Source organism: Balaenoptera acutorostrata, chromosome 6 (assembly GCF_949987535.1).
Source record: "Balaenoptera acutorostrata chromosome 6, mBalAcu1.1, whole genome shotgun sequence".
Taxonomy (NCBI): Eukaryota; Metazoa; Chordata; class Mammalia; order Artiodactyla; family Balaenopteridae; genus Balaenoptera; species Balaenoptera acutorostrata.
The window spans coordinates 75,363,764-75,433,706 of record NC_080069.1 but is presented as its reverse complement, the minus strand read 5'-3'; the positions used below and the strand labels follow the sequence as shown (position 1 = coordinate 75,433,706).

The following is a 69,943-nucleotide window of genomic DNA, read 5'->3' as shown; positions in this document are numbered from 1 at the left end:
TAAGCTGATTTTCTAAGCCCTATTTTCCTCATCTAGACAGTGGAGAAAAATAAAGCAGCTACCTTATAGGGCTGTTGAGGATTAAATGCAATATATGTAAAGCATTTAACACAGTGCCAGGCACAAGGTAAACACAGTGATGATCCCTTGTTTTGGTTTAGTCACACTAAAGAGTACAGATAGTTCCATGAGGCTGCTTCATGAAGGCAGGGGAAAGGCTCAGCTCAAGAACCTGGAATCCCATTCCTTTCTACTTCCTTGATCTTGCATCAGAGAGTGAACCCAGAAGTTTTATCCATGGTGATCATAGAATTTGGTGACAGAGGGAAGTCTGACTTAATTTGCTGTTTAATCTTGAATACAGTAATTTCATCTCATTCCTTACCTGTAATTTCATCTCATTCCTTACTTGTGAATTGAGGATACTGATAAGATCTCAACAAGTTGTTTGAGGGCTACATAAAATAGAGGGAAAAGAGATGGTATTTTTGCATAAAACATGGGTTATAATTATTTACCTGCAGACATATGAGTGGTATTACTATCAGCAGAGCCTCCTTCTCCTACTATTACTACAATTTTTCAAGGCTCATTTACCTGACAGCCATCTCCTCTTCCCAGGGCAGTTCTAGGCTTCTTTATTATGACCAAAACAGACTTGTTCATTGGATATAATCACCCGGGATTCTGAAATGCCATGGTGACTCCTGCTTTATGCATTAACCAGACCACTACAGTTACTGAGTAGCAGCACCAGTTCACAATCTGTGAACTCTTAAAGGTTATACATAAGATCCACTTCTCATCTCTCTCTTCAATCCAAGCACAGAGTCTAACACTGAGAATTAAGTCCAGAAACAGTAGGTTGGGTCAGATTATGGAAGTCTTTTGTATCATAAACAAAAATCTGGATTTTTCTTTGGTGATTGGTAAAGAGTAGCTGAAAGCTGTTAAGCACAGAAATGACATGGTCATTTTTCTGTATTAGAAAAATCACTTTGGAAGTTGTGTGGAGGATAGCAGGAGGCTTGGTCTGGAAGTATGACCTGCATAATCAATACCATCAAGAGAAGAGGACATATGCTAAGAATTCTGCCTAATAAGGAAGGCAAGTATTGAAAAGAATCTTTAAAATATTTCTATCAATATCCTTAACATTTCAATTTAATTATGTTCAAGTACATAGAGTGGAGGCCAGTGTCATGAAAGACTTTTCTCCGACATGAGTGATCTTAAAATACACACACGCACGCATGCACACACACACACACAACAATGATGCCTCAAAATACAACATGGAGCTTTTTAGTTCCAGTCTTTTTCTTGCAGCAGAGTCAATCTAAGTGTTGGTTGAAATGGGGAAAAATCTAGGAATTAAAGAAAACCAGTTTTCCCCATCCAGATAATTCATGGGTTTCCAATATCGTATCTACTAGCAAATAGCTATCTAAAATAATGTAAATTTTTTTTGAAACTTTCTCCTCTATGAGTTCTCGAAAGCTTAAAAATATACCAGGCTAGAAAATTACTTATCCTAGTGACGTAAGTTCTTGTTTTAAAGTCAAAATATATATAGGAATGAACTGACAGCTTGCTTGTATAACCCCGCGCTAGAATTTAAAAGGACAAATCTGATTTTTAAAAAACCATCTTAATTTTAAAATCTACACTTGGCTGCTAATAATATACAATTAACTCCCTCTTAAAAACAAGGGAATTAAATTGTATGACATTGAGTTTCAATTCTGGTTTATAATTTAAAATGAAAAAGTCTTATTTACATAGTCAAAAAAGTATCAGGGAGCAGTTTAGATTTTTCCAAATATAATTTCTGAAATAAAAGCCTGAATATATTTTGTTTAAACAAGTTACATCTCCTTTATTAGGACCATATACTGATTGAGAGTTTCTGATCTTCCAATCAGTGGATACTCAAAAGTTTTCATTTGCACTATTCCAAAAGAAAGTCTTGGTATGCAAAGTAGATTTGCAACTAAACAAGACTATAGGTGAATAGGATAATCTGCTTTAGAAAAGACGTTTCTTGGGAGCAGGGTCTAGTTTTGGTCATCTTTGTCACCTCTATGGACATGCCATGCATATAGCAGATACCCAGCAAATGTTTGCTCAATTGAAATACTTCATTAAATAGAATGTTTTGTGTGAAGATGGATGCTGCTAACTATAAATGAACCTCCTCTTTTTTTTTTTCTTTGAAAACATCTTTATTGGAGTATAATTGCTTTACAATGGTGTGTTAGTTTCTGCTTTATAACAAAGTGAATCAGCTATACATCTACATACATCCCCATATCTCCTCCCTCTTGTGTCTCCCTCCCACCGTCCCTATCCCACCCCTCTAGGTGGTCACAAAGCACCAAGCTGATCTCCCTGTGATATGCGGCTGCTTCCCACTAGCTATTTTACACTTGGTAGTGTATATATGTCCATGCCACTCTCTCACTTCGTCCCAGCTTACCCTTCCCCCTCCCCATGTCCTCAAGTCCATTCTCTACGTCTGCGTCTTTATTCCTGCCCTGCCCCTAGGTTCTTCAGAACCATTGTTTTTTTTTTTTTTTAGATTCCATATATATGTGTTAGCATACAGTATTTGTTTTTCTCTTTCTGACTTACTTCACTCTGTATGACAGTCTCTAGGTCCATCCACCTCACAGCAAATAACTCAACTTCAATTTTTTTTATGGCTGAGTAATATTCCATTGTATGTATGTGCCACATCTTCTTTATCCATTCATCTGTCGATGGACACAAGTTGCTTCCATGTCCTGGCTATTGTAAATAGAGCTACAATGAACATTGTGACTCTTTTTGAATTATGGTTTTCTCAGGGGGAACCTCTTTTTATTGCATCAAGTTAAAAGTATTTACTTAATAGTTCTAGCTATTAAAAAAATCACATTAAAATTCCACAATTTAGGTTTATCACTAGTCAGACTGACTCTCCTTAGATAATTATTTCTTTAAGTTTTAAAGAAGAGTATAAAATAAATTTCTAAAATGGCTTCACTCATTTATCTTGAAAGGAAAAAACATATTTATGAAAAAACACTTTTTTCAAATAAAAAGAAATAAAAGAGAATTGTCAGCTCTGTTAGAGCCAGTAATAAACAGCCAATCCTTTCTTGATGTTGGTATTGAGTTGGCACTGTATCATGGACTTACCTAAGGATTTTAACAATGAAAAAAGTGATTAAAAGATAGCTTATATTAGTTGGTTCTATTATTGGAGTATGGTCTGTTGGCTCAAATGTATGTCATCAATGGCAATGAAAAACCTAATTCACTCTGACACAGTTACAAATGGATGTGGACTTTTGGGGGCCCTGAAGTACAATATGATTAGAACTGCTCTTGGTCAAAATTAATTCTTATCAGAAAGTTGGGGGGAAAATATAAAATCATTTTAACTGAAATACATTTTTTATATTTTATTTGAAATTTTGTATAAAGAAAATATTCATCAGCACAGGATTAGATTTGCTCAAGTAACACATAAAGTCATTTTAGCTAGAGTTTATGAAATACAGGAAGGTTTTCAAGCAAATAATATTCATAAGACTGTACGACTTTGTTAGCATTCATTAAAACTGTTTTTATGCATTAAAAAGTGGCTGTAAGCCAGCTTTCCATCTTACATTAAAAATATAAGATACACATGAGTACAACAGCTTATGTATTTAATTCAAAATTCATTTCCTTGCTGTCAAGTGGCAAAAGAAATGGAAGGAAAATTTTTGAAAAGTTATACTATGTTCAATATTTGTAATTCCTGTTCATTATGACTAAACTACAGAAACTATAAATTTTTTCCAGTAAACTGTTATCCAGTTTTAACTGTTATTAGTTTCTGTCTGTTCCTTTTATCTTTCATTCTTTTGAGAACCATGTTAACACCATTTCCATGATGCCATTTTTACCAGTTCACGATGTGACACCTAAGCCTCACTACATTCTTCATAACACTAAGAAATCACAATTGCATAATGCAATTTAACATGGTGAAAATATAGGCTTTTCTAAAAGAGAAAATAGAAAGGTAAGAATGTCCTTGTAAGTCTATCTTATAATAAATTTCATGTAAATTAGCTTCTTATAAAATAAACAAATTTAAGTGAATAACGAAACAAAATGTAATTTAAAATATCTGACAATACTGCATGTATTGATGGTAATTTTTGCCACTCAGTCTAAAATGAAATAACGGAATAAGAACCTCAGAATTCTACATTACAATTTTCCTTACAATGAGGCATTATACCTTTAATAAAATATTTCAATACATGTTAAGAATATAAGTCAACTAACATTCCTTCTTATAATACCTCATTAATAGCTAATAAATGGTTAGTTCAGTTAAAAACTCTACAGTTGCTAAATCATTGCTTTTATTTATTAAATTATACACCAAAGAAACATTATCTCTATTAATTTATTGCCCAAGATTTTTGCATGATCCCATGTTAAGAATGAAACATCTTGGGGGAGTGACCAAGATGGTGGAGTAGGAAGACCCTGAGCTCATCTCCTCTCACAGGCACACCAAAATTGCAACTATTTACTGAGCAATTATCCATGAGAGGGACCTGAAAACCATCAGAAAAGATCTTCTCAAGAATATAAAGAAGATCTCTCTAAGAATATAAAGAAGGAACCACAATGAAATGGGTAGGAGGGGCAAAGACATGGTATAATCAAGACCAAGACCCCCAGGTGAGCAACCCACAAATGTGAGAATAATTACAATTGCAGAGGTTCTCCCCAAGGAGTGAGGGGTCTGAGCCCTACATCAGGAGCTCCCCAGACCCAAGGTCCTACATAGCAAGATGAGCCCCAGAACGTTTGGCTTTGAAGACCGGTGAGGCTTGATTTTGGGAGAGCCAGAAGACTATGAGAAATAGACTCCACTCTTAAAGGGCACACACAAATCTCACATGCTTCAAGACCAAGGGCATAAGCGGTAATTTGAAGGCAGCCTGGGTCAGACCCACTTCCTGATCTTGGAGAGCCTCTGGGAGAGGAAGAAGGCAGCTGAAACTCACTCTGGGGACATAGATGCTGGCAGCAGCCATTTTTAGGGAGCTCATCCCATCAAAAGTACACTCGTGCTGGTAAGTGCCATTTTGGAACCCTCCCTCTAGCTTATTAGTGCTGGGACCTAGTCCTGCCCACTAGCTGGTGGGCACCAGTCCTGGGACACCCCAGGCCAGGAAGCTAGCTGGGTGGGAACACAACCCCACCAACGAGCAGGCTGGCTGCTATAGGACCCCCCAAGGTTCCAGCCACCCTGGGACCTGGCACCATCCACCAGAGGACCTAGGACCCAGCCCCACCCCCAAGTGCAAATCAAAACAACAGCGAGATACTACCTCACACCTGTCAGAATGGCTATTATCGAAAAGACAACAAATAAGTGCTGGTGAGGATGTGGAGAACAGGGAACCCTTATGCACTGTTGGTGGGAATGTAAACTGGTGGAGAACAGTATGGAGATTCCTCAAAAAACTATAAATAGAACTACCATATGATCCAGCAATTCTACTCTTGGATATTTATCCAAAGAAAACAAAAACACTGATTAGAAAGGATGCATGTACTTCTATGTTCATTGCAGCCTTATTTACAATAGCCAAGATATGGAAGCAACCCAAGTGCCCAACAATAGATGAATGGATAAAGAAGATGTGGTATATATTCACAATGCAATATTACTCAGCCATAAGAAAGAATGAAATCTTGCCACTTGTGACAACATGGATAGACCTAGAGGTATTGTGCTAAGTGAAATAAGTCAGAGAAAGACAAATACCATATGATTTCACTTACATGTGGAATCTGAAAAACAAAACAAATGAACAAACATAACCAAACAGAATCAATGAAATAGATACAGAGAACAAACAGGTGCTTACCAGAGGGGAGAAGGGTGGAGGGAGGAGGGAAATAAGTGAGGGACATTAAGAAGTACAAACTTGCAGTTATAAAATAAATGAAGAAAAAAAAAGAAACTTGACTGCACATTTTTTTTTTTAATCTGTGTTGTGACTTTTTTTTTTTTTTTGGTAATAAAAAGTTGACTTTTTAATTTGAATTTGTCTTTTTTAATTTATTAGTCTGAAAGGCATTTCAAACATATTATAATAATATATTGATGTGATTTAATTGGTGCAACATGCTTTATGGCTCCAATCAAAACTGGTTTTCATTCATTTGATTGGTTTGAGCCCAGGATAGCCTACAGGGAAAAAAAAAGCTGGATAACCACCCAAAGTGTTTGTATTTTCATTGGAAACTGATTTTTGTTTTGTTTTATTGTTTGTTTTTATTTTTAAATTAAATAAATTGCCATGAACTGAAAAAAAAAAAAGAGTCACGAGTATGAAATGTACAATGTGGGGAGTATAGTCAATAGTTATATAATATCTTTGTACGGTGACAGATGACAACTAGTGGTGATCATTTTGAAATGTAGAGAAATATCGAATCACTATGTTGTGTACCAGGAATTAACATAGTGTTACAGGTCAATTATACTTCAAACACAAACAAACAAGCTCATTAAAAAAGAGATCAGGGCTTCCCTAGTGGCGCAGTGGTTGAGAATCTGCCTGCCAATGCAGGGGACATGGGTTCGAGCCCTGGTCTGGGAGGATCCCACATGCCGCAGAGCAACTGGGCCCGTGAGCCACAACTACTGAGCCTGCGCATCTGGAGCCTGTGCTCCGCAAAAAGAGAGGCTGCGATAGTGAGGGGCCCGCGCACCATGATGAAGAGTGGCCCCGGCTTGCCGCAACTGGGGAAAGCCCTCGCACAAAAACGAAGACCCAACACAGCCAAAAATAAAAATTAATTAAAAAAAAAAAAAGAGATCATATTTGCAGCCAACAGAGGCGAGGGGTGGGAGGGAGGGAGGGTTAGATGAAGGCAGTCAAAAGTACAAACTTCCAGTTATAAAATAAATAAATACTAGGGATGTAATGTACAATGTGATAAAGATAATAACACTGCTGTATGTTATAAATGAAAGTTGTTAAAAGAGTAAATCCTAAGTGTTCTCATCAAAAGGAAAAAGATTTTTTTTTCTATTTCTTTAATTTTGTGTCTATCTGAGATGATGGATGTTCACTAAACCTACTGTAGTAATCATTTCATGATGTATGTAAGTCAAATCATTATGTTGTACACCTTAAACTTATACAGTACTATGTCAATTATATCTCAATAAAAAAATGAAAAAATATTTTAAAAAATCTTACCTGCAAATAAAATATGCTGTCATAATACACACACAAAAATCAACTTTTGCTTTATTTGTGATTAGTGAATTACATGTAACAAATCCAAAAACATCTCAGTAAGACTGTTGTATGAATCTAAATAGAAATCTCTGCTGTCAATGTGGTTGTATGTTGAAGTTTCTTAGAGTTAAACACCTTACTTTCTTTTTTAGTTAAAAATCCATCAACTAATGATTTGTGGCTTTATGCCAAATTTCTTTTTTATGTACACTTCAAATGAATGATTGTGCCGAATGACAACAGACTTCATAAACTTGGCAAATCTACAAGTAAAGGCCAGAAACAAAAAAACCTACATTAATCCTATCTATAAAATATATGGTCCCTTAAAAACAAGTAAAAAGTTAATAGTTCCTTTGTATATAATGCAAAAGTAAAATCTGAAAGAAACTTGTTTTGTCACCACTTTAAAGTAACAAGACATAAATGTATTGTTTAAATAAAATACTGGTAAATAATTAATACTGTTTAATAACTTACTGTGTAAATAAAATAAACTCTTTAATAAAATAACCTGTTTAAATAAGAGTAATTATGCAAAACTATGCCATAGACCTCTTTACCCTAAGAGCAGGTTCACAGCACACTGAGATTTTAAGGGGGTCAGATAGCATAACTGTTCCTGTAAATGAGTTAATTCTAAGAGGTAATTTAATTAAAGGTGTCACTATAATTTCAGAATTACTAGAATGAAAAGCTGCCTAATGAAAATATTTACGCTGTTTAAAACTTTGTATCCTTCCAGCACCCAGTCTTCTACAAAACAGTGAGTGATTCAATAAATATTTGTAAATAAACTCTTTCTGTGATTAATTCAAAAATCTAAAAAATGCCTTTCTAACTTCCCATTCCAATCTTTGTCTCTTATGATATGTAATAAGAGAAGATTTCAGACAGTATTGTTAAAGATTTATCCTTAAAAAACTTTGCAGACTTCTATTTCTGCTAATGGGGGGCTAGATTGTTCAATCTAATCTTTCAGTTGAACAGAACTAAAATGCTAGTTAAAGTTTTTAAAAAGCTCCTCAAAGCAATGAAGAGCTGTCAAGAGACTGGAAACCAACAGGTCAAAAATCTAAGGGAAAGTGGAATCCAGATAGCTAAGTGGAACACCTGAATTCTTAGCCATGTTTGTCCTGAGACAGCTACTAATCCAGGTAACTGTTGTTCGGTTTTGGCCTCATCTGCCATGGGAACAGATGTCAAGGTCAAGGGTCAACCCCAAATGAGGAATCAAAAAGGATCTCAAAGGGACACACTGATTAAAATATGGATGAACCAGGTTTAAACACACCCCTGCCTCTCTCACCTCCACTCATAGCATACTGTGGAACATGGGAGGCTGAGAGAGTAAAGAAAACATACCCTGAGAACTTGAGGCCATGGGATAGCCCTAAGACAGATTTTTAAAAGGTTCATATTCAGGGAACCTAAACTGTGAATTGGTTTAAGGTGGTGACAGACTGATGGTTTTCCAGGCACCTGGCAGAAGCAAAAGTAAGTTCTTCTATGAGGAAGGCATCATCATCTTAAGCTTTAAAGAACCCCCCCAAAATACTTTTTCAGGGATAATAAGCACACACACACACACACACACACACACACACACACACACACACACACACACAAAAACAGTATCTTGAGCAAAATAACCAAAACAATAATTTCAAGAAACAGATATGCAAAGACTTCAGATACTGGAAATATTATATACAGGTTATAAAATAACTATGGTTATTCTATTTAAACAAATAAAAACATAACCCTAAAAGCATCTGAGAGGAATAGGTAACTCTAGAAAGAAGCTAGCATATTTGTAAAAGAACTTCTAGAAATAAAATATTTAATACTAAAATTTTAAATTCTAAGCTTATTAAACATTGTTAAAGAGTGATTTAAAATGAAAAGAAAAAGAGGCAGACAGAATATTTAAAGAAATATTGACTTAAAAACTTCTTATTTGATGCAAATTATTAACACATGCAAGAAGCTCAATAAAACTCCAAGTAGAATAAATTTAAAGAAAGTCATAACACATCATAATCAAACTGTTAAAAGACAAAGATAAAAACTTGAGCACAGCAAAAGAGAAGCATTTAGTTATATACAAGGAACCCTCAATAAAATTAACAGTTGATGTCTCATCAAAAAACATAGAGATCAGAAGGTAGGAGGATGACACATCCAAAGCACTGAAAGAGAAAGGCTATCAACCCAAGATTCCTACACCCAGCAAAACTATCCTGCAAAAATCAGGGAAAAAAGACATTCCCAGATTAAAAAAAAGCAGAGAAAAATTTTCATAAGCAGACCTGCCATACAAGAAATATTAAAGGGAGTTCTCTAGGTTGAAATGAAAAGACACTAGACAGTAAGTCACATCCATATGAAGAAACAAAGAGCACTAATAGAGGTAACTAAACAGGTAAATCTAAAAAGCAGTATAAATATATTGTTTAGTGTGGAACTCTTTTTTATCTCCTATTTGATTTTAAACACAATTGCATAAAGGAATGATTATAATCAATGTTGATTGATTGTATATAATTGCATACAATATATAAAGATGTAATATGTATGACAGTAATAGCACAAATGAGGAAGGAGAGAATGGAGGTACACAGCAGCAAAGTTTTATAAACTATTGTTATTAAGTTGTTTTTATTTTGAACTAGATTGTTAAAGATAAGATTGTAATTGTAATCCCTAGGAAACCCATCTCTAGGAAGCCCAACAAAAATAAAACTCAAAAAACAAATGCAGGGCTTCCCTGGTGGCACAGTGGTTGAGAATCTGCCTGCCTATGAAGGGGACACGGGTTCAAGCCCTGGTCTGGGAAGATCCCACATGCCGCGGAGCAACTAGGCCTGTGAGCCACAGTTACTGAGCCTGCGTGTCTGGAGCCTGTGCTCCACAACAAGAGAGGCCGTGACAGTGAGAGACCCGTGCACCGTGATGAGGAGTGGCCCCCGCTCGCCACAACTAGAGAAAGCCCTTGCACAGAAACGAAGACCCAACAGAGCCATAAATAAATAAATAAAAAACAAAACAAAACAAAAAAACAAATGCAATAAAAGAAATGACAAGGCAATTAAAATGGTAAAGTATATTTATTTAATATGAAAAATAAAACAGTAATAGAGGAACAAAAAGACATAAGACATATAGAAAAAAATACAAAATGCAGATATATATTATTCCTTATCAGTAATTACATTAAATGTAAATATATTAATATCTCAAAGTAAAAGGCAGAGATTAGAAGAATGGATTTTTTTTTTTTTAATTTTATTTATTTATTTATTTATTTATGGCTGTGTTGGGTCTTTGTTTCTGTGCGAGGGCTTTCTCCAGTTGGGGCAAGTGGGGGCCACTCTTCATCGCGGTGCGCGGGCCTCTCACTGTCGCGGCCTCTCTTGTTGCGGAGCACAGGCTCCAGACGCACAGGCTCAGCAACTGTGGCTCACGGGCCTAGTTTGCTCCATGGCATGTGGGATCTTCCCGGACCAGGGCTCGAACCCGTGTCCCCTGCATTGGCAGGCAGATTCTCAACCACTGCGCCACCAGGGAAGCCCTGGATTTTTTTTTTTTAAAAAGATATAATCCAACTATATACTGTCTACAAGACAGATACTTTAGATCAGGGGTCCCCAGCCCCTGGGTCATGGACCGGTACCAGTCGGTAGCCTGTTAGGAACCAGGCCGCACAGCAGGAGGTGAGCAGCAGGCAAGCAAGCAAAGCTTTATCTGCCGCTCCCCATCAGTTCCCATAGCTTGTATTACAGCCTGAACTATCACTTGCGTTACCGCTTGAACCATCGCTTGCATTACCTCCTGAACCATCTCTGGCCCCCCACCCCCTGGTCTGTGGAAAAACTGTCTTCCACGAAACCAGTCCCTGGTGCCAAAAAGGTTAGGGACCACTACTTTAGATCCAAAGGTATAAATAGCTTGAAAGGAAAAGGATGGAAAAAGATATACCACATAAACAGTATCCAAAAAAAGAACTGGCTATACTAATATCAGAAAAAAATAGACTTTAAGACAAAATTTTTTACTAGAGACAAAGAAGGATATTTCATAATGATTAAAGGATTGATCCATCAAGAACATATAACAATTATAAACATATATTCACCTATCAACAAAACCCCAAAATACATGAGGGGAAAAACTGACAGAATCAAAAGAGAAATTGACTATAATAATTGAGGAATTCAATATCCCAGCTTCAATAATGAAAAAAAACAACTAAAAATAAGATTAAGGAAATAGAAGACTTGCACAGCACTATAAATCAACAGAACCTAATAGACATCTACAGAACACCCTACCTAACAACAGCAAAATACGTATGCTTCTCAAGAGTACAGGGAACATTTTCCAGAATACACCATTATATTAAATTATAAAAGAAGCCTCAATAAGTTTAACTATTGAAATCATACAAAGTATGGTCTCTGACCAAAATGGAATGAAATAAGACATAAGTAACAGACAGAAGTTAGGGAAGTTCACAAACATGTGGAAATTGAACAACACACTCTGAGATAATCAAGGTCAAAGAAAATATCACAATGGAAATTAGAAAATACCTTGAGACAAATGAAAATGAAAACACAACATATAAAAATTTATTGGATTTAGCTAAAACAGTGCTTAGAGGGAAATGTATAGCTGTAAATACCTATATAAAAAAGAAGAAAGATCTCAAATCAATAACCTAACCTTCCATCTTAAGAAACTAAAACAAGTAGAGAAGTGGCATTTGAACTGGGCCTTTATTTGTTCATTTGACAAATGCTGAAGTGCTTACTATGTTCAGGTAATATGCCAGGTACTAGGAAAACAAATATGAAATGGATTCCCTCATTTTATTATGTGATGAAACTCAAAACTGTGTATGTATAGATACATGTGTGTGCTCAAGTTACGTATGTATGTATAACTAAACATAGTATAAAGTAAGGAGAGCACCCTGAAAAATGGGTGGATTTCAACAGAGAAGCATAAACCCCTTCAATGGCTCCCTGCAACCCTTTCAGAAAAATTTCAACTGCCAAAATATGGTCTTAAGTTTCCTCACAATTCAGCCTCTAACTAAATTCCTAGGTGAGTTCCTCTACAGCTTCTTTATCTATGCTACATGTTGGCTATTCTATCCTTTCTTATTTTTTTCCATTTCTTTTCTTTCATTCATCTATCCATGCATTTACATATTAATTGAGAGCCCATTATATGCAAGGCAAGGTACAGATACACAGCACTGAACAGGAAAAATAGGGTTCTAGCCCTTGTGGAGTTACATTCTACAGAATGATAAAGATATTGAACTAATTAGGCAACTGTTAATTGCATTTAATATATGCTACAAGGAAAAAATACAAGAGTCTTGAGTATATAACGAGAGCTTTAGTCCTTTTTTCCTTTCAGGTATTTGATTTCATGTGTAGTAAGTAAAAATACGCTACATGCCTTGGCAAAACACATACATGACAGAGGATGCTAGATAAGCCCTTAAAACATTCAGGGGCCTGTCATGGTAGTGAAGCTTCTAAGAGTCCAGTAGTCCGGGGCATGTCACAATATTTCTATCAACGTGAAGGACAAGCTGCTTCATCCTGTACACTCTACCACTGAGAGATGCGTGGGCCACTTTAGATTCAGGAGGCAATATGTACTCTATTCAAATGTTCTAGTTGGAATAATTGACTGAGTAACTCATAGTTTTGAATGGATCCCAGAGCTTCCATGCAAGCTGATCTTGGGCCATATGACCCAGAAGATCCAGTGGTAGCAAAAAAATTTTTTTAAATGTCATGGAAACACTCTTAGGGTTTTGGAAAAAAACCTATCCTCTTCTATTGATAAATATTAGCCTTTTGAGAAACAGTTCTGGGTTTGCTACTGGGCTTCATGACTAAATACCTGACCATGTGACACCATGTAACCATGTGACATGAGCTGTCCTTGGTGAGCTGTTCAGTGTGGTATAAAAAAGAAAAAAGAGGATACAGAAAGTAAGAAAAGTGGAATTAAGCAATCATGCTCATAGCTGACATCCAGGTGAAAGCAATACTAAATCTGAAATCACTTTACAAACACTTTCAGGTCAGTAAAAGTTATTAGCTTGGCCTTCTTTCAATTTCTGAGACATGCTATGTAAACTCTCTTCTTCTTAAGGACTTCACACATACTGTTTCCATTATTTTTTTTTTGTTATTTTTATTTTTATTTTTTAATCAGTCATCAATTTTATACACATCAGTGTATACATGTCAATCCCAATTACCCAATTCAGCACACCACCACCCCCAGCCCACCGCGGTTTCCCCCCCTTGGTGTCCATACGTTTGTTCTCTACATCTGTGTCTCAACTTCTGCCCTGCAAACCGGTTCATCTGTACCATTTCTCCAGGTTCCACATACATGCGTTAATATACGATATTTGTTTTTCTCTTTCTGACTTACTTCACTCTGTATGACAGTCTCTAGATCCATCCACTTCTCAACAAATGACTCAATTTCGTTCCTTTTTATGGCTGAGTAATATTCCATTGTATATATGTACCACTTCTTTATCCATTCGTCTGTCGATGGGCATTTAGGTTGCTTCCATGACCTGGCTATTGTAAATAGTGCTGCAATGAACATTGGGGTGCATGTGTCTTTTTGAATTACGGTTTTCTCTGGGTATATGCCCAGTAGTGGGATTGCTGGATCATATGGTAATTCTATTTTTAGTTTTTTAAGGAACCTCCATATTGTTCTCCATAGTGGCTGTATCAATTTACGTTCCCACCAACAGTGCAAGAGGGTTCCCTTTTCTCCACACCCTCTCCAGCATTTGTTGTTTGTAGATTTTCTGATGATGCCCATTCTAACTGGTGTGAGGTGATACCTCATTGTAGTTTTTTTTTTTTTTTAGAAAGGTAATTTTTAAAAATTTAATTAATTAATTAATTTATTTATTTTTGGCTGTGTTGGATCTTCATTTCTGTGCGAGGGCTTTCTCTAGTTGTGGCGAGCGGGGGCCACTCTTCATCGCGGTGCGCGGGCCTCTCTTGTTGCGGAGCACAGGCTCCAGACGTGCAGGCTCAGTAGTTGTGGCTCACGGGCCCAGTTGCTCCGCGGCATGTGGGATCTTCCCAGACCAGGGCTCGAACCCATGTCCCCTGCATTGGCAGGCGGACTCTCAACCACTGCGCCACCAGGGAAGCCCCTCATTGTAGTTTTGATTTGCATTTCTCTAATAATTAGTGATGTTGAGCATCTTTTCATGTGCTTCTTGGCCATCTGTATGTCTTCTTTGGAGAAACGTCTATTTAGGTCTTCTGCCAATTTTTGGATTGGGGTGTTTGTTTCTTTAATATTGAGCTGAATGAGCTGTTTATATATTTTGGAGATTAATCCTTTGTCCGTTGATTCGTTTGCAAATACTTTCTCCCATTCTGAGGGTTGCCTTTTTGTCTTGTTTATGGTTTCCTTTGCTGTGCAAAAGCTTTGAAGTTTCATTAGGTTCCATTTGTTTATTTTTGTTTTTATTTCCATTACTCTAGGAGGTGGATCAAAAAAGATCTTGCTGTGATTTATGTCAAACAGTGTTCTTCCTATGTTTTCCTCTAAGAGTTTTATAGTGTCTGGTCTTACATTTAGGTCTCGAATCCATTTTGAGTTTATTTTTGTGTATGGTGTTAGGGAGTATTCTAATTTCATTCTTTTACATGTAGCTGTCCAGTTTTCCCAGCACCACTTATTGAAGAGACTGTCTTTTCTCCATTGTATATCCTTGCCTCCTTTGTCATAGATTAGTTGACCATAGGTGTTTCCACTATTGATGAGGCTCTTCCCCTGCTTTTCACAGGGCTGGTTCCTTCTTTTTTTTTTTTTTTTTTTTTTTTTTTTAAGGATTTTCTTATTTATTTATTTATTTATTTATTTTTGGCTGTGTTGGGTCTTCGGTTCGTGCGAGGGCTTTCTCCAGTTGCGGCAAGCGGGGGCCACTCTTCATCGCGGTGCGGGGACCGCTCTTCATCGCGGTGCGCGTGCCTTTCTCTATCGCGGCCCCTCCCGTCGCGGGGCACAGGCTCCAGACGCGCAGGCTCAGCAATTGTGGCTCACGGGCCCAGCTGCTCCGTGGCATGTGGGATCTTCCCAGACCAGGGCTCGAACCCGTGTCCCCTGCATTAGCAGGCAGATTCTCAACCACTGCGCCACCAGGGAAGCCCCAGGGCTGGTTCCTTCTTATCTTTCAGGTCTCAGCTTAAATATCACCACCTGGAACAGGTTTCCCTGACCACACTGTCTAAAGCCCTGCTCTTACTCCACACTGTTATCATCTAGCATGGTGCCTTGCTTTTACCTTTTGTGTCATGTATTACAATTTTTCATTATACATTTTTCTGTTTATTTGAATATTGTGTATCTCTTCCATTAGATGGTAAGTCCTACAAGAAGGCAAGAATAATGTCTGTTTTTCTCACCACTGTATACCTAGCAGCAAGCACAATGTCTTATACACAGTAACATTCATTAAAATTTGTGGAATAAATAAGTACAATTACTTGGAGTCTCATCCCTCAGAGGTGGTATTTAACCTTCTCCTCCTATGAACCCAATACACAACATTTTGCTTTGTTCTTTTTTGCACACTGATGGTGATTTTGCAGACTTATCATAGAAATTCAAGTCAGAAGATGTTAACTGGGGAGTCACTCTTTGGCATTCCTTCCTAAAACTCAGACTGTCAGTCTCTATAAATACTATACTACAAGTTAGGGCATCATTCAACATTTAACAAAGAAAGTTCATCATTTCCTATGGGTGATTTTGGCCTGTTTTTAATTTTGATAAGTGTCAGAGGTGGCTTAAAACATGGAAATAGGAAGAAACTGAGAAATATGGTATATTTTTATTATAAAATTTCTGAGTTGAAAAATTAGCTTAAGAAGTGAGATGAAAGAAGAGGAGATATAGCTCTGTGTTACTTTTAGGCAGTTACCGAAGAAGTCTCAACTAAACTTCTTTGGTAGTAAACATGAAGCTTTTACTACTTTCCTAAATTTTCAGTTATGATTTTTTAACCTAAGTCTATTACATGATTGTCATATTTACACTGAAGAATAAGAAAAACACAAAGCAAAAAAATAACTCCTTAAGAATGTACTCATATTTGGATACTTCTTTCCCTTAGTCATCCACTAAATGGCATATTACTAAAAAATTCCTAGAAAAATTTGACATCTTCAGTACATGAGAAACATTGAATCCATCATAGAGACATACCCATCTCCCTAGCTGTTTCCATATGCAAGGCCTGGATTGGCTCTTCTTCTCTCCAGACATTTTCTCCTGTTCTTTTCTGAAGATTACATCATGGGTTTCCTGGGCCTCTGTGGTAGGGAGAAGAGGATAAAGGAAAAGGATGACATTTTGGAACTATCAAATGTCAAGAAAAATAAAACACCAGTTACTCAGCAACAAAAACCATATTATGCAATTAGTATCTTCATTCCTCTATCATCATGGATTCCAACATCAGTACTAACTGATCATTTAAAGTCATTGTCATGATAAACATCTTTATAACATTTACCTACTTTGTCTGGTTAAAAAAAGTTCATGTTTTGATTAGGAAATTAATTATAATAGCAGTATAATTCTCTTTAGAATATTAAACAATAGAGTTTCATTTTGAAAGTTAGTATTAAGCTTCATCTTAGTTTACTATTGTGTTTTAATACTGATTTACCTGTAATGATGTTGTGTCAACTCATAGAAATAAGTAATAATTTGTATAGTGCTTCCCAGTTTAAAGGTGCTATCACATGCATTTTCTTATCTTTATCTCAACAATTGTAATAGTGAAGTGTTACAAGGAACAATATTCAGTATCTTATAATAACCTATAATGGAAAATAATCTGAAAAATATATATATATGTGTGTGTGTATATATATATATAACTGAATCACTTTGTTGTACACCCAAAACTAACACAATATTGTAAATCAATGATACTTTAATTATAAATAAATAGTAACAATAAAAAAGAATAATGAAGTACTAGATATATCAACTAAGTACAAGAATAGATGGCATTTGCAATTCATGATTTTGTGACTTTAAAAAAAATAGTTCTTGATCATACGTGAAGTTTTGTATTTGGGAAAATAAACCTACACACTGAGGCAGAATGTATACCAAAACTCCCCTAAGTTTTATGTACATGTCTTTTTAAATTCATTTATTAATTTCTATTCCTTTTCTTGAAATGGTTTTTAATAAAAACTTTACAGATGACATTACTCCTATTGATTTTTCTTAAGAATTCATAAAAAGACATTGATATTGTAACTTCTTGACTAGTATTATATTTCCCTTCTCCTATTTCTTTGTAAGTTCTTGGATTTTAAATATTAGGACAGTGATTAAGGTTGAGGTTGGGTATACTATAAGTATATATTTAGTCACAATGGTAATATTATAATAAAGCACTTAAAATTGAGCACTTAATTATTTTAATGGAGGAAATAAACTTGTTTTTGTAATAATAGCACACGGTAAAAACATGTTTAGTACTATTTACACTCTATCTTGCATAATGTTACCATAGTAAAATGGACTTCAATCCAAATAATGGTGTAAATAAACAACACATCATAGTGATAAAAGTGGAATAATACAGAGCAAAGATGAAAACAGATTATAAGGTCATTCACAACTCTGCACAAAGATAATTACAGTTGACCCTTGAACAACAAGAGTTATTTTTTTTGCAGTTTATTCTTTTATTTGAATTTTATTTTATTTTTTATACAGCAGGTTCTTATTAGTTATCTATTTTATACATATTAGTGTATACATGTCAATCCCAACCTCCCAATTCATCCCCCACCCCCACTCCGCTTTCCCCCCTTGGTGTCCATACGTTTGTTCTCTACATCTGTGTCTCTATGTCTGCCTGCAAACAGGTTCATCTGTACCATTTTACAAGAGTTTAAACTGTACAGGTCCACTTATACACACATTTTTTTTTCAATAGTAAATACTACAGTACTGTGATCCAGGTTTGGCTGAATCCCCAGATACTGAACCACAGAAAAGGAGGAACTGGAACCAGGGATATGGAGGGCTGACTGTAAATTATACACAGATTTTTGAGTGTGTGGAGGGTCAGCTCCCCAAACTCTCACGTTGTTCAAAAGTCAACTGTACTAGGTCTGTCATTAAAACCACCTTGGTGTCTTTCTTCCCACCAGCGCCCTCAACACATACATTAGGTTTTTCATTGTAGAAAGTTTGGAACAACCAGAGTAATATAAAGAATGTATATTTATAGGTCTTAATTATCTCTAGTAGTTCTATCATATGGAGATAACCATTGTTAACATTTTACTTTATATCATCCCAGCCTAATACTTACATTATATTTATATTATGTACAATTTGTTTTGTATATGATGAAATAAAATTCATTTTTTATGGCAAGATGAGAAAAATTTATACATAAAATTTTTCTTTGCCTGGTTGGGCTTCCTCCCTCCCCTTTAGCATGTGTTGTGAATTTGTGTTAGCCAGACCTCCTTAGGAGATAATGTTGCTTCTTAATCTCACAAAGAGCCACAACTCCTTAAGAAAATAACCTTCCTTCTTAATCTTGTAAGGGGCCATGATAACCCATGACCCACTACTTTGTATGTGTAGATCTGGATTGTGTAAACTGTCAATGATACATTATTTGACGTATCACAACTTGTCTCAAAAACTTATATAACTATGCATTGAACTCTAATAAGTGGAACGGTTCTCAGAGCTTTCTGAAAGACTATCTCCTGGGTTATAATCCTCAGGTTGGCTTGAATAAAATTTTCCATTTCTTCCTTAGATCAACTATTGAATAATTTTTTGTCAACATATATATATGTTAATGCAAGTTCATGTGCCTGACGGACGCACAGTGAGGCCAAACAAACTGAAACGTCGGAGTGTGGAGCAGAGAAAGGTTTACTGCAAGGCCATGCAAGGAGATGAGGTGGCTCAGGCCCTAAAAAGGCCCTGAGCTCCCCAAAAGGTTTCTGCAAAGCACTTTTAAAAGCCAAGTGAGGGAGGAGGGTTGCAGGGTATGTGATCAGCTTATGCATAGTTCTCTGATTGGCTGATGGTGAGGTAGCAGGGTGGTGTCACAAGGGTTAACGTTATCAGTCCTTAAGCTCCAGGAGGCCTGGGGCTATGTGCTCAAGGTCATCAAGTAGTTCTTCCATTTGGTGAGGGGGGGTGGGGGATGTTCACATCTGCAAAACAACTCAGGAAATTTGCATCAAATACTATTATCTAGGTACTTCATAGAGGAGCTAAAGCAGAGGATATGGGGGAAGGCCTGTCCTGGGAAGGCCCCATGGGGTCCTTCTCGGTTACATATATAATTGTCTTATATGCTGTTTTGGTACTTGTTTTTGTCATTATATATCTACATTTTCCCCCATCATCAAATAGTCTTCTAAAATATGAAAGGAATGATTTGGGGGAGGGTATGGGAGGACTGTCAAATACATTCACAGGACTGTCAAATAGTCTTCTAAAATATGAAAGGCATGATTTTGGGGAGATTAATTTTTAAGCGAGTCATGGTTGCTTAAAATCAATCTCTAAGAAAATTATTATGCATAAGAGATAGTTGGCTAATTAACAAACAAATATATCCATGTTTTTATTAACATATACTTTTAAAAACTTCTTATATTACAAAAATTATATTTTGTTCTTCGTGTTACTTAGAAAATTCTCCTATAAATATACTTCCTCCTAAGAGTTTGCTACATATTCTCCTAGTTACAATGAACTTTTAAATGACTAAACAGTATTTCATCATATAGATTTACTGTAATTTAATCAATCCCCAAAGTTGGGCATTTAAGCTATTTAAAATATTTCATTATTAGTAAGTGTATTTTGTAGATCCCTGAACATAAATCTTTGAATCCTTCAACAAAATCATGCTAAATTCATCATATCCTATTCTTATAAACATATCATTATTAAAGTCACATGAATTTCAATTCTCCTTTGAACCTCAGCTTCCTTATTGGCAAAATAAGGGAACTGGGTCAGAGTCCTAGTATGCTCTAACTATAAAAAATTCAAGTTCTAAACATAGCAGATCTTTAATAATTGGGTGAAACAATTCGTGAACTCTTAGAAGAAGTATGACACATACAATTCACACCTTTCAAGGTAGTGTGTGTGTGTGTGTGTGTGTGTGTGTGTGTGTGCTGGAAGGAGACACACCTAATCATATAGGATGTTATCTTCCTGGAATACCAATTTCACTTCAAGATTTGGGAATAAAGTTTGCTGTTGCTGTTGTTTTTCCTGTTAAATATATTAGAGTGAAATACAAAAATCACACTAATTTTTAAGATAAAAATAAATTCTTTGAAAAAAATGTCATATTTCTGAGTGTGTCCTTTAAGCTCTGCCCCAGAAGTCAGGATTTATTTCCCACTTTTACCAGGAAAGGATGCAAGGCTCTGATTAATTGAATAGGAAGAAGACTTATCAGTGAACCCAAACCATTTCAGAATTGGTACTACATTTTAAGAGTAATTAGGACATTTGAAGTTGTCTTTGGCCCTGGAATCTAAATACAAATTCACTCCACTGCCTCATTTGAGAACTTGTCAATATGTTAAGGTTTGTTTGACTTTACTAAATCAAACCTGTCCATCTTGCTTTTCTGTAATTTTATGAAACTTCTAGCTCATTTCTTTTAAAACCAGAAGGCCAAAGTCCATACAGCAGGTGTGTAGCCTTTCTAAACGTACCCATAGGGAGTATTGACCACTGAATATAATTTATATTTCTCATTCACTGCTTTATAATTTTGCATCCAGTGGATGGTTTTTACTTTCACAATCATCAACCCTACTTCAAATGCTCTACGTATGTTTACATTAAACAGTGAGTTTGCTTTAAAAAAAAAAAAAGTTTCTAAAAGATAAGACTTCAAGGGTTAAGTAAAAAGAACCAAAAGCAGCCGGATTTTTTCTAACACAGAGGTTGAAAGAAAATCTGATACGTGAAAATTTGAATTACAGCATTTCAAAATCCAAATGGACTAGAAAGCCAGTTTTTCTTATAAAAATTATTTATAGCAAGGCAAATAGCTATTAAGGGCAAACCTTGCCAGGGACTTGGTTTTTTAACTCCAAAACTAACACGCAACGTTCATAGGACACCAAATGACGTGCAAAGCAAAGTACACTCAATGTAGAAAATCTAAAAAATACCTCTGTACTTTTACTCCCTATACGGAGAGAGCAAATAACTTTTCCTTTCCTTTCCTTTTTCCTCCTTTAATCCATTTATTAAACTTTTTAAATTAACTTTTTGAAAGCGTCTGCTTAGTGGCCGAAATTGGCACGCAGGTACAGAAGGAGGTCACCAATACGGTCCGGCTGGGCCTCATTCAGCCAAGAGCATCTCTGGACGGCCTCATCCCTCCAACTAAGAAAACACAGGGAACAAGCTCTCAGAACGCCAAGGGACTAACTGCTTAAGAGGATCTTCACTCTCGGTTAAACTTTCCTCCAGGAGCATTCTGGGACTGGCTCCTTTCCTGAACAGCTGAGGACGGGTGGTCTGGGCGGGGTATTCAGGCCAGACCCTGGCTCTGGGAGTGACCTTAGGACCCCTCCCTCCTCGGCCCCCAGTGGACTAGAAATTAAAATAAAATGTGTAATACAGCGACCTGAGGTAACTTTGCAAATGAGTCTGCAGCATCTTCTCGGGCGCTTAGAAACTCGCTTACGAGAGGAAGTCAGGGACCAAGCTGCCAGCCTCAGCCTCGTCAGGGACCACACACCGGCCGACCGCGAGCTGACCCGGAAGTGCTCGGCGGCGGCCTCCACGGCGGGGGCAGGGGCGCGGCCAAGCCGGCGCACACGCGCGCGCTCCCCGGGAACTCCCGCGGGTGGCTCGGCGCTCTCCCGGAGGCGCTCCCGAGCCCCCGCGGACGCCGCCAACATGGCCGAGACGAGCGAGGAGGTGGCGGTGCTGGTGCAGCGGGTGGTGAAGGACATCACCAACGCCTTCAGGAGGAACCCGCACATGTGAGTCGCGCGCCGGCGGTGCCCCCGCCTCCGCCGCCTCCGGGGGTCGTCGGGGGCGGGAGGGGGCGGGGCCAAGCCTCGAGCCGACCTCGGACTGCAGGTCTTGACCCGCGCGCTGCTCACAAGAGCCGACGGAGCCGGGTCGGGGCCCGACAGTTGTCGGCCGCCGCGGGGCCAGCATTCCGCTACCGGAAGAAGCTCTCGGGCGAGTCCTTAGAAGTGACCTCGGAAAATCAAAACGTTGCGACTTTGTTTGGTTCACCTCCCTCCCACCCCTTTCCCAGGAGTTCACGAAACTCGAAAGACTTCACCCGTGTGTCCACGTCCCACATCCGTTTAAGGTACACGGTGTGGGTCTGTATGTGCTTTGTTAACACAACTCTTTTGAGGTTCATCCCGGACCTTGGTAAGAAGGGGTTACTGGTCATCTTATTCTCCATGGGCCAAAACCCCCTCAGTTTACTAGCCGAAGGTAGCTTGAGGCTGCTTTTGACTTTCGCCTCACCTGTCCCAAAATTATAGAGGAACTTCGATGAAACATTTTGTTTCGAAGGTGAACAGGGCATTCTCAAGAGAGTAGCTTCTGTAGGCACAGGTTGGGTCTGGTGGGAAGCAGATGAAACCTCGACACTTTTTAGATTAGCTGATTCATAGTTACAGGGAGCATATTAACTCTTTTTTTTTATTCAAACGCTGCTGCCCTCTTTAAGTAGGACACCACAGAACTGACACATGTATCTTTTCCTCCTTCCTTTCCATTTTACTTGGAGTACTCCGGGAAGATCCCGTAAGAGACTGTATTCTCTCTGATACTTCTGCTTTTATGTAACAAAAAAGAAGCTATTAAAGGAGAGATATATCTACACATTGTACAAAAGAGTAAGGAAGAAGCAAGAGAGTAGCTATTTTCCTATCCTTCCTCCCTTCCTCCCTCCTCCCCTCAAGAGAAAGAAACATGGAATCCAGTTTTACATTGTTTTCACTTTATCTAATTGCTTATGGAGTTTTTTTTTTAATATTTTATTCTTTAAACTGGAACGCATGAATTATTCTTTTTAAGCAGTCTAACTCCTTAAGCTTTTCCGCTGAAAAGAGGTGCCAAACCTTCATCTAAATGAAGTGTTCTTTTCCTTCAAGGTGATGCCCTCAGATGTCTTGCTCCCTCGTGGCACACAGTTGGAGACCTGCAACTGTGCCTCATTAAAAACAAGACACTGCTGGCCTCAAAACACACCTGCCACCTCTGACAGCGTACACTTCCTTTCCCCTTGTGACTGCTGCCTTTTTCAGAATGAGAGTGTTTGGAATGATTTCCTGGCAGTAACCATAGTGGGTACTGGGCCTTCTAAAGAATGCTTTGATGCCTTGTTGTATATCAGTCTTTCAGTCCCCTTCTGAGAATGAGAGCTTTAGTGCAAATAAGAGACATTCTCAAAAAAAAAAAAAAAAAGTTGGACAAATGAAATGACTATTTTCTCATCATTTGGGGTTATTTTTCTTAAAGAAATTGAGGAGGTTAGAAAGAAGCCTAATAAGTAAAGTAATCATCTTACTTTGTCTTCTTCGAAGTAGACTAGAAAAGCATCAGTATTTCATATTTGAAAAAACTTGAGTTTGAGTGTTCATTGACCTGGCAGGTTGACACAGTGCAGTTTGGAACACATCCCAATTCTTCTGGATCATATTTATTGAAACTCATAAAGGACTTTAATGCCCCTCCAGTCGCATTTTTTATGATGAGATATCATCAGTGTGCTCTCTGCCAGTGCATAACTTATAATTATTAATAAACATTTGGGTCATTCAGTATTTTTTAAAGTTTGAAATAATTTGGGCATTTGAAATAATATGAAATAATGATATAGATCTGAAATTTTTAAATAGCTTAACTCATTGTTTAATATTAATCTTCAGCTATATTTTAGTACATATTCCCTACAGTAGCAATATCTCCAGTAATATTACAATGCGTCTTTAAAAATGTCTTATAATTTGGACTTTTCAAAATTGCTCATACTTCCTCCCCTCATCTAACCCTTTTACTTCCAAAATGTATACACTCTATTTCTAGTTAAAAGAAAAAGGCATCATTTACCTTAAAAGTTAGTACCTAGCTACACTTTTCAGTATTATAAAAGAAAGTTTTTCATTCTTTACTTTTTGTTTTCCTCTTTTCTACAAATACAAGATAGATCATAATTTTATTAGCCAACATCTACTACAGTAAATATATTGACTTTGTCTCTGGAAATTTCTAGCCAGTAGGAGTTGAAGATATAATGGGTGAAATGTGGATTTTGTTACTGGTGGGTATGGATAGGTTACCCTTTCTCAGCCTGTTTCTTCTTTCTTTTTTTTTAAATTTTATTTATTTTATTTATTTATTTTTGACTGCGTTGGGTCTTCATTGCTGCGCGCGGGCTTTCTCTAGTTCTGGTGAGCGGGGGCTATTCTTCGTTGCAGTGCGCGGGCTTCTCATTGCAGTGGCTTCTCTTGTTGCGGAGCATGGGCTCTAGAGGCTGATGAAAACATAGGAAAATCACCTCACACAGTGTCTTGCACTTAGATGCCACTAGGTAAATAGACTTAACCTGAATCCCTGTGTTCCTTAGGAAATATATTGGCCAACTGAATGATGAGTGTGAAGCACTTTATAAACTGAAAAATACCATGAAAATGTTGTTTGTGTGGTTGACTCCTAGAGAATACTTTGGAAAAATAACTGAAGGCTTGACCCAGCGACAGGTATTAGCTTAATGTACAGACCCTGTGCTAGTGTGGAGGACAGCTGTTTACAGTGTAATTAGGGTCATGTCAAAGTTCTCTTATCCAGAAAGTTATTATTTTTTATTACTCTGTAATATTTATTGAACTCTCACTGTTTATATAGCTACCATCTTCACAGTATGGAATAGGAAGAAGTATAAAATACAGTTCTTGTATTCAAGGCCCTCAGAAATATCTGTGATGTTGGAAATGTTCTTTATCTGTACTGTCCAAATGGTAACCACTAGCCATATATAGCTATTGAGTGCTTGAAATGTGGCTAGTGCGAAAGAAGAACTAAATTTGAAGTTTTATTTAATTTTAATTGATTTATACATAATGGACACATATGCCTGGTGACCACTGTATTGCACAGTGCAGGTCTAGATGGAGACCTAAGACTTGTATGTGTGAACAGTGCATTTACCCTGCAAAGCAGTGTATAATAAGGGCTGGACTAGCAGTATGGTAAGCAAGTCATACGTGAGTCTATTAGAAGTTAAAAGGGAAGCTGGGTATGTCTGGGCTAGTGCTCTTAGGGGAGGCGGGTTTTTGAGTGGCACTTGGAAGACAAGGTAGGATTTACAGTCTTGGAGACCTCTACAAGAAGCAGTGAATGGACTAAAAGTAACAAAATGTGATTGAAAAGATAAGTAGGGACAGATTATGGAAGTCCTTGACTATCTGACTTAATTTCATTCATTCCATCGGTGCATTCAGCAAAAGAATGTTTCTATTTGATAGATACAATGCTGGTCTCTAGGTATATGGGGCTAGGATTGGGGTATACATTGATGAACAAACCGCACTTGGTCCCTGCCCAGTGGAACTTTAAACAAATCAACACACAAATTATGAAAAGAGCCCCAAAGGATAAGAAGGATAGTTTGAAAGAATAATAACAGAGAGGACTAATTTAGGATGGAAGGTCAAGATAGTTTTCCTGAGGAAACAGCAATTTGAGACATGAGGCTTGGATAAGAGTTGGCTCAGGGAAAATATACTTCCTAGGCAGTGGGTAGGCCCCAGTGAGAATTTTTGAGTAAGGCAGTAGTAATGAAAGGCAGTTTCAGATCGTCTGCAAGTTGAACTGAAGAATAGGAAAGCGTAGAATCTTAATTGACTTCTTACACTTGATTTTTATCTATTTATTTGAACAATAGTATAGTTGTAAAAGTTTGGGTTTGCGATCTCACAGTCCTGGATTTGAACCTTGGCTTGTTATTTACTAGCTGAGTAGTCTCAGATGAGACTCTTTCCTCATCTATAAAATGGAATTAAAATTCCTACTTTATAAGATTAATGTGTGGAATAAATGAAATAGTGTATGTAAAACCTAAAACAGAGCATTGCATATAATAAACACTCAGTAAACAATAGTAATTTGTGTATCTGTTTTCTAAATAGGGTCAGTAATATAATTTCAGTGATAGTAATCTTTAGAATTGAGAAAGCTTATGAGGTCTCTGAAATATCTTAATCACCAGTAAAGTTTTAGTTAACAATATGCAAGGGTCAGTTCTTTTAGATACTTTTCTAACTTTTTGGTCATTCTGGAAAGAATTCCAGTTTGAAGGAAAAAAAAATAACTATTAGATTAAAAAGGTTTGTACCATTTGCTGAATCTTGGGCTGTTTTCTCTTCGGTCACTCCACATTACAGGGTTCAGTTTTAATATTTGGGGACCATCCTTACCTCCCCGACAGGAAGCTGGTCAATATTACTTTTGTAAATAAGTGGACCTACTCCAGTTAGACTGATGTTTCTGAAAAGTACAGACAAGAGAAGCTGTCTAAACATGGGGAACAAGGTCAGTATCAGTGCTGTATGAACCTTGAACTTCATCTGGAAGTTAGTGGATCCCCATTGTGAAGTGAAGCGCTAAGGGAGATATACCATGCTGTGGATGATCTTTTTAAGTAAATATGTAGGTTCATTCCATGTTGCTATTCCTTTGGAGCAGCCTTCGAAGGTAACCTAAAAAGTGAGCACTGTGGTTTCTCGTTGAGAAGACTGGAACTTGATCGCTGTCCCAAATTTTCATGTTTGTAAAAATCCCATGACCTTGTTAATGCAGATATTTACTTGAGTATCCTGGTTAAGCACCAGGAATCTAAATTGCCAGAAACCTAAAAAGAAAAAAGAATGGAATGTGGTGGTAGTGAAAGAGTCAGAAATTTCTCTTATGAGACTATTTCATAAGGAAATAACTGGAGATGTATTTGATGTTTACAGCACATTCATTGCAACCATGAACGATACAAAAATTATATAAGAAAATGTTTAATGTGAATTGTTAAATTAAAAAAAAAAAAAGAATTATAGGGGCTTCCGTGGCAGTCCAGTGATTAAGATTCCGTGCTTCTACCACAGGGGAAACGGGTTCCATCCCTGGTCGGGAAACTAAGATCCCGCGTGCCATGGGGCACGGCCAAATAAATAAATAAATAAAATTTAAAAAAGAATTATAGAAGAGTATGTCCAATATAATCCCACTTTTGTAAACTACTTAGAAAAAAAGGATGCATACCCAACATTAGTGGTGGTAGAGGGATGACAAATGACTTTTAGGTTTTTTTCCCTGAATTTTCCAACTTTGAGTATGAAATTAGAATTTAAATAGCCAGAAATCTTGCTAGAACTCTAAAAGGAGTTAATCTAAAGCCTGCTTGCTTTCACTGATGTCTTTATTTTCACTGTAGTGTCAAAGGTTTGGGGCTAAATAGTAGGAGATCCAGATTTTGAATTAAGCCACTAGCACTATGACCTTGAGTAATCACCTTAACCTCAGTGGATCTCAGTTCCCTCATCTGACAAAATGAGAGACTGGAGGAATGAAATCCCTTCCAATTTCAAAATGATTCTGGAATTCTGTTCTAAATTGTCTGAAAAAAAGTGGGCTATGACCTAAGGGACTAGGCATAGGAGAAATCTGAAGTCAAACACACTGTTATTTGGAATCTTACTGACCTACCTTTATGAAGTACATGTTATATTTTTAGGAAGCAGCAAAGCACTGTATCTTAGGGTCAAATAACTTGACAAAGGCTTAACTTTCTTTGCTTTAGCTTCCCATTATCTGTTAACCAAGGAATTTTTCTGGTTGACCTCAGGCTCTTAACTGAATTAATGGTAATATACTTCATCTCTGCCTGGTACTTTGTAGCTTACCACAGTCTTTACATTGTATTATTTGCTTTTCATAACTGGCAGAGAAGGCATTGTTATTCCTGTATTTCAGATGAGGATACTGATGGCAAGTGCCTAGTCAAATTCACATTGATCAGTGGTAGAATGGAGACTAACTAGAACACTGGACCTTAGAAGATTGAGTGCTTTTGTCTCTACATCCTCCTACCTCTCTTTTAATGTTTCTTTTTTTTCATAGTGCTTTATATTCCCTGATACGACCATTTTCATACTCTTTACATGAGAATAGCTTTTGGGTTTCTCAGTCATAAAATTTGAAAGCTGGATGAGACCTAGCAGCCCATTTCCCTTATTTAGAAATGTAATGCAATTCCTCTATTTTACAAATGAAGAAATTGAGGTCTACAGAGGCCAAGTGGCAGGAGATAGAGAGATCCATACGTATATATAGAGAGATATCTATATCATATTGACAAAGCTAGGATTTGGACCCACTGCATTAGAAGGAAATCAGAGGTAATGTTCTTCTGGAGAGTCAAGAAGTGATATTCTTTGAAAACTATTTGAATATTATCACTGAAGTGCACTGATAATCAGCGTAGCAGTAGCAGTTATTGAGCACCTGCTATATCCAAGGCATTCTTGTTTTTTAAAATTATTTCTTGGAAGGATAATAGCCAACTAAAGCAATGTGTTTTTATTTGTGCAGATGGTTCTGTACTTTCATTTAGGTACCAGATTATTAGTTGGGCATTTTATGTGTGGTGTAAATAGTGAGCAAGGCAGGTTTTTACATTGTGAATTTAAGTAAAAAGTCCTCCCCCCAAAATGGACTATACTCAGAAGCTAGGATTCTTTTATTCTTGTTACTCTAACATTCATATTGTTGACTTTTGCAGTTCTTTGTAGTGTTGTAGGTGGTTGTTAGATCTCAGAAAACAGACTTTCTTGAAATAATTACACTGAGTTTATTATTTTTTAACTATAATTCTAGTTTTCTTAAAATATTCTGTTTTACATAGTAATACCTGAACACCAGAAAATAACCAGCAATTCAGACATGTATTTAGTCAGTTATAGATCTAGATGTGGCTAGTTGTCCTAATAGTGTGTTAGATTAGATTAGATTTCATATCACCAAATACAAAAATATATTTTGAAATACTGGACATTGGCCTCAGATGCTCTCTCAGCATTGCCCCATTCTTCCTAAGAACTTCATTTATATTACTAGAGTGGCAAAGTGTTAACATTTTATTATAGATATTGACACAACTCCCCAGCAAAACCATCAGCTTTGTGTAGGCTGGGACCACCTTGTTTTATTCATTTTTGCATTTTCAGAACCTAACACAGTATCCCATTCATTGTAGTACTCAGGAAATGTTTAGATAGTACTGGCATGGTGTATCAAAACACCCCTGAGTCAACTGAGTCAGTTGTCGGGATAAAAAGCCTTAGGTCCCAAAGTCTACTTGGGAGTTAAATCAGCTCAAAAGAATGGTTAGTGACTTGCAACCCCTAGAATACCCTCTTGTATTGATATATCCCTGTGTCACTAATAAAGTGATCAGTAGCAAGTAGGTTACTTCTGAGCTATCCAGTTTAGAGTTTCCAGGATGGACTTTTAGTTCCACAGCCTCCCACCAGTTTGTGATGGTGGCCTAACAGATAAAGAGTGCTTTTCTTATAACCTGTAATTGAACAGTTTTCCTCTTTGCATTTGTCAGTCAACGTACTGTCTTGGCAGGGGAATCCAAGGGCATAATAGATGCTGTCACACACAAGCTCTGAAAACCAGTTCTTTATTCTGTTTTTTAAAAACACATTTAAAAAAAATCTGCTTAGACGCTCTAAAAATATTTATGTCAACTGCTCTTGTTAAAAGGTTTCTTGTAAGTTATTCATTAATTAATGGAAGAACATACTATTTGAGAAAGGATGTTTCACATAGACAAGAACTGTAAGTTCTTTATAGTTGAAAGGAATGAGTGCAGGTTTTACAAAAATATTTTTGTGTTTGCTGGTTCATTTACTGTGTAAGTCAACTGCCCTATATTGTTTATTAAATCTCTGCCTGTAATGTAAATTTTCTTTTTTTTTTTATTGGAGTATAGTTGCTTTACAATGTTGTGTTAGTTTCTGCTGTACAACAAAGTGAATCAGCTATATGTATACGTATATCCCCATATCTCCTCCCTCTTGGACCTCCCTCCCACCCCACCCCCAATCCCACCCATCTAGGTCATCAGAGAGCACCGAGCTGAGCTCCCTGTGCTATACAGCAGGTTCCCACTAGCTATCTATTGTACACATGGTAGCGTATATGTGTCAATCCTAATCTCCCAATTCATCCCACCCTTCCCTTCCCCCACTGTGTCCACATGTCCATTCTCTACGTCTGCACTTCTATTTCTGCCCTGCAAATAGGTTCACCTGTACCCTTTTTCTAGATTCCACATATATGCGTTAATATACGATATTTGTTTTTCTCTTTCTGACTTACTTCACTCTGTATGACAGACTCTAGGTCCATCCACATCTCTACAAATGACCCAATTTTATTCTTTTTTATGGCTGAGTAATATTCCTTATATATATATGTACCACATCATCTTTACCCATTCATCTGTCGATGGACATTTAGGTTGCTTCCATGTCCTGGCTATTGTAAATAGTGCTGCATTGAACATTGTGGTACGTGTATCTTTTTGAATTGCAGTTTTTTCAGGATATATGCCTAGTAGTGGGATTGCTGGTCACATGGTAGTTCTATTTTTTGCCTGTAATGTAAATTTTCAACTTAAGTTGAGGTGGATTAAGGGATATAGAAGCCACCACAGATGAAAATGGTCAAATCCTGAAATGTATTTTGTGTTTTAACAATATTTACATATTAGCATGTTTTTTATTTTAGAAATGTATAAAGAATTATAAAAAAGAAAAGAAAAAATGGCCCACAGTCTCACTGATAATATAATTTTATTAATAATCTGGTCTACATATATTTATTAACAGGCAAGCATAAATACATTTTTGACATTTTTAAAATCATAAATAATATGTACAAGTAACTAGAAAATTTAAACTGTATAAAAATAAATCCTCTTCCCAAAAGGTTCTTGGTATCCTTTCAAGAAATTTTTTAATGCATCTATATATCTTTTTAAAAGATTATACAGGGACTTCCCTGGTGGTCCAGTGGTTAAGAATCTGCCTTCCAATGCAGGGGACGCTGGTTCGATCCCTGGTGGGGGAACTAAGATCCCACATGCTACGGGACAACTAAACAACTAAACCCATGCGCTCTAGAGCCCACACACCACAACTAGAGAGAAGCCCACAACTAAGAGCCCACACACCGCAATGAAGACCCAGAACAGCCAAAAGAAAAGGAAAAAGACTAGGACTTTGCCCTTAAAAAAAAAAAAGATTATACAAAGGGCTTTGTGCTGTACAATGTGTTTGGCATTTTGCTTTTTTTGTTTTATGTATCTTAGCACCCTTTCCATACCAGCATATGCAGATTTACCTCATTTTTTTTTCAGCTCTATCACATGGATGAACCACATTTATTTTACCAGTCTTATATTGTTTGATACACATTCAGAGTATTTCCAGATTGTTGCACTGTTGCCATGAATATCCAATGAATTCATATATTTTGGCACAGGATAATTTCTGAACAGTAGAATCACTGGGTCAAAGGGCATATGTACTTTAAAAATTGACAGACATGTTCAAATTTCTATTCAAAGATTAGACCAGTTTTCATTCCTGTAACAGCGAGTACAACGTACTAATTTTTCCATACTCTTGTCAGTATTAGCAGACTTTTAAAAGATTATTATTTCTACCAATCCAGTGGTGAGCTAAATATTTTTAAGAAAGGGAAATATGTACAGTTTTTTAATATTCTCTAGGATATGAAAATTTTTGAAAAGGCTAGTATTCTTATCTTTAATTCTTTTTTATGTTTTACATATTAAGAGATGAAATTGGCCTGATCCCATGTCCTGAAGCTAGGTATAATCGGAGTCCCATAGTCCTGGTTGAAAACAAACTTGGCGTGGAGAGCTGGTGTGTCAAGTTCCTTTTACCGTATGTCCACAACAAACTCCTTTTGTACAGAACAAGAAAGCAATGGCTGAACAAAGATGGTAAGTATGGAGTCTATCCTCTTTCTTTGATTTTTAGAAGCAGCATGAAATATAGTGGGAAGAACCCTCTCTGATGTTGCCATTCCTGGATTCTAGTTCTGGCTTTTTCATTCACTGCCTGGGCAGGCGTTTAACGTCTCTGTCAAGTGAGGAGCTTGGACTCATCACTCGTTTTCTAATTTTGCATCCATGATGATTCTGTGGAAGGTGCCTCAAGCAGGGTGCCAGACCCTCTACTGCAAACAGATATTCTGATTTTTTTTTTTTTAATGTATTGGGGTCATTTGTAAGATATTTGAAGAAAGCATCTTATGGCTAAAAACAGTTTGAAAATCTGTGAAGTGGACTCTAGTCCCTACAAGCTCTGATTCTCTGGCTTCTAATCCTTTAGTACGTTATGAGCAATAGAACTCATTTAGTAGCAGTCCAAATGAGGTAACCAAGGTGTGATGGTGGTAGTTATACTGTGAACCAGGTCAGTGGTTTATGATGGTTGTACTTTGACTCCCAAGTAAGCTCTGGCCCACTGTGTTCTTCTGTTCCTATGCTGAAATGAGCAAAAGAAAACCATCCCATTTCTTCATTTTTTCTGCTTCTCTGAGGTAGTTCTTTGCTGCATCAGACAATCCCTATTCATCCCACCTGGCGTCTTTTCCTTGTTTTCCCTCTGTATGTGATGTTAAGCCTCCATGTACACAAATTCAGTTTACTTTTTAGGTAAACGTAAGATCTGAGTTCTCATTTTTTTGGAGAGTGCTCATCCAAGACCATATTCTTAACTGTTTCTGTAAAGCTCCTTCCCCTTCCCACATACAGCGGTACCTTCAAAAGTGCTCAGTATATCTGGTAGCTAATTTTGAATAAGAACTTTGTTTCTTAGAGAATTTTAATTATAAGTTCAGTAGCCATTACCGAGGGCCTACTCCTACCTGAAGCTGTTCTAAGTACTATGGGGGATAAAAAGATGAATAATACCTGTTTCCTTTACTCAGGAAGCTTACAGTTGAGTGAGAAACAATCTCTTCGTGGAGAATAGTGTTGCCAAAGGTGACATACCGATTTCCTTGTGTTCCTCTTGGCATTGTCCTTAATATACTGTCATAATAGGTTAATAACACTTTTCCTTGTTTAGACCAGTAGAAAAGGTAATCTGATTTGAAGATTTAATGTGAAATAGTTTCTATTTTCTGTTTCACTCAATTAGTCCACTGATATATATATATTTCTTAATTATAAGGCTATGTCTAAGTTTATGGCATAGCTTAAGTTTGTGGCAGAAACTTAAAGGCATAAGTTTAGGCAGAAACTTAAAGTTAAGGGCATTTATCTGTTAGACCCTCTTTCATTCTCCATTCCATTACCCTGTAGTAGTTTTCATCAACATTAAGGTACAAAGTAGCACCATGTGAATCCATCAAGTTATTTTTTTGCCTAACAGAGCTATATTGTGTATGTTCTGGCACACAGAAATGTATAATTGAGCCAATACATAACTAACTCTGCAGGGGGAGACAAATGATGCTCTTGTAGAGAAGAAACAGTATGAATTTGAAAGTGTCAAAGGCTGTCGTTTCAGATCATTAGCTTTTGCCCATTCATGTATGCTAGCCCAACCCGCCTTCTTCCTGTAGTCTTCCAAGTTCTTCTCTCCATTTCGCTGTTTCTTGTCTTTCTGGGCAGTGCACTGTAGGCTTTACTAAATCTCCTCATCATGTAGTTTTATCTTGATAGACCCAGGAGAACCCAGGCAGAAGATCAAATGGTTAAGCTCACTCACATGAATTGCTGACATCTAAGGTTTGAATTCTGATGCAACTGTGCGTGTGTACAGAAGCAACTTGATTTTATCTTAACCTATGTCTTCATGGAAGTAGTTTTCACTTTCACTTTTTGGGGGCAGCAACAGTATAGTTCAATGCAGTGTCATATATTACTCAGGTTGTATATTGTATTATTGGTAAAAATATGGAAGTGAGTTTCTGATTTGACAAAAAAAGATACCTGAAAATGCAGACTGACTAACATAAGAGTGTTCTGCTAAACTTGTGAACTGAAGAACACAGTGGTGAATTTTGCTAAGGAAAGAAAGTTAAAAGTATTAGGAAATAGCAGTTATTTCATGAAAATGCTATACTTTTAAAATTGTTTTTGTAGAAAATATACATATAAGAGCCAAGTGAAGAAAGCTGGCAGTTTAAGAACAATTTCAGAAATGCCAGTGTCTTTGTGATTGATCATGCCAAAATCCTAGGCATTCCCTTAAGAATGTATTCTGTAACTGCAGGTGACCTTTATTCTGGGGATATATTTTTTTTCTTTTTAACCAAACTGAATTCATGCTCTCATTAGTGTGCTGAATTCTTTAGATGTTTGAAAATCATCTGTATTAGTCAGGGTTCTCCATAGCAACAACCAATAGAGATTTTATGTATATATATACATAAAACGAGATTCATTATGATGAATTGGCTCACATGATTATGGAGGCTGAGAAGTCCCACAATCTGCTTTCTGCAGGCTGGGGACCCAGAAAAGCTGGTGATTTAATTCAGTTTGAGTCTGAAGGATTCAGAAGCAGGGGAGCCAGTGGTTTAAATCCCAGTCTGAAAGCTGGAGAAGATAAGATGAGGTGTCCCAACTCAAACAGACAGAGGAAGCAAAACAGGGGTAAATTCTCCTGTTTTCCTCCTTTTGTTCTATTCAGGTCCTCAACAGATTGATGTTCACCCACATTAGGGAGGGCAGTCTACTGAGTCTGCAGATTCAAATGTTAATCTCATCTGAAAACACCCTCACTAATACACTCAAATCATGTTTAGTAATGTTTAATCTGTGCACCCTGTAGCCAGTCAAGTTTAACCATAGTTTAACCAAAAGTAGCCATCACAGCCTCCCTGTTTAATTACTTAGAGAGAAACTAATATTTTTTAAAAGTGTGCTGCAGTAATAGCCATATTTGGTTTGGGAGAGGGGTGATACTGTAATTCTGATTTATGAAAAATCCATGGCAGAAACAAAAAGCAAGAGAGAAGTCCATAGCATTGGAGTCCTGACTGAGTAGTGCTCTGTCCCACACTCTATCTCCAAGTCAGCCCTTCCATCTTTTTGTTGTTGTTGTTCTTCCCTCTTTCTCACAATGCTTGCTCTCAGTCCATCACTGAGCTCTCTCTTATCTCTTCACTAATTATTTCTCATCTGGACAAATATCATTACCTCATAGTTGGTCTACCCCATTTTCAGCCTCTTTCTGTAATCCATGTCCGTCATGCCACTAGTCAGTCGTTTCAAACAACACTTCTTAGAAACACAGTTTGAAAGATGCTTTTCTGAAATATATATCCTCTTGTTTCATGATGCCTAGAGGGACAAGGTAGAGTCATTATCCTTGGCGTGGTATTCAAGGGCCTTCACGATCTGTCCCCAGGCTTGCATTACCAGCTTTTTTCCTCTACTTTATATTCAGCATCAGAGGTTGTAGACTCTCAGCCCCCAGGCTGAAGCCAGCCCACATGTTTATTTAGTTTTGGCTTGTATAATGTTTTTAAAATTGTTTTTAAAACAACTTTGTTGTTGGATAAACATTTCAAATCAGGATGAACTTCTAAAATTAGGATGGAAATATGGATTTCTGCCTTCACTTGAAAAATCAGAAGCCTTGGATGCATCCGTTTCTGCACAGCAGCAATTGGCTGAGGATCATAGCCTCTGCTTTTCTTGACTAGGCAAGCCTGTTCCAGTTGACTGCAACCTCCTCATGTCCTTCAGACACTGAGGCAGTGTCATTTGCTACTTACTAGGTTTGCTTTGCCTCTTTTTTGCCATTTATTTGAACCCTGGAAGCATTTGAGTTTGCAGCTGTTTGATGTACATTCCAGCCACAACAAACACTGTTCCATTCTTGGACTTTGCTGTGTACTACTGCCTTAATTCCATGCCTTTGCTGAGGTCAGGTTCAGGTCTAATGTTGTCATTATTGTTGTGTTTGCCAACACACTCACATGTGAAGCCTCTTGACTGCTCCAGGAAGCAACAATTACTCCTCTGCACTCCTGTGGGAGTCCTTATTCATATTGCATGCATAGTAGAACTTACCACACTTTATTGTAGTTGATTATTTAAACAATGTTTATCCCAGCCAAATTGTGGGTTTGTTAGAAAGAGGGGTTATAGCTTGTCTTTATTTACTCAGCACTTTTATGTATTCAATAGACATTTGTCAAATAAGTAACGAGTTTGGTAAGCAAGAGGTTTTAGCTTAGTCTGGCTATTGATTCAGTGACTGTATTCTGTAATAAACAGGACCTTTCTGGTATTTACCACTAGCCTCACCTCAAGCCTCTCTTGTTGTGGTAACCTGAATGTATTTTAGAGGAAGAGATTAATTAATCCAAGTTGACCTTGGATTTATTTTTAGATGCATGAAAACATATCTCTGTTAGAGACAGTTGTCAAACCCAGTGTCCAATACCAGGTGACTGCTCACCTTGGGCCATTTCTAGAATGCATTGAAGCCAAGAAAGCATATTGGTCTTTCTCTGACTTTTCTGTAACGTCCTTAGATGTTCTCCTTGTTACAGCTGAAATTTAGGTACTTTTTTTCCTGTGTGTAATGTGCCCTGATTCATTTTCTCCTTGTGATGTGATGATGAGCTAGTCATATACTGGAGTGTGTGTAATAAAGGAATGGTTATTTGCTGGTATATGTTCTGGTGTTTGGAGAGAGATCTGTTTAATTTCAAGAGACTGTAGGGATATCAATAGCTCACATCTTGGTAAAACTGCAAAGAAATGGTATATAGTTGATGAGATGGAGAGAGTGAAATAGTCAACTGTTGATTATACATGTTTATCTTTAGATCTTTGGTTCAACCCTCACTTGAAGACAGCAAAGTAATTGTAGACAGTGTGCTAGGTTGGAAAGAGCATCTTCTTTGCAAGAAAAACAGACCTGGATTTAGACTCAATTATCAGCACACTAAAGTCATTTAGCAGTGATTTTAGGCAAATTACTTAACCTTTTCCTAGTTCCACACCAAAAGAAGAGAATTCTCACAGGTCTCAGAGGGTTGTTGTGAGGATCACATGAATTAGTGTATGTAAAGCACCCAGCACAGAGACTGGCATGTCATTGACTCTCAAGACACACTAGTTTCCTTTCTCTCATTTATCCAGAGCCAGTGAGGAAGAAGAGCAGAAAAATATATATAATTCAGTAAGGATTCTTTAATTATGTCCAATATTTATAACCTAGTTACTTTTACTTAATTGGCCCTTTTCCATTTCTGGTGTTCTACTTCACCCCCACCTCTTGGATCTGACTGGAATGCTTCTTAAAGGAGGTCCCATCTGAACTTAAGTCCTGAATCAGGAAGAGTTAGCAGTTTATCAAAGAGGAAAGGGGAAGGGCATGTGACTGTATGTGTTACTAGGCATTACTGGTGGTTGGCCAAGGCTGTTGATAAGTTTTAAGTGTGTTTAGAGAATAAGTATGTTTAGAGAACAGGGGGGATTTGAGAAGGCTCCCTTCACTCAGCAGTCGCTGCTCAGCCAGCTCAAGAGATTCTTTTCCTCCCTCTGGTGGCATCCAATCCCAGTATCATTTATAACTGGGCTAGGAGATACAGGCTTTGTAACAGGAGTTATCACTGAGTGCTTGCTGTGTGTCAGGTATTGTCCTAACACTTCATGGGTATGAATCATTTAATACCCCCATGAGGTAGTACTATTATTAGCTCAGTTTTACACATGAGGAGGACGCTAAGGCACAGAAAGATTGATGTGCCTCGGGACTTCCCAGTCAGTAGTAGAGCTGGGCTCTGAACCCAACAGCGGCTGGTGCCCTGCTAGGGGGAGACCCTCCAGTAAAAGAAGTGCTCTTCACACATCCACAAAATGAAAAGTGGGGACTTAGGTATTTTCTGTGTTAGCTTTTGCCTTGTGCTGCTATACAGAAGTATCTTGTGGAAGATGAACTCCTCTTCATTTATGGGTGGGGAAGGAGAGTTGCATTAGAAGTACAAACAAATAGCAACTATGATTGGTCAAATACACATTTTTTTTAATGCAGAAAGGGAGAGTCCAAGAAACTAAATACCAGTTTATCTCATTATCTGGGAAGTGTAATGGATTTTGAAAAATTGTGGACTTAAAAAAAAAAATTCCAGAGGCCTTCCCATCATGCACATTTTCATACAGCCATTTAATAACTAAGTGGTTTTTTGTTATTGTTTATTACACAAGTTCAGAAATTTAGACAGCTTCGCTATAAGAACAACTGCCTCAGTTTTTCTGACTTCTTTGATTAATTGATGTTGAGAATATTCATTTCTTGATAAGTAGTAATGGTGTTTACTTGAACAAGTATTTATTGAGTCAAACTGTGTGTCAAACAGCTATGGAGAAATGGGATGAATCTCATTGCTTACAACACTAAGGTTGATGTTATGATCCCCATTTCATAGGTAAGGAAACTGAAGTTCAAAGACATTAAGTTATGTAGGCAGTAAGTGGAGAAGTTGAGATTTGAACCCAGGCAGAATGGCTTTAAGGCCTGTGCTCTTCCTACTTCTCTGTGATGTGGGCAGACTTGGAATTTCTTTTGGGCAGAGGCCATATTTTTTTCATCTTTGATGAATGAATGGCTAATTTGAAGGTGTATTAGAGGACCTGCATCCAAAAAATATACAGTCTCATCAAGAGGATAATATTTATATAAGTTCAGTAACAAAGTAAGATATACACAGAACATAGAGATGAAAGATTGCTTTCAACCATGTAGGTCAGGAAGGCCTTTATAGAGAAAGGTGCTTTTTTTTTTTTCTTTTAACTTCAGGGATAGGAGGACATTTCTGGGAGAGAGAATAGGAAGCAGGTAAATCTGAGTTATAGCCAGAGAAGAAAAGGTAGACAGATGGGCAGTATGTTAAGGGAATGGGGGGTGTTTGGTTCAGGTGGAATGTAGCACATGAAGGGAAAGTAATGGAAAGCCAGGCTGACAAGGACATTGGGACCAGATTCTGTTTTCCAGGTACATTTCTCCAGCACCCTCAGCTTTAGTCACGCTCAGGGTACCCATAATCTTTTGAGAGCATACTGTGTGTGAAGTTCCTTGCCTCTTTACCTTTGCTCATACTTTTTTCCACAGTCTGTAGTGCCCTTTACTGTCTTACTCCTTTATAGTCTTCCCTGGGTACTCCAGTAAGAATTAATTGCAGCTGCTTTGGTGGTCCCCAAAATGTGGTATATGTTTCTACTTCGCAATTATTTTAGTTTGCGTATAATCGTTTACATATTCTCTCCAACTAAAGGTTAACCTTCTAGAAGGCAAGATGAGGTCTTGCATTTCTCATAATATCCATTCTCTCAGTCCTGTGGGCCCAGTTTAATCGCTGCACATAGTCAGTACTTGGTATATTTTGGAATTAAAGGAATAATGGTATAGAAAATTGTATTTAATTTCCCTGGTAAATGTTAAATTAGTGCCAAAAACTACTAAAAGTAAAAGAAGGAAGAGGTTTATTAGATTGTTCTTTATAGACATATTGACATTATATAATATATACATCGATATTATATAGTATGTTTGTAATATAGACATTTCATGATGCTTGTAATGAGGAAGATAAAGTTCAAAAATAAATGTGTGCTAATCCTACCTTTTGTTGCTCATTTATCGAATGTTATATATTCGGTAGTGATGAAATCATAGGCTCACAATAAATGTTGATCTCTTATTGAGATGGTTGAGAATTGAATAATTGATTTTCGTGTTCACTAAAATATTTTAAGATGACTATAGGGATGCACTTATGTGTATTTACTCTTAGATTTTTAAAAGTTTATCTTTTACTTAAACAGAGAATGTCCCAATTATTTATTGTAGACAGACATTTCAATTGCAGTATAATTGAGTTATTAAAAGCAGTCAGACGCTGTCATTGCATATACTAATTGGGTGACTCTGGGCAAATTCCTTAAACTCTCTAGATGTCCATTTCCAAATATCTTGGATTATGATTGTGAGAATTCAATGAAATAATGTAAATAAAATAATAATGTGCCTGATATATAATAATGCTAAATTATTATAACAGTTTTTATTATTTTATTTACTTAGCATTTAATATGAGCTTGGTAGAGGTTACTGTAATTTAGTATTATGCCCTAGGATGATCATCTTAATCCTAAAATTCTTTTTTTCAGTTTTAATAAAATGAAGACGATATGTCTAAATATTACTGACTTTGTTTTATTAAATATAGGCTTATGGAGCTTATTCAAGACCATGATAGATACATAGCTAATGAATATGAATAGACTATACAATGAAAATAGAAAATAGTAAACAAAATCAAAAAAGTTTGTATTAATAATTGTAATTAAAGATGTAAATTAAAACAAAGTACAATTTTTTTATCTGCCACATTCATTTTTAAAAATATACTTACATAGGTCAAAGTTACAGGGACATAAGTACACTCACGTTACTCTTGGTGATGTAAATAGAGACAGTCCATTTGGAGAACAATTTGGAAGTGCTTAGTAGGAGCCATACTGATATTTGTATTGTTTGACATAGTAGTTCTACTCCTGGAAAAATATCCAGAGAAAATAATCTATGAGACAAAAAGTATGCTTAAAAATGTTTGTAGTAGTATTATCCATAACAGTAAAAACAAAACAGGAAACAGCCTAAAGAATAAGATAAATGATAATATATTAAACTAAAGGATTGTTATGCAGTTGTTAAAAATACATACTGTAGCAATATAGGAGAATGCATATGTAATAATGTTTAGTGAAAAACAGAACAAAATTGTGCGTTTATCATTGCTATAACTAAAAATGTGTGTAAGAAAGAATAATCTTTGCAGGGGAATGTAAATGAATTGTTAACTAAGTTGGATTATATGTGATTTTCTTTTTGAAAATTTGCATAGTCAATTCTTGAAATATTTGTGAAATCAAATGAATAGTGGTATAGAAATTGTGTTTCTTTTTTTGTGCCAACAACTACTAAAAGAATGAATAGGTTAGTTTGATTATTCTTTATAGACATAAAGTGGTTTCAGTGTCAACTTTTAAAAAGTTATACTTATCATAAGTAGAAGAAAATCTTCATGTCTTTGTATCTGAGGATAATCTTTGTGTCTCTGACAGCTTAGAACAAGGTTATCATTAAAATTACTATGATACGAGATATAAGTATAATGTGATATACATATAAAAAATAAAGAGGACCTTAAAAGAAAGAGAAGCCACACCTTCAAGGATAGGACTATTTGTTTTTAATATGACTTCTCTTTATTTTAGAACTGATAGATGTCACATGCACCCTGCTACTTCTAAATCCAGACTTTACCACTGCGTGGAACGTGAGGTACGTCATTCTCATCAGTGATAAAATGACATTGCCCAAATTTCTGAAGACATATAAGCCCCATGAATTGTTAGCTTTTTGAAAAGTGAAATATAAATCACATATTCATGGCATCTTAAACTTATTTCTTCTTTATAATATCTCCATGACAATTCTAATATACACTTTGCCCCTTTTTGCATGTTTATGTCTGTTCTCCCTAAACTTCTTGCCTGAAATATAAATTTTCATGTTGAATTACAGTATACCATTTGATACATGCTTTTATCTTCCTTCCTTTTTTAGGGGGGTAGAAGGAATCAGCATAATTGGTTGTATTGTAAAGTGTTGGTTAGTATATTTGAGAAGCACTGCAGTGCAGTAGAAAGTGTACAAGTGAGCATTCAAGGTCACAAACTGTTAGTTTAGTCACATTGTGACCTCTGTGGGCAAATCATTTGAAGTCTCTGGCACTCAGTATTTTGGAGAAGGACCACATTTTATTAGTATCTTAAGTTATTTTAATTCTGATTGTTGTAGCTTTAAACACAGAATACTTTATAGAAATATTAAAATTCAAGCCAGGTTCATTTTTTTAAATTTTCATTTAAACAGTATGTATGGTTTTTAAAAATTGGTGGTTCTTTAGACTAACACAAATTTTCCTGGAGGAAAGCAGGATACAAATTGTAGATAAATAAAAGTGAAGTCCTGTTGAACATTGTAAATTCATTTAAAATTTCCTATCGGAAAGAGCCATAGATTATAGCTCTTTATCTTTAAAGATGACTTAAACAATACTTTAATTTTCTGTGAATTTTAATTCTACATTAGTGTTGTATAATACCCACTGAATTTTATGTTTGTAACTAGTTTTATTAAATTTAGGTAACCTCTATTATTTTTTTAAAATTGTCTTTTGACTGATAATTATCATATATTTAAAGAGTGAGAAAGGACAGAATGAGATAGAATGCTTTAAAAATTTACAAATTTTAGAATTCTGATTTTCTTTCATGGAAAGCTCCACAGTGGTTAGGGAGTAGACTAATGTTTATGAGTGACTACTATATTCCAGGGACCATACTACAACTTTATATGTTATCTCATTTAACCCAAACAATACTTGACAACATTTGTTCATTCATTCATCAAATATTTATTGATTAACTATATACTCTATGCTAGGTCCTAGGCACTGGGAATAGAACCATGAGCAAAACAAACAAAAATCTCTGTCCTTATGGAACTTTTATTCTAGTAGAGGAAGAAAAGCAATAAGGACATTAATAAGTGAAATATATGGTAGATCAAGTGTTGGTTAATCCTATGGAGAAATGGGAAAGGAAGGTAGGGAAGACCAGTAAGAGAATGGAGGGAACGGTATTACAGTTTTAATAGGGGACATTTGAGCAAAGACTGCCATGAAGCCAGGGATCAATCTCTGTCAGTTTTGGGCTAAGAACATTCCATGTAGAGAGAACAGCAAGTGGAAAAGCCCTCAGTCTTGACTGAATGTTCCTGGTTATTCTGGAACAGCAAGGAAGCCAGGGTAGCTGGAGTAGCATGAATGAGGGAGAGAGTAACAGGAGATGAGGCCAGAGAGTGATGGGCCAGATCTCACTGGGCTTTGTAGATCTTCATAAGCTGCTGTAGAAATTTTGACTTTTACTTGGGGTGAGATAGAAAGTCATTGAAGGTTTTCAAGGTTAGGAGGGACAATATCTTATGTTTTAAAACTCTGGTTCCTGTGTGGAAAATAGACTGTAGGAGTGCAGGGAGCAGTTAGGAAGGTAAGAAGTGGTTGCAATAATTTAGGTGAGTGATGATGGTGACTGAGGTAGATAAAGCTCAGCACTAGAAGTGGTGTGAAGCAGGTAAGATTCTCACGGTATTTTATAAACTCTGTAAGCTTTGACTGTATTTAATAAACTGATTTTAAAGACACAGATGATAAGTTGGATGTGAGAGAATGAAGAAGGTCAAGATTGACTCTGGTTTTTGGCCTGAGCAAGGTTGGAGTTGCTATTTACTGAAATGGGGATGTCTGGAAGAGGAGCAGATTTAAGTGCGTGAGGGGGCAGGTGCTGGTTGGAAGTCAAGAGTTCAGTTTGGGACATGTTAGGTTTGTGTCCAAGTAGTTGTATATGAATCTAAAGTTCAGGAGAGAGTTCTAGGCCATATGTAATCTGGGAATCACTGGAAAATGTATGGTATTTAAAGCCATGAGATTGTTTGAGATACCCAAAGTAGTGGGTATAGATATTAGAAGAGAACCAGTCCAAAGACTAAGCACTGGGACACTACAGGTTTCTAGAGCTGCACAGTTCAATATAGTAGCCACTAGCCACAAGTGGCTATTGAGCCCTTGAGATATGACTAGTCTCCATTGAGATATGCTGTAAGTGTAAACTACACATCAGATTTTGAAGACTAAGTACCCTCAAAAGTAAAATATCTTTCTTATTAGTAATTTTTATATTGATTAAATGTTGAAATTATATTTTGGGTATATTAATTAAATACAATATTACTTTATACTTGTTTTTAATGTAGCTGTTAGAAAATTTTTAATTACATATATGGCTCACATGTATGACTCACATTATATTTCTATTGGACAGCGCTGTTCTAGAGTTTGCAAGATGAGGAAGAATCAACAAAGGAGACTTTTAGGAAGGTACTATAAACTTAAAACTGAGCGCTTTCTTAAGGGTAGAGACCATGTTTTTTTTTTTCCTTGTTTCCCTAGCCTCTAACACTTTAGTGCCTGGTATACAATAGACACTCAGTTTGCAGACTGGGCACTGAAAATAATTAAATTCAGTGAAAAAGAAATGAGTGTAATAGAGAAGTGGGAGTACCATTTTTATTTATGTTCACAGATTCCTCATCATTACAGAGGAATTTAAAATCCTCCCACAAAAAAAGATTCTTACTAGCATAATGTATATACACAAACACATATAATTCATTGTATATTCTATACGGCAGTTTAGTGGTGAAGAAAAAACCTAGTTCTTAAGATATATGGATCTTAGTCCTGTTTCATCAATTAACTAGCAGTTGACTTTGGACAAGACCTTTAACTTCTCAGGAGTTTTAGTTTCCATATCTGTGAAATAAAAGATCTGAATTAGGTGATTTATTTTTTTAATGATTCTGTTGAAACAATGTTTTGATTGTGTGTGGTTTGGTCTTATGAAGGGAAATTGCTCCATAAATCTGACTTAATGATGTTAATAGCAGTTAATCTTGAAGCTATTCTAGTAAGATGATTTAGTAAGTTTTGTGCTAGATGAGTAGAAAGGAAATCTTGATTTTTAAGAAACCCGTTGTAGATATGTGTTCTAGTAAATTTTAATTTGTATTGGTAAGATTGACATATAAAGACATAGAATCATGAGTACATTTTCAGCAAAAAACTAACAACTTTGGAAGTAAACTGATCTAACCCTGTAAGTTCTCACAAATCAAATACTCAACATTTTATGTTTAATTGTTGGTACATTTCTTCTGCAGTAACTTGGGGAATCATTGAATGATCTTTGGCTGTATTTTATAAACTGCTAAAAGATGTTGTAACATATCAGTAGTTCACTTTATAGGTGTCGCAGTCTTAGGAAGAAAAACAAGGGCAAGAATAAGTTTTTGAGCTGATCTATGATTATAGTATGTGATGCATATAGTTTAAAAACCCAGCTGGTTCTAGAAAAAAAATGACTGGTACTTTTTCTTTTTTTGCTTTGAATTTGCTTTGAAAATTGGTGAATTAATTGATGAAAGAGGTTGACTTCATAATAATGTCCTATTTTTCCCTCAGTCTATGAACAGAGAAGCAAAACATCTTTGAGCAGCTAGAAGAGCTGACACCAAGCTCCAATGATTCATATTGTTTACTCAAAGTAAAGATTGATTTAAATTTAATTGGTAACTTTACTTTATGCAGATTTGATGTTTGGTTCAGACACTTTGACCTTGGAGACCTTGAGCAGGTTACTGAATCTCTCCCAGCTTTTGTTTCCTCATCTGTAAAACTGAGGTAACATTGGGTTGTACCATATAAAATTGTTCTTTTTGTAAATCAGAAATGATTAAATCCAAACTTTCAGTTCCTGGTTTCTAACACCATTCTCTAATAAAAGGAACTGGGCTTTTTGGAGAAATGGCTGATTCTAGGACCAGGCTGGGAAATACACCAAATGAGCCTGGAACATCTTTGAGAGCCAGAAAGTAAGGAAGTGCTTCCATTGGCCAAAGCTGGAACAGTTTGAACAATAAAATAACATAGTATTGGATTATACCCCAAAGTAGAAAATGGATATCCATAAGTCCATACTGATAAAAGAAATGCTCAAATAAACAAACAAACAAATAAGAGACAATAGACAACTCTCCCATACAGAAGAATTCCAAATAATTTATCTAGGTAACTCCCCTCAAAGAGATGGAGCATATATCTTCACTCCTTAAAGTGTAACCTTTTTCCAAAAAGTGCAGTGGAGGAATCTAGCGTATACTGCCTAAGCCAGGTATTCAAGGTCAACATCAACAGTGAAAAGTCATGCTGATATTATGTACCCATGATATATGATGAAAATGGCACTTTACCTCTGTGGGCCCCTCAAAACCCATAACCCTAGTCTAACCATGAGAAAAATATCATACAAAATACCCAATCAGTACTCTCAAAACTGTCAAGGCCATCAAAAACAAGGTATATCTAAGGGACCGAGAGGAGCCTACAGAGATATAACAACCAAATATAATGTGATATCCTGGTGGGACCCTGATATAAAAAAAGGACATTTGGTAAAAACAAAGTGATTCTGAATAAAGTATGGACTTCCAATACTAATCTATCAATGGTTCATCAGTTGTGACAAATGTACCATAATAATATAAGATGTTAATAATAAGAGAAACTGGGTACAGGCCATACAGAAATTCTCTGTACTATTCTTAAGAACTTTTCTGTAAATTTAAAACAATTCTAAAATAAAAGGTTTATTTTAAAAAAAACAAAAAAAAGTGAATATTGGCAGTTTCATATTATTTAACATAATACAGGATCTTTGTGAGAATTGAAGTAGAAAATATATGTAATTCACTTAACACACTGCCCGATTCAGGAGAAGTGTTCAATAAATGGTAGTTTTTATGAGGATGACTTTTATTATTATCATTATTGTTATTTCACACAAAATAACTGAAGATTAAGGGGTGAAAAAATGGTGGCATATGTTTATTCAGTATTTACTATATGCCAAGTACTGAGGCTAACTAGTTGAGATTTAGCCATGGACATGATACACATGGCCCCTGGTCTCCTACAAATTTTGGGTAGAGTGACAGCCGAGAGAAGCCATAGCTTGAGATGGTAGAGAAGACATAAAAACTTTATAAAATAAGATAAACTTTGCAGAAATATAAAAGCACAGGAACTCATATAGAGGAAGAAAACACACTACTTACCTTAGTAGTAGTACTAAGTACTATGTAGTAGTAGCCTGGAGGCTCCTGTGGGTGTGTTTTAACCAACACTAGCTGATTTTCAGTGATGAACTAGAGTCTTCAAGGGAAAGTAATGAGGTTTTTCATACACTGTTTAATTAGTAAGTGAAATGTGTAGCAAAAATTTTAAAGGAGTAACTTTTATTGTTTGAAAAATCTGCTATGTGAGAAACCTCATTCCTTTTATCATTCTACTTTTTATTATTTCTTAAAACTTTAGTCTCCTCCCTTCTCCCACATTTTAAAAAAAGTCAGCCCTCACATAATTTAATCCCATAACAAGGTTGCATGTGTAGCATAGCACTGTTTCTTACCACCCTGCTCTCTATCCCAAATGACACAGATGCCTTGTCCTTTCCTAATTAGTTTTTTCCATATTTATTTGATGACCCTCACTTCGTGCCTTCTTCATCTGTTAGCAGTGGACCACCTAAGGCTTTTAGGATGAATATAGAAGCCCAGCTTATTCAGTATGCCAGAAAATAAAGCCACCTTAAATTTAAGACAATACTCCATTTCCTCAATAACAGTCCAAAAAAAAAAAAAAAGTTTTTTTAGGCTAATATCAATATGTAAACCTTAAGGTAAGTACATGAAATAAGCAAATTTCTTCTTAGGATATTTAATTTTTCAATTTAGTTACACACCTTTAAAATAACATGTTACCTGAAATATTTTAATTTATAAATTCTTCATTTTGCTACTCACATTTCATTAGACAGTTCAAACTTCTCACATGGCTTATTGACATCAGTGACTTTGTCATCACGAGAACTATTTTTTGAGTTATCTAGCACAGTTTTCCAGAGCACATCGTGTTTACTTACATTTTAGTTGTTTCAGATACAGCACTTTCCAAATCGATGTGTGACTGGAAGTTTTATCTCAGACGAGATTCCTACTTGAATATATTAAAGCAGGTGGTTTTTTGTTGGATCTCTAGGTCATATGATAGCCATAACTTAACCACTTACCATATTTCTTTTTCAAGTGATCTTTTAAAAACTTGTTTTATAATGATCCAATGCCTACAATGTTCAGTCCTTCCCCAGTAATGTTTATTAAATTGATAGTAAAATTTTGCTACCTTTTTTAATGATTCTATCAGACGATCTTTTTAAGCATCCATATATACCATTGATTGAGGTTGTTTTAGACTAAGATAATCTTCACAAATATGACTTTGTTGTTCAAAATAAAGAGATTAAGAGATGGCCCTTATTTAAGAAACTTTGTAAAGATTCATTTGTAAGGTAACTTCCTCTTTTCTGAAGAAAATTTTATTTCCCCTTATATATAGACATATATGGGAATATAGGTAGGCAGTTGTAAATAAGGAGAGGTTTTAAATTTAGTAAATGAAAATTTGGCTTAATACAATAAATTCTCTACAGTAGTGGTTTTAAAACTCTAGTGTGCCCTGGAGGGCTTGTTAAAAACACATTGCTTTGCCCCACTGGAGTTTTTGATTCAGCGGGTCTGGAGTGAGACTTAAGAATCTATATTTCTCACAATTTCCAAATGATGATGATGTTGCAGTTAGGGACCCTACTTTGAGAAACAAGTGCTCTACAAAGTAGTTTAAATTACATAGAGCAGTATTTTGCCTTCTTTTACACTACAGGTATCCTGACTTATTGTATGAACAAAACATTACTGATTTCAGAAGAGAAGGGATCTAGCACTGCAGAAGTAACTGGCTGTTGCATTAAAATATTTTTTAATGACATAGATTTCCTGCACATTGAAAGAAAAATAGTCAATAAATCATTTTTTAAAGCAGCCATAAACCTTGGTATCACTTCAGATTATTTTACAGAGTGAAGTTACTGACCTGAAATAAAATTGATTGTAAAATGCAAGTATTTATTATCACTATATAGTATTTTCATTAAAAAGGAATTTATTTTCCTTATCAAATAAAATTTTAGAAATGGTACATTGCTGTTGGAAAGAAAATGTATTGTGGTATTTAGTTCCTAAATCCATCTAAGTAGTTGAGACATATGAGCTGGGCTCTGGTTTTGTTGAGATTAACATCTCTAAAATAAATGAATGATCAGCCCTACCACAGGAAAGACATTTTAAAGTTAATAAAAACTAGCACGTGACCTAATTTTATAATACAACAGTAGATAAATTGAAAAATAGGAGTGTAATCAGTAATATCAGAGCTTATTATTAAAAACTTATCTGAGAAATTCAGTCTAAACTTAAATTATATTAACCTGAGAAATAGGTGGAACTCTCTTGCATGACATACTTTATAATTGCACTGAAGCTTTGAACAGTTTTAAAACAACAACAAAAAGCTCATATTCCTTTTACTTCTGTTTATATTTCAAAAAGGAATGGTCTAGTGTATCAAGAGCCATCCAAGTATTTCACCTGGTAATATGTCTTTTGGAAACTTATCCTAAGTAGTATTACAAACAAAAGTTATAAGCACAAAGATTTTTGTTTCAGAATTCTTTTAGAATAGCAAAAACTTGGAAGCAACCTAAAATGTCTAATTATAGGGGGAAAGGTCATTAAATTACAGGATAGCTACTGAATGAAAACTATTTGACCATTTAAAATGTTCATTTTAAAGATTATATAGAACTGTGGGGTAATTCTTAATATATAAGAGCAGAATATAAAATTATATTTTAAAATACATATGCATATGAGGAAAGGTAGAAGGGAAAATTCAAAAATAATAATAGTAATTTTGTTAGGGTAGTTACTGAATGAACGATTTTTTTCCTACATCTCAGTCCAGTGTGTTTGTTTTTGTGTTCTTTTTGGTAACAAACTAGACCATATCAAGTCCTACTTAGGAAGCTACAATTCTTGACTTGTATTGGATCTGCCCTGCAGATACTGATGTCAGGCCTTGTAAGTTTTGGAAATGATACAAGCCAGAAAACCCCTTTGCCTTCTACCAAATAGATAACTAAAGTTCCACTGTTGATTTAAGAGCTTCTGTTTCTGTTTTTTAATTTGTTATTTCAAGATTATGAGAATACATTCTTGATTACTGTGTGACATTTATGAGAGTTTTATGTTTTCTTTTTTTTTTTTTTAATTCTTGGAAATTTGCTTCACAATGAGGTTATATTAATAGTCATGCAGTATGTTTCTGTAGAAAGACAAAGTAATGGTTCTTTTTATTTTTCTTTTACAGAAAAGAGCTGATCCTCTCTGGCACTTTAAATCCAATTAAGGACTTATATCTGGGAAAACTGGCCTTAACTAAGTTTCCAAAGAGTCCAGAAACATGGATTCACAGGTTTGGTTAATTTACACCATAGGGTTCTTACTTAGAATTTAGAATGGCTGGAGAAAAAAAACCCAAAAACCACAGAATGTGAAGCAGGTCACACAGTGATTCAGAGTATGAATTCTAAAGTCAAATTATATCTACATTTAAGTCTAGATGCCATCACTTTATGTGATCTTCAGAAATTGTTTAACCTCTTCAAGCTTTGGTTTTACCATTTGTAAAATGGGAATAATAATTATACCTATCTCAGAGTTAATGGTTGAGTTTACATGAGATAATGCATGTAAACACTACCACAGTGCCTGGCATATATGAAATACTCAGTAAATTTTAGCTATTATTATTAACTATCTGAAGCAATCATGGAAATTGCATTTAGATATTCAACTGTAATGAGCAACTTGAGTTTTATTAAACTTGGATTTAATTCATTCAAGTGTGTTCCTGGTAAAGATGGTGGTGGTGATGGTTATGGTTATTAAAAGTAACCAAATAAGGGCAACTGAGGTGAATGGTGTGTGGGCTGAACTAAAGTTGCTAAGACCATAAATGCAAAGAATATTTTTAGGTTAAAGGCCTGAAGCAGATATCCAAAGTGCACGTAAGAACTCTTTTCAAAATCCTGGCTATCTGGAAGCATCTTACTCTTGGATCCCATGTAACTACTCTCTTTTGACTAAAATGAGATGGTGTGGGGTTACTGGTTGGGGTCAGTGGGGAGAATCTCTGAAGAAATCTGTTCTTAGTTTATTAAGCCCCTTATAACTTTTCTTAAATCCTGAGTATTTTTAGGATCTTAAAGTCAGTTGAAGGAATCTTAACTGTAATCTTGCCTTTGGCTAGCCTTGCAGAGCAGCTACTTCCAAATGATATAGTTAGCTGTATTTTCTCCCTACTAGAAATAGGGATAGCAGACTACAGAGAGGTATATGATTGTGTGCATAGAGGTTAGGAAAGGGGTGGTGGCAGGGGAAGGGAATTATTAAATACACAGCCATCAATTTATTGGCTTGTTTATTATTTTATAAAGCAAGTTTTGGTTGTTAAAAATAACTTCTATTATTTGAAAATGACAAAATGAGTTTTCTTACTCAATTTTCTGTACCCTGGGTTGGAAATTTTTAAAAAGTAAAAAGAATGCTTTCTTATGAGAAAATATTTGTAAAACCTAAAGACATTAAGTGGTTAGAGACACTTTTTTAGTGCTTTTCATTTAAATGTATGCTAGTGAAAATCTTAAATAGACAAGGGGAAAATCTGTGGATAAAGACATTTTAAAACCTCCTTGGTGGTTTAACTAATCATATTGTATTTGTTTCCTTCCAGATTCTATGCTATAATATAGAAATTTTGCTTCATGAAAGCTTAATACAGCTTCTTGTTTGCAAACAAACAAATACACATAGGACGAGGCATGCACATATAATGAAAAGTGAACCGGGACTTCCCTGGTGTCCCAGTGGTTAAAACTTCTCCTTCCAGTGCAGGGGGTGCAGGTTCAATCCCTGGTTGGGGAACTAAGATCCCACATGCCTCACTGGCCAAAAAACCAAAACATAAAACAGAAGCAATATTGTAACAAATTCAATAAAGACTTCAAAAATGGTCCACATCAAAAAAAAATCTTAAAAAAATAAATAAATAAAAGTGAACTATGCTCCTCTTGAGTATTTACCAGCCATTAATTAATATCACCCCCTCCCACACACACAGTACCACCACACACACACACACACACACACACACCCGTTGCCTTTATATTTCCTGGCCAAATGAAGTTTTGAAGTTGTCATTTTGGAACTGATGACATTCTCTTTTTGACAAATGTTAACATTTTGGAAAGCTTTTTCTTTAATCTTTGTCCTTTATTCCCTGCCACCACCCATATCCGTGCTGCTCAAATTAATTATGTCTTTAAAAACAAAAACAACAAAACAACCCCCCCCCCAAAAAAAAGTTTGAAAACTGGGCATTATTTTGCATTGTCTATGAATGGAAATTAAATTGAGAATAAAGAAAACTCTGGTTGTTTTTCCTCTGTGGTTTATTTTCTTTCCTCATTTCTTTCCCACATGTTACCTTAATAGGCGATGGGTGCTACAACAGCTAATTCAGGAAACCTCCTTGCCTTCCTTTGTGACCAAAGGAAGCTTGGGAATAATTCCTGCAGAAAGGACACAGCAACTAATACGAGAAGAGATGGAGGTCTGTGGTGAAGCAGCAGGGAGATACCCAAGCAACTATAATGCCTGGTCCCATCGCATCTGGGTTTTACAGCACCTGGCCAAGCTAGATGTCAAGGTAGGGCTGTTATTCTATGTCCCTAGGCATACTCCCTGCCTGCCATTTAAATCTTCTGGTAGTATACAGTAGTTCCTTCTCAGAGGAGCTTTAAAAGAGAGAAGTAGAGGAACTAATGACCCAGTAGGCCGGAGAGGATTGTAAGCTGATACCTCCTGAGAAACCCTGGTAATTTTTTTTAAAAAGTTTGCATTCCTCACCAGCACAGTTTTGACACTCTTAAGGCTAGTCCATTGGTAGAACAAAGCAGGTTTAAGCAGTAAGGAAGACTGAGCGTAACTCATTTTGCCCTGAAACAGGAAGAGATTATTAAACCTTATAGAACTGAAATTGTTCTTTCTTGGTAGTCTTTTGTTTTGTGACTTAAGGTGCTAAATCAGCTGGCTGCCTTTTCACAATCTCCTCTGCTGGGGAGGGAACAGAAGATCTCACCCAGGTGTTCCCAAACTTGGCTGAGTCTATAAATTACCTGAGAATTCCTATGTCCCACCCCAGGCCTACTGAATCGAAATGAAGGTAGGATTTAGAGATCAGTATTTTTCACAGGCTCAAGGGGTTATTTGGACGCAGAGCCAGGTTGAGAACTGTCACAGCCTAATCCTTTTAGTTTAGAAATGAGGAGATGGAAGTTTCCATAGAATTTTAATGGCTTGCAGTTAGCCACAGTTGTATCATTTATTATTCATCAGAATGAGAGCCAGGTATCCTTGTGCTCCTTCTTACATACTACAGCTTCTCTATTTTTTCGTCACTTCTTGTGGTATCAGTGCCTTAAGAATCTAGGGTACTCTTCTAAAAGCTTCCCAGGCTTGAGACAATTTAAAGGGGTCAGAATGTCTCATGTGGTGCTTTCAGATTAATGGCGAAGCATTCTCTAATTTTTACTCACCACCCCCTTCCTACGTCTCCCTTCAGGTCCCCTCTCCCCTCTCTGTGTCCTAGCCAGAGATTCCTCCAGGATAAATAGGAGAGCTTTCACTTCTGAGGGATTTTAAGCAAACAGTTCTGGAAGAGAAGCCCTTCCCTCCAGTTTACATGGCTTTGCATTTCAGGAGGGGAGGCTACCTAATGTAGTGGAAAGAGAAAAGACAAAATCACATTAACCTGAGTTCAGATTCTGGCGCTATTAGCTGTGTGTGTAAAGTAAGGCTTTAATGTTTTCATCTGTAAGATAGGGGCTCTACTGCCTGCCTCAGTGGATTACTGTGAGAATTACTTGTGTTAATGTGTATAAAGTACTGGGCACCTAATAGAGGCTCACTAAATTTTATTTCCTTTCTCTGCTCCCCATAGATAGAAAACTTAGATGAAACTTGCCTACCAATTTGCTAGGTCAACTCAGTGCAATTCATTCATGAAAAAGTAGTGAAACCCTATCATTCCCAGACACTGTTGTATACACTGGGTGAGGCATAAAGACAAAAAGCTTGCTCTCAACAAATTGAAAAATCTAGTTGAAGAAACACATACCAACAGTTACAAAGCAGTGTGACACTTGCAGGAACTGAGGGAATCTCCGGGTGCAGTGGGATCACAGAAATGGCTCCTCATCCAGACTGGGATCATTGGAAACAGCTGCCAGAGGGAGGGATGCTACACTGTGGGGGTGTCTGGAGGAATGAATTCAAGTTATCTGGTGGGTTGTGAGGGATATGGAGTGCTTTAAAACCAGTCATCTCTGCTTCACAACTTGGTATCCTGTGGGAGGTGGAAAGAGGTAAGGGGAGGGTTGAGGATAAAGGAAGGCAGAGTCCAGGTAAGCTGAGAGGTCTTTGGAAACTTTCCTGCCTTGATGTGGACCTTTTGAAGTGGCATTCCCATAAATCAGAAACATGAGGCCAAGGTGAAATTCTTGGTTCCTTGAGACTGTCCATTGTTGAAGATGACAACTCGTTAGTAATGTGTTGACTCATCTGCCCTGGTCCACTGCTAGCCTCACATGTTGTCAGTCTGCCCTCCTCTGCCCTTGGGGGGACTTGGCACTCTTCCTGTCACCACTGCCACTGTCTCTCACTCTCAGTGAAGAGTGCTGAATTTACAAAATCCCCTTCCTGTTCTTGTAAGCCATTGGGCCCAGCTAGGAGATCATGTACTATGCTTTGCCTGTTAGAGGAAGTAATCACAAAAGTACCAGTTGTCTAGAGCAGCTTAAAAATACATATGAACTGAGTGGCATTTTTTTACTTAGAAAACTGAAAATGATTTTTTAAAGTGCTGATATTCAGCATTGATAAGGGTATAAAAACAAGCATTGTAGAAATTAGTATAATCTTACCAAAGGGCAACATGGCAGCATTTATCAGACATTACCCCCCAAAATGTGTGTTATCTCTAATGTAGCAGTTCTGCTTCTAGGAATTCATCCTAAAGAAAAAATGGGAGATGCAGTATGATATAGTGATTAAAGGCTCCACTCAGTGGTCATACAGATGTAATTTGAATCTTGACTCTCCCACCAATTTGCTGTGTGGCCTTAAGAACGTTTCTTAGCCTCTCTAACCTTCAGTTTCCTCATCTGTAAATTGGGGATGATGATAATTCCTACCTCATCGAGTGATGTAAATTAAGTGGGAGAATCTACATAACGTGGCTATCACAAGTGCTCATACTAATTGATCAATAAACGCTGGCTACTATATTAAATATGGGAGTTTGGTATATAAAAATACCATTTATAATAGTGAAAAACTGGAAACAGTCTAATCCTCTAGTAACAAGGGATTGGTTACATTACAGTCCATCACAAAGTGGAATATTTTATTGGTACTAGAAATTATATTCTAGAAGATTATTTAAAGAAAAATGTTCATTATAGGTTAAGGATATAAAACTAAATAAGAGATGGGCCTACTACAATTTTTTTAAAAGCATTGAATGATACTTAATGTGTTTAGAACAGTACCTGGCGTATTGTAAGTGCTCAACAGATATTTATACACACAAACACAGTGCTGTTACAGATATATTTTCTTATATTTTCTATAAGCATGCGTTTTCTAGTCAGAAAAAAAAAGGTTAGAGAATAAAGAATGTTTACCAGTGCTAGGGAGTGGAATTATGAGAGGTTTTAATTTTCTATTTTTTGTTCCCTGTGATGTTTATGTGTTTCAGTGGACAAATACTGAAGTAAAATTTTAAAATAGTCTAATTTTTGAGGGTGGGGTGGAAGGAAACAGTCACAGTTGAACAGAGTTCATTACTACTAGCCAATTAAAAGCTGATATCGTGTGTCACCTGAAAAAGCACATAGGGTAATTTCTCCAAAAAAGATATACAAATGGCCAAGAAAGACATGAAAAGATGTTCAACATCATTAACCACTGGGGAAACGCCAATCAAAACCACAGTGAGATACCATTTCACACAACTAGGATGACTAAAATAAAAAAGACAATAACAAGTGTTGACAAGGATGTAGAGAAATTGGAACCCTTATACATTGGTGGTAGGAATGTGAAACAGTGCAGCCACTGGGGAAAAGTTTGGCATTTCCTCAAAAAATTAAACATAGAAACACCATATATGACCCTACAATTCCACTGCTAGGTATATATCCAAAAAAATCGAAAACATATGTTCATACCAAAGCGTGTATGAGAATGTTCATAGCAGCATTACTCATAAAAGCCAAAAAAAAAAAGTAATACCCCAAATGTCCAGTATCTGAGGAATAGTAAAACAAAATATGGTATATCCATACAGTGAGTGGTATGTTATTCAGCCATAAAAAAGGAATGAAGTTCTGATGAATACTATAGCATGGTGAACCTTGAAAACATTATGCTGATTGAAAGTAATATTCCATTTATATGACATATTCAGAATAAGCAAAGCAGATTAGTGGGTGCCAGAGGATAGGGGGAATGGGGAATTAGAGGACTCTTAATAGGAATAGGGGTTGTTTTGGCGATGATGAAAATGTTTTGAAATTACAATCATCAGAGATAGGCAAATCAAAACCACCTCACTCCTCTCAGAGTGGCTGTCATCAAAAAGTTTATCATCAAAAATAACAAATGTTGGCAAGGACGTAGGAAAAAGGGAACCCTAGTACGCTGTTGGTGGGGATGTAAATTGGTGCAGACACTATGGAAAACAGTATGGAGGTTCCTCAAGGAACTAAAAATAGAACTACCATATGATCCAGCAATCCCACTCTTATTTTTTCATAAATGCTGCTTTTCTTTTTATCATTCCATTTGAAATTCTTTAGTTTGCAGATTTAAAGAGTTCACTGCTCAATTTTGTCTTACCTACTTAAAAAAGCCATTTATCATTGATGTTAAGTAAGTTTGAGACAGATAGTGAAAGTCACGAGCACTTGAAAATTCCTGTTGTTCTTGCATCATGTTTTTGTAGTAAGCCCTTAGAATTAAGTAGTGAACAAAACAGACATGGTCTCTGCCCTGATGACACTTACAGTGAAGAAGAAATAATTACATTGAGTCTGTTGTTGAACAAATAAGTTCAAATAAGTTAGGTAAATGCAAAAGAAATACAGATTCATTAAATGCAAAAGAAAGTTTCCATCAAAGTGATCTCTGAATTTATATTTTCCCTTCAATATAAGCATTACTTGAAAATGAACACCCAAATGTCTATCATTATTTTAGAATCTGGCTTTTCTATGTGTGTGCCAATCAGAATGTGATTCATCAAAGTCTAGGGAAAGGTCCTTAAATGCTGCGGTAGTAAAAAAAAAAAAAAAAAAAGATCAATTACTTTATAAAAGAAAGGGAAAATTAGAATTTACTGAGCTTCCGCTAAGTGCAGGCTTCCACTAAATGACAACACTGTGTTGGACATTATATACAAAATATTGGTAGGAATGGCATTGTCAAAACAAGAAATGAATCAAAAGAGAAATCCAAAGCATTAATGGAGAAAGTAAAACCTTTGGCAATTCCTCATTTCACTTCCCTTTTTTCTTCCTACAAGATTCTTCTTGATGAACTATCTTCCACTAAACACTGGGCGTCCCTGCATGTTTCAGACCACAGTGGATTTCACTACCGCCAGTTTTTATTAAAGTCTTTGGTTAGCCAAACTGTGACAGATGGTTCTATATTGGAGCAAAATACCTTGAGAAGTGAGCCAGCTATAGTTCTTCCAAAAGATGAAGAAGCAGTGGCTTCAGCAGAGGAATCAAGGATAAATCTTCCCCATCTTCTAGAAGAAGAAGTTGAATTCAGCACTGATCTTATTGATTCCTACCCAGGACATGAAACCCTTTGGTGTCATAGGTAAGAGAAGGGAAGATCTATTTCCTGCATAAAACTGTGTGTGTCCTTATGAGAGCTACAGAAGGTCTTACATCTGACTCGTGCCTACTTGGGTAAATATGGTAATCTGATTGTGGAACTTTGCCTGAGTGCTTCAGAGGAGTTTGTGTTACCATATACTTCTCCTCATGGTCATGATCAATATGAAGTTCCTCATGCAGATCTTTGCCAACGGCGCAAGATGGTGGTGTTCATCCTTGACTGCGCCACAGAATAAGGTGTGTTACTTTCAAACTAAAGAAAGTTTCTGGACTCCCTCCTTGGAGATCCTGATACTTAGCATATCTGGGATGGAGTGCTGCCATCTGTTTTTTAAAATATAAAGAAAAAACCCTAACGGGTAAATTTGATGCACAGTCAGGGCTGAGACCATTGATTAGACCCTGAGAATAGTTACACATTTTTATAGTTCTTCCCAACCGTGATGGCCTGCAGATTAATTTACCTTAAGTATAATCTCCTGACACTTTTTGCTTTTTTAAAGTAAAATGTACTTTGGGAGTGAATCAGGATTATTAGGAAGGAGTGAAAGAGGGTTAGCAACCTCATAACTTGAGTTTTAAGAACCTTTGACAGTACTTTTCATGTTGAAATGAAATCCAGGTATGGGAACCCCCGATTGATTTATTTTGGATTATCATTTAGTGGGAGGCATCTCTGGCATTATATCTACAGATTTTACTTCAAGTTACAGGATTCTGTTTGTAGACAAAAGAGTTGCCTGTGTTAGGCAGGAGGTAGGCATTTTAAATATTTGTGTATTTTTTAAGTTAAATGTGATTTGTTCCCTTTTTCCAGTCTAAATACATTTGGAAGATATATTAGAAGATGGAAGACAACCCCCCTCTTTGGCATCTTCATAAATACAGAATTTTCTTTTTCCCTTAAAAACAAAACATTTTTATTCCACATTTTTAGGAGAGAAGATAGATCTTGACTTGCATGTTTTGCTGTTACAGATTTTTTATTGCTGTTTTATATTTAGACACATTAATAGCAAGACTCAAAGAATATTAAAAATTATGTTTGTGCTTGAGAGAGAGCTAGATCATTAGAACAGAAACTTTCTTTGTTTATATAAAGATTAATTGGATTTTGGAGTGGGGAGAAGAGACAGTTGGGATGACCTGTATATTACAGGAATGAATTATATTAGTTTTCTACTGATTCAGTGCCCTTAAGCAGCTTATCAGCCCTTTTAAGATTTGTCCTCTGTAAAATGGGTGTTATATGCTCCTTTGTCTGCCCCCAAATAAGCTGGGAAAATGAATAGAATTCTCTTTTAAGGGCTTAGAGTTGTTAGTATGAATGATGAGGTATAACAACCTAGAAACTACCTAAGGTAGTTTACCTTATTTCGTACAGAGATGTGCACCCCTTTGAGTCACAATTTTTGGAAATTAGGCACATGGATCTTCATTTTTAACTAATAACTCCAGATGATTCTAAGGGCAGGAGAACTCTCCTTAGAGGAAGAACAGGAACTGTGTCTTTTAACATACTTTTCTCAGAGCCCAGCACATCCCTACTGCATGTCGGTGTTTACTAAGACTACAGTGCTGGATTTAGGGGAGAATTCAGAGGGTTTCTAAGATAATAAGTCCAACCACAGCAGTTCTGTTCTTATTAAGGAAAGTATTGGATAGAGGCCATACACTAAGCCTCTAGAGGAGCTATTTAATTCTCTTGTTTCTGAAAATCACTTGTCTTTTAGGATATCAATGAGGTTAATTTTTGGTTTTGTTTTATATTTTAATTTATAGCAGAGATTGAGCTAAGACCCATTTCTAGTTTCATATTATAGTAACAAGTTGTTATAACTCCAAGTGATTGTCATCATCTCAGTCAATGTTTTTTAAACACCTTTGGGGTAGTATTCTTTCTCACAAACCAGTAATCTGGGTTTGTGAGGCTCTGTCCAAATACCCAGAGACTACATCTTAACTATTCTTCCTCCTTCCCCCAGATAGCTCTGGGTTACGAAGGGGGCACTGAACTGAGTACTGTATGTTTTAAAATTATCAACTTTTTTGTTTTTTCTGAAAAGCTTGACTTTGTGATGTGACTTTTCTTTTTCTATTCTCTTCCTTCCCCTCCTTTTTCACAGGCGGCATGTTTTCTACCTTCAGCATCACTTAAATGGTAGGTTTCCTCACAGCGTGGTCCAGTTGTCACCTGCAGACAGCCCAGGGGGGACTTTGAGTGACTTGCACCTCATCCCAGCAGGACCACACACATCTCAGGCAATGGAGGTGGATGGACTCAGTGACTCTAGCAAGCAAGGCTATTCCCAGGAAACCAAACGCCTGAAGCGGACCCCTGCTCCAGACTCCCTGGGCCTGGAAATGGAGCACAGGTTCATCGATCAAGTATTGTCCACCTGCCGGAACATGGAGCAGGCCAGGTTTGCCAATGCATACAGGAAATGGCTGGTTACATTGAGTCAATGAAAGAGGTGGATTAGTCCTGCAAGGTTCCCCTTTTAGTGCAATATTGCTTTCCTTTCTTATTTACATAGTTGCATGAACTGTTTGCTATTATTGTCTAACTATATGTGCTTCATCTTTAGGTTAAAAGTCCATAGTAAACCTTTCATTTTATTTATTTTGTTAAGAACTGGCATTCCTTTGGGGATAAAATAATTGTGTAGTTCCTTCCTGCTGAACAGTGAGTCTTAATTTTTTTCTTTTAAACTTCTCATCCTTTATATTCCTATACTTAAGGCTTTTCTCTTTTGGTTCTCCAGATTGGTTCACACACACCTCAACCCACCTCAGTGTGGTTGCTGCATAGGCTAGTTTGTTTTTTTTTTTTAATTAAAAATGTATGTTGTAGTTTAGCTTAAGAACAATACAAATTCAAAATTACTTGATCTAATTGTTGTTTTGAGAATCAAATGGCCAGATGGATGGATGTGTGAAAATACACACCATTTCTCTTTCTCTAGTATGTTCTACTCAAGTCATAGACCAACATAACCAAAGTCAGAAGTATTGGAATTTATATGAACAACATGCTTCCAATATAGTCCATTTTAAAAATGGTTATTTTTTAAAAAACTAATTTTAAGAGTTTATGTAATTGTAGTGGAAAATTATTTTTACTACTAGCTTTGATAGGTTGTTTTTACCTCAATTAAAATGAATTTCAAAAAAACCTAGAATGCTGTTTTTAGTTATTACTACTTATTTTCCTCCAAATTCACCATGAAAAATGGGAGGCTTATGCATAGAAATGTGTCCATCAAAAATCTTCCTTTTTAAAATTTAAGTTATTAAGGATACACTGGATAAACTATAAAGTTTTGTGAAGTGATTATTAAAAGTTTACTGGCAAAAGCCAGGGGGGATGAATAGTTTTGAAGGTTAGTTCTTCAGTCTTTATTTTAAAAAATAAAACAATTTAAAAACTTTGATACTAAATTTATCAGGGACAAGGTACCAAAGTATCCACCTTTTAGCTGTATCTTATCTTTTCAATAATATGGGCTGGGTTTTTCAGGTAGGTGAGGCAGGTGTGGGGAAAGTGCCAGGTAATGTCTAATGTCAGTATGAAAGAATGCTTTGCATTTCTTCTTTCCACACACCTTTCTCTTTATTTTCCCAATCCATTTTTTTGTCATCTCCACTTTTGTATATTTTTCCTTATCTGTTGTATTTCATAGATGTGTACTAAACATATTCTCCTCTCTGTTTCCAGTTAATTCCATACCCCATTAAACACAGGCACACATACACACACACACACACACACAAAATATGAATATGAACTGCCCCTCTAAAAGTTCCCCTAATGATGGAAGTTGTCTATTATCCTGTGTGTGTTTGAAATGTAATAGTGGCAGAAACAAGTGTGACCACTATGCTTTGCCTGTTTTCCTCTTTATATGCTAGGTCACCTGTAGGGTGAGAAGACAGATGTAGGGAAAAGCAGACCTCTCCTATACCACTGTTACGGAGACTCTGGACTTGAGTGAGGAGCATTCCTTTAAGGGAAAATAATAGGTCCTTTACTTGTACATCATGATTTTGTTGAGTGGCAAACTGTTGAGTGAGACTTAAGAACACCAGAAAAATTGTCAGGACTGGTCCTTGTAGACAGAAGCTGCCTGCCCTTCTCTCTTAGGGCAACAATTACCCTTTTTTAGCTTTTTGTAGTATTCAGGTGAGAAAATGATTGGCATTATGAGCATAATTCTATGACCCTTTGTGTACAAAGCATATTTTGATTCAAATACCTCAAGGTCTACCTAGACCTCTATGGATAAAACTATTAATTTATGATTTTTAGCACCTGTGGGGCTTGGGGGGCAGACTACACACAGATGACATGGAAGATTCAGCACATTCCACTAATATATGTTGCCAAATTCTGGCCTCACTCAGTATTACCGTTCTTCCAAGCATCATTTTAAGTATCCCAAGTAGTAGGGCTTCTTATGCTTTGATGTGAGAGTGTCGAGACATGAATACAGACAATCCTCTGTGAAACATCAGCTAAATTTAATAATGCTCCACATCTTTTTATACCTTCCACAGAGTCTCTTGCCCTTGATGTTAACTGCTTTCATGTGTTTTAAGTCTCTTAAGCCACCCTTACGTGAAGCCACGCAGTCCTTTAATATATCTTGGTCTCCTGTCTTCCTAATAGCTTTAAGTAGGGAGTAAAAATACAGATATCCAAAGGATACTGTTTATATCTGACTTTTGTGTGCTGCTTTATTTCTAAAATTTGCAGTTTTCAAGTGTTCATTCACTGAAAAACCTAGCATTTCCCTGATGGTTGTATTTTTTCCCTAAATGGTTGACATCTAAACTCACTAGCTGTAGCATGATATTATCTCTTGGACTGAATGAGCTCATGCAGTGGAAAGGATGTGTCTATTTTTAGGGACTCATTAGTCTTCACTTATTTTTCTATAAATATGTCGTTAAAGGAAAAGATGATTTAGATTGACACAAATTTCATCCATCTTTCACTGGAAGAATTGTAGGCCATCCTGTGGATCAAGAATACTACTGACAAGCAAAAAAGCAATAAGATCTGTAAATATCTCTACCACTATCCCTCCCCAACCTGACTTTTTTTTTTTTTTTAAGTGTACCTATTTTGGTAACGTGTTCCCAGATTCTGTGTGCCTTGCACATTGTAAGGACTTATTAAATATTTATTAAATTTATGAATGATTAACTGAAGATGAGAAAGATCGATCATGAGTGATGCATAGAGTGAGTTATGATTGAGAAATTGATGGAATAGAGCATTGGATTGTGAATGAATGATGTACTCTGCCTTCATGATACTTAAGGGGAGCTATTGCATATAGAATAAGTTAATTTAGATTTTTTTTTCCTTCATTAAACTACTTTGTTTATGCTTGTTAAATCCCAGCCAAGAAATGCAGCTGTATAATATCAAATAACTGTACTATAATATATATTAAAAATTCATAGAAAAATGAAGACCATTTGCAAGAACACTACTTTCTACTCACTTATGATGTTGGAGGACAGATCTTGCCAATAGAGCCATAGCCACTCTTGGAGTATCTGAGGAAACTGATTTCAAAGACTGCTGATCTGTATCTGTGCATGAGTAGTCATTTTAGACTCAGAACCCTTTCTTTTCTAGGTTTTAGCATTTTATTACCTCTTTGAAAACTCTGGGCCCAGACTTTTGAGTCATATCTCTTATTCCTATGGTACAATTCTAATTTAAATTAAAGGCTTCGTTATTTATCGGATTAAATATACAGGAAGTCACTCTAAGCCACTTAAGTCTTCAGATAAGGGCTTATGTAACACAAGATGTGCAAACAAAAGTTCTTGAATTTTTATGTGGCATTTTGTAGGAAAGCATATATGGTGGTAGGCTGTGTCATTTAGATATATTCAGGTCATGTGAATTCATGCTTGTTTAGACACATACATACATGTGTGTAAAAACTTTTAATATTTTTTGAGAACAAATTGTCAGCCTAGTATTTTTCTCTTAATAGCACAAGATGGTATCTGACATGAGGGCTAAATATAATTTAGGAATGCAACTACCACTTGCTATGCAGCAATCTAATTTCTACCTTATTTCCCCTGTATTACAGAAGATGTTAAATATTTAGTTTATCAAAGGAAGTAAGAAAACACTTTTGTTTTTGCAAAAAGCTTTTGTGAGCTTAGTTATTTTGTTACTAGAAAATTATATTTTAAAACTTTAAAATATCTAAAGTATGCTAGAAAATTTGAGCAGCATTGTAACAACTGAACTTTTTGTCTTCTAAGTAAATTTCTCAAATAGAACTGTGCAAACCCTAGCACTTTACGTGCTGCCGCCTCCCTATACTTGAGTATACTCTGTAATGTGCTCCTTTTTATTAGAGAAGTTCGTGGAGGCACAGGAAAGCATAGGCAAATTCAGTGTTATAAAGGCAGTGAGCAGGAAAAATCAACCCTCTGAATTCTCCTTACCATCACACAGTGTCTTTTAAAAAATAACTGTATATACTGTGTTCATTCGAGTGCCTTTCTTACTTTTTGGGGGAGCAAGATTATATTTAAGTCTAACATTTAGGTAGAAAACAAAGGATGAAAATTTTATTAAACAGTTGATTAACTCATTTTATTTATTCCAATTGCTAGGCATGGCCCAATGGAATATTTTATCCTTAAGTGAGTTACTGATAAGAACAAGAAGGATGCTTTGGTTTGCGTGTCATTAGTTATCATTTTTAAGCATCCTACCAGGAAGAATTAGTTCTTTCTCAGTGACAACTAATGTTTTTGGGGTTGGAGGCCTCACATTTAGAGGACGGCATATGCATAAAGATCAGCCAAAAACCCTGTGCAGCCCATGTTTAAAGGAAAACAGTGGCACTCTGCCCTAAAAGAAACGCCATACAGTTGTCCTAAATGAATCCTTTGCCTCATCTTAAGGACATTTAAGAACTCCATCCCAAATTTAGGCCTACGTAAGATAGTTGAGTTGGGGGGAAAAATGGAACCTTCATCTTTTCAAATATTGGAGGAAAAGAGGCAAATACTGAGATGAAATTTAAAATGTGGCTTTTTATGTATTTGGGTATGGAGAGGGGAGGGATAGGAGTTCCATATTTCCAGATAGCAAATAATTGTTAATTGTAATTTCATTAAAATATATAGCTTAAGATTCCAAAGTGCTTTTCAGAGAACTGTCGAATAATGTATTCCTAACGGACAGCAATAGGTCATGTTCATAGTGGAAACAGAAAACTATTGTGTCAGTTGTGGATCTGGGGGGTAGGGACTTCAGGCTTCCAACTTTGACTTCTGTATTCTCACTAGGCCATGTTAACACTGTAAAACCAACTCTTTACTTAAAAAAAGAAAAAAAAAATAGAGAGCAGCAGCTTACTCTGCTGATGAAATCTTGTGCTTCCAAGAATATTAGCTATATATAGCTTGTGCTTTCTGGACAATAATATGGTCCACAAAGCTAACCCTGGCATTTCTTTTATTAATCTGTTATTATTTCTCAGGGTGTAGAAGATTTAGTAAATTTAGGACAAAATTTTATATTCAGTGGCCAAAAAAAGGCAAAAATATGCTAAGTATATTACTAGCTCTTAAAATTTTAGTATAGATAGTATTTTTTATAAACTACTACCAGTGCAGTTAGCTCTGTGACTGCCTCATTGTTCATCTCACTGCTTCAATCCCTATGGTTCTATTATGAATGTTCTCTTAAACGTGTCTTCTACGGAAATGACTTCTGTATTGCATTATTTTCCATGTTTTGCAGAGGTAGGAGTGCTTTAGTTGACATCAATCTCAGTTTTTAGAAATTCTATTGAGAAAGTGATTACTGTTGGTTTTCAAACTGACAACTCTTTTCCTTCTTAAAACTTCAGTTTCCCTGAAAGAGTGCTTTGTGTCAGATCTTGTACATGTTCAGTATGTTGCATAATGCCTTGCACCTTGTAGGAATTCAACAGGTCAGAATTGTTAAAGGCTAGAAAGTTAAAACTAGCTTATGTATCTCTGTCTTATCATCATTGTCCACATTCTTAGCTCCAGGAGAAATACAGTATTGTGCTTAAGATACATAATCAGGTTCAAACATACAAGGCAAAGATATACAGCTGTACAGCATTGTAAGTGCAATTTAGATACTTTTAAGGCATACATATGTGTGTGTATTCACATATGTGTATATATATTTAAATGAGATTTGGAATTTCAACTTATATACTGGTTTTACAAAGAATTTTATCCAAAGGACTTTTATTTTCATACTTGCTTGAAGTGCTCCTGTTTAAAAGCAGTTTTCTTTATTAGACCAGCCCCCTCAAGCAAAGTTGGAAACCTAACACAAGTGCCCATTTGCTTGAATTAACCAGATATTGCTGTAAACTGTTTATAGTAAGTCTTTGGTTGCTTACGAACCATGACATTTTGACTTTTCTTCCATACCTTTAGGGAATCAGCCTTAATTTTATGTATGGCAGTCACTTTCCTCAAAGTACTATGCAGCATACTTCAAATGTTTATTTATCTTTATAAAGTGATCAGTAATAAATTTGAGGTTTTTCAGTGTCGTAGGGATGAACAATTTCACATGTCCAGATATTGACTCATACAGCATTCTGTTAGAAATGCTAATATGTTATCCTCCCTCACAAATGTCATTTTGCATTTGGAGCAGATATTTTTTTTCTTGTTGGTTGAAAAATGAGTATAGGCTGACTGCAATCATAGTAGGCGCTCAGTAAGTATTTAGTTGATTATTGATCTAACATCAAAGTAACAGCTTTCAGAAAGGAGACTGTTGTCATCTTTTCATTGAGGAGTATATTTTTAGAGTAATATATGTTTGAAACTGAAAATTTTTCTCATTTGACATGAATTATTAGGCTTATTTAGGTTGGAGTTAGTAACGTGTAATAAAAATACTGTTTATGTAGAAATGGTCTGAAGACAGGAGATGTGAAAAGTTTAAGTAGTATCTCTTTGTGCAAGGCACATTCATAAATGTGATTAAATGTCTTAATAGGCTGCTGAACTCTAGAGAAAACTGCTGTAGTCTTCTGCAATCAATTTCTATGTTGGTATATCTAGTATTATCTAGTATAGGTACTGTTTATTTCTCCCTAAATCTTGGTTACTTTCCAGTGTCTTAAAAGTAGTCATGGTAAGGAATGACTATAAGTTATATTAAATAACTTCTACTTGTTTTTTGAGAACATGTTCAAAATGAAGAAGACATTTTTATGAATAATATAATAGTTTCAGAGTCTATTAATTTGTGGCTTTCAGAACATTTTTGACAGACTTTACCTAATGCAAACAGATTTAAACAGTTTAAAAACAAGCATTCCAACCTGAGCTGTGAGAAGCAGTGTGTGCAGCACAAGCGTATTTAGTTAGGGATTGCCTCCTGGCAAGGTTCTTGATGCATGGCTATGACGCAGGCTTCTGACTGAGGTGACCACTGTCGGTATTGTATTTTGGTGCTTGTTGTTCCTAGGAAAATAATGGAGTATGTACTAGGTTAACTTGTTTTTGAGTTGGACAAAATAAAAGATGAGGTATTATGAATATACCAAATATTTATATCCTCTACTACAAAAAAACTAAAAAAGGAGGAGGGGAAGAAAATGATAAAAGAGCAATGATCTTTTTTTTTTAATAGCTTCTAAAAAACATTTTTTCAATCCAAGTCTCTTGGACACTAGGTAGTTCCTTACTTTAACACTGAGGGACTTTAAGGGATAGTTCTTAGATACTATATTCTGCTATTAGAATTCATTATGTGTGTTAATTTTATATTGCTTGAAGATTCTCCAGAGAATGGAGTAATTAAGTAGGTTGCAGTCAGTGTTGTTTTAAGATTTTCTTGTAGGTTATGGTTAAATGGACAGGTTACATGTATGATCTGTGGTTCAAGGTCAGATCCTGGGCATTAAAGATAAGTTTGGCTAACTTATTTTACTGAAGATACTAATTGTCTTCACTCTTAAACTATTTTCCCCCAATATAACAGTCTGCATTGAATTTCCTTTAGCTCTAACCATATTCTAGTTGACGTTTTTTAAGGATTAAATATTTTGTGAATTCTTTTTACACTTAAAATGTGTAATTGCAGAGGGATAAAAATAAATTTTGCAATAACGTACATACAGAGTGTGCTTACGGTGTTCTGAGAGTTAGTACTCCAGAGCGCTTTAAGTGTGAATGCTAAGTGCTAAGGCTGATGTAATGACTATAGACCATCTGTATCAGCGCTATCCAGTAGAAATAAATGTGAGCCACATGTGTAATTTAAAATTCTCTAGTAGCCACATTAAAAAAAGAAACACATAAAATTAACTTTAATAATATATTTTAATTAACCCAATATATTAAATATATTATCTTTTAGGTATGTAATCAATATACAAAATAGAGGTGTTTTACCTTCTTTTTTCTCCATAGTAAGTCCTCAAAATTCAGCGTGTGTTTTGCACTCATGTGCATCTCAATTCTGACTAGCTACATTTCAAATACTCAAAAAGCCACTTGTGGATGAGGGCTGCTATACTGGACAGTGTAGATTCATAGAATACAAAGTATGGCTTTACTTTAAATTGGAGATGGTGAGGTAGGCATGAAATTATGGTACTTTAAAAATTATTTAGTATACTTAGAAAAGCATTGAACAGAATTGTCCACTCGTTTTTTTCTTTGTCTTCATTTTAAATTTTCTCTAGAAGTAGGGTCAACCAGTTTCAATTTGCCAAGCATTATTTAAGAAGGAAGGATTTCCATGCATGTAAAATACCATGATATGCTGATTATAACAACATATTATTAACAACACATTTTTCAATGTGTTCACTAAATTCTGTCCTGTTTCTTCAAAATAATAGCTTAAATTGCATGTTAATTGTATATCTGTACCTATTTTGTTTTTATATTATTGTTATAATACAATAATTTGTATTAACAAACAGCCCTCAGATTCTAATCTGCCTATGCAGCTGTCCTCCAGTACTTACTGGTACACTTCTTAAGTTGTAATAAGTGGCAGAAAAGTAGAATGAACCTTTCTTTTTCCATTATATTTGTTTTTATCATGTGACCATGTACCAAGCCAGCTATAAATTATTGTATTTCTGTAGAATATGGAAAATAGTGTTTATGTCTTGTCTTTGCTAAATGTTTGCAATTTCTAAGTAAACTTTTCATCTCCTAAAATGACTGTTGTGTGATTTTATTTTTACTTGTGGTGGTGGTTTAAACTCAACTTCAGTCTCCCAATCTGTCCTATTTAATTGCTGTGATAGTGGTAGTTGGGTGGAGGTGTGAGCTGTTGTCTGTGTGAAGCCAATGATTTGATTACCTACATTTGTAAAACAAATTTAAACATATCACTTGTGTCTAGGACATTAAAAAAAAAATGCCAAAAACAAATTAGAGCACAGTTGTCTTTAGAGTGCGTTAACGATGACTTGTGAAATCATCATTATGACTACATATGCTTTTTCCCATATACCTCAAATGAATGTAGGGAGCAGGGAATTACTTGGTTATTTCAGTGTTACACCCCATGTTTTCTTTTTTTTTTGAAATGTCTTTATTGGAGTATAATTGCTTTACAATGTTATGTTAGTTTCTGCTTTATAACAAAGTGAATCAGCTATATGTATACATATATCCCCATATCTCTTCCCTCTTGCGTCTCCCTCCCTCCCACCCTCCCTATCCC

At 36.1% G+C, this 69,943-nt stretch overlaps 1 protein-coding gene across 4 annotated transcripts; it reads left to right on the top strand.

Moving 5' to 3' along the window:
• The first annotated feature begins 22,237 nt into the window (after nt 1-22,237).
• Nucleotides 22,238-69,432, top strand: PTAR1 (protein prenyltransferase alpha subunit repeat containing 1). Of its 4 annotated transcripts, XM_057547945.1 has the most exons (8): nt 22,238-22,426; nt 32,333-32,502; nt 41,815-41,881; nt 50,544-50,648; nt 52,730-52,943; nt 57,882-58,186; nt 60,333-60,367; nt 60,452-69,432. In XM_057547945.1, the coding sequence occupies exons 1-8, from the start codon at nt 22,341-22,343 to the stop codon at nt 60,673-60,675; spliced, it is 1,206 nt and encodes a 401-aa protein (XP_057403928.1). In that variant the 5' UTR covers nt 22,238-22,340; the 3' UTR covers nt 60,676-69,432. The 4 variants fall into 4 exon arrangements, with proteins under 4 accessions (XP_057403928.1, XP_057403929.1, XP_057403927.1 ...); XM_057547946.1 differs by lacking the exon at nt 32,333-32,502 and adding an exon at nt 44,485-44,540 and having other exon boundaries at nt 60,333-69,432; XM_057547944.1 differs by having other exon boundaries at nt 60,333-69,432.
• The last annotated feature ends 511 nt before the right edge of the window (nt 69,433-69,943 follow it).

What these genes read in the sequence shown, in the direction of transcription:
- PTAR1 (XM_057547944.1), top strand. Translation starts at nt 22,341, where the DNA reads ATGGCCGAGACGAGCGAGGAGGTGGCGGTGCTGGTGCAGCGGGTGGTG. An exon ending in ACCACTGCGTGGAACGTGAG is followed by an intron (nt 41,882 to 50,543) that starts GTACGTCATTCT and finishes TTTCTTTTACAG; the next exon opens with AAAAGAGCTGATCCTCTCTG. An exon ending in TGGCCAAGCTAGATGTCAAG is followed by an intron (nt 52,944 to 57,881) that starts GTAGGGCTGTTA and finishes TCTTCCTACAAG; the next exon opens with ATTCTTCTTGATGAACTATC.